General features: G+C 48.6%; 2 protein-coding genes, 2 non-coding genes and 1 pseudogene across 11 annotated transcripts; 2 read left to right on the forward strand and 3 right to left on the reverse strand.

Moving 5' to 3' along the window:
• Nucleotides 1-17637: 17637 nt before the first annotated feature.
• Nucleotides 17638-21952, forward strand: LOC137759009 (L-amino-acid oxidase-like; annotated as a pseudogene).
• Nucleotides 21953-26862: 4910 nt separating this feature from the next.
• On the reverse strand, nt 26863-26934 carry TRNAE-CUC (transfer RNA glutamic acid (anticodon CUC)). Its single transcript has one exon. It is a non-coding gene; the product is annotated as a tRNA-Glu (tRNA).
• Nucleotides 26935-27227: 293 nt separating this feature from the next.
• TRNAL-CAA (transfer RNA leucine (anticodon CAA)) lies at nt 27228-27333 on the reverse strand. Its single transcript has 2 exons — nt 27296-27333; nt 27228-27273 (listed from the first exon to the last, which is right to left on the reverse strand). It is a non-coding gene; the product is annotated as a tRNA-Leu (tRNA).
• A 15336-nt stretch (nt 27334-42669) lies between these two features.
• Nucleotides 42670-51384, forward strand: ZNF692 (zinc finger protein 692). 7 transcript variants are annotated; one of them, XM_068536565.1, is made up of 12 exons: nt 42670-42780; nt 43463-43650; nt 43933-43964; nt 44308-44571; nt 45122-45173; nt 45266-45388; nt 45731-45952; nt 46040-46117; nt 46215-46293; nt 47773-47887; nt 50664-50763; nt 50906-51384. In XM_068536565.1, exons 2-12 carry the CDS (start codon nt 43475-43477, stop codon nt 51201-51203), a joined length of 1539 nt encoding a protein of 512 aa, XP_068392666.1. In that variant the 5' UTR covers nt 42670-42780; nt 43463-43474; the 3' UTR covers nt 51204-51384. The 7 variants fall into 7 exon arrangements, with proteins under 7 accessions (XP_068392666.1, XP_068392668.1, XP_068392669.1 ...); XM_068536567.1 differs by having other exon boundaries at nt 45125-45173; XM_068536568.1 differs by having other exon boundaries at nt 44476-44571.
• Nucleotides 51385-51870: 486 nt separating this feature from the next.
• On the reverse strand, nt 51871-60669 carry ZNF672 (zinc finger protein 672). 2 transcript variants are annotated; one of them, XM_068536572.1, is made up of 4 exons: nt 60550-60669; nt 56724-56879; nt 55741-55844; nt 51871-54439 (listed from the first exon to the last, which is right to left on the reverse strand). In XM_068536572.1, the coding sequence occupies exon 4, from the start codon at nt 54200-54202 to the stop codon at nt 52805-52807; it is 1398 nt and encodes a 465-aa protein (XP_068392673.1). In that variant the 5' UTR covers nt 54203-54439; nt 55741-55844; nt 56724-56879; nt 60550-60669; the 3' UTR covers nt 51871-52804. The 2 variants fall into 2 exon arrangements, with proteins under 2 accessions (XP_068392673.1, XP_068392674.1); XM_068536573.1 differs by lacking the exon at nt 60550-60669 and adding an exon at nt 57324-57625.
• Between the last annotated feature and the right edge of the window lie 9092 nt (nt 60670-69761).

Consider the following 69761-nt stretch of genomic DNA (forward strand, 5'->3'; position numbering starts at 1 on the left):
ATCACTATGAAGTTTGAGAGGAGTTTCCGAGGTAAGGATAATTTTTTCCTGATGGAATTTAGCCACAGAAGAGGCAGTCGTCTCCAAGAGAAAGCTTCAGTCCAGTGTGAAAACACACAGACCATGACTAAAACATATTTATATCCATGAGATGAAGGAAGTTGAATGAAATCCATTTGCCAGACCTTGAATTGTCCATTGGGCCAATTAAGATGTCCTGGATCAGGTACTTCCCTGGCGGTCCAGTGGTTAAGACTTCGACTTCCAGTGCAGGGGGTGCAGGTTTGATCCCTGATCAGGAAGCTAAGATCCCACATGCCTCGTGGCCAAAAAACATAAAACAGAAGCAATGTTGTAACAAAATTCAATAAAGACTTTAAAAATGGTCCATATCAAAAAAGTATTTTAAAATAAATAAATCAAATAAAATGTCCTGGAGCAGTATGAATAGGCTTCCCTGGGTTGTACTTTATGTAAGTGGGGCAGTGTGGTAGGCACTTTTTTGTGGCCTTGCTCATTTTTCCCCACCAACATTGACTCATGAATGCTATCATTTTGTCAGTAGACCAGTGGTTTAATGCATGTACAGTGGTGAGGAGTGGGAATTTTAGAGTCTCTGGTAGGAAGGGGTTATTATGTGGTCTGAACCAGAGTTTTCTCTTTTATCAAATCAACAATTTTGTTGAATTTCCAATCTTGTTTTGTCCTTCCTGAGGCCAATTGTTAAGTTTCTCTAGCCAGTTTTTCTAAGTTATCATTTGGGAAAATATTCCTTTGGCCCATGACGGAGGTTTGGCTGCTGTTGGTCCCTTTAAGGGCAGCATTCCTTGCCAAAATGTCAGCAAGGTGATTTCCCTTAGCTTCCAGAAAGTCAAGTTTAGAATGCCCCAGAATCTTAATAATAAAGTGGCAGGTTAAAATATTGCATCTAATAATTCCTGAACATGGGGACCATTATAAATTTTATTTTCACTGGAAGAAAGGAAGCCACACTGCTTTCACAACATTCCAAAATCATGAGCTACACAGAAAGCATGTCTACTATCAGTATAACATTGGCGGTTTTGTCCTTGACTAAAGTACAAGCCTGTGTAAGAGCCTCTAACTCAGCCTGTTGGACTGAAGTAGCCATGGTAAAGATGCTGCCTCAACAACATCAAAAGGAGTTGCAACTGTATATCCAGCACAATATTTACCATTGTCACCTTCTAAATAGGAACCATCAGTGAACAGTGAGAAGAAGTCAGTGTTACTCAAAGAAATTTTCTGCAAATCATCATGAGGAATCAGAAAGTGATCCATCAGCATTAAACAGTCAGGAGGGACATCAGATGGAGGGAGGAGAGTAGCATGGGTAAGGATATTAGAACATAAAAGAGTTACGTAAAGAGCGTTAACAAAAGGACTTCACAGGAGGTGAGGCAGCTGACTGAGAAGTGTTGACTGTGATGAGGATTCTAGAGAGCTTCTACTACATGAGATACAAAAGTGGTTAAAGGGGATCCCACAATGATTTTCTCAGTGGTCTTAACCAAAATGGCAGTACCCGTAATGGCACTAAGGCAAGGGGGGGTGTCCCTGTGCCACTGGGTCCAGTTGCTGGCTTATAATACCCTATAGGTTGCTGGTAGTCCCCGTATTGTTGGATGAATACTCCAAGGGCATTCCCTTCCTTTTCAAAGACAAAAAGGTAAAAGGGAATCTGATAATTGGGCTGCCTAAGGGACAGGTGAGATCATCAAACTCTCCTTTAAGGCCTTGAAAGCTATGTTGTCAGGTTCTTCCCATAAAATTGGGACGGTGTTGCTATTCTTTAGTAAAACATACAGAGGTTTGGTCATAAGAGAGAAATTTGGAATCCAATTTCAGCAATAAACAACTAGCCTGAGAAAACTTCCCAGTTGGTGCTTAGTTTTGGGTTTTGGGAAGTGTAGGACACTATGAAATCTATCTGGATCTCGGTTTAGCTCTTGTTCTGATACCAGATTCTCTAAATACCAAACCTGGGTTTGCTTCATCCCCCAACACTGAAGTCTGGTGGGTAAAGGGGACCTCTGATGACCACCAGCCTCGCAAAGTGACAAATGTGAGGCAAGGGAGGTACAGGGTGAGTTGGGAGCAGACTAAGGCCTATCATAGACAGGCTAGTCAGAGGAGGCCCATCCAATAGACTGCAAATTCCAAAAGTGATTAATGTAGGCACAATATATATTCTTCATAAATATGTGTATTTAGGATATATTATACTTAAGGAATATTAGAATAGCCTCACTAGCTTTCAAATTTTTTATCATCACCCAGTGAAAGAAGAAATATTTCTTACATCTTTACCCAGTACCCAAGAGGTACCTGTCCATTGATGTACCTATATACCCAACTACATCCAAATTTTTAACTGAAACAAAAGTTCCACAAATAAATAAATAAAATATAAAATACTTAGTTTTAAGGGTGGTCACTCTAATATTTTCTACTCAATTGTACTCCATTTTATTTTATTTAAAAGATAGCTGAGAATATATATAAAATCTTTAAAAATTAATTAAAAAAAAAAAAACCTGAACTCATAGGTACAAAGAACAGATTGGTGGTAGCGAGACGCAAGCAGTGAGGGGTGGGTAAAATGGGTGAAGGTGGTCAAAAGGTACAAACTTCCACTTATAAGATAAACAAGCCATGAGGATGTAATGTACAACACTACACAGTGACTGTAGTTAACAATACTGCATTGTATATTTGAAAGTTGCTAAAAGAGTAGATCTTAAATGTTCTCATCACAAGAAAAAAAATGTGTAACTATGTTTGGTGATGGATGTTGACTAGACTTATTGTGGTGATCATTTTGTAATAATACAAATATTGAATCATTACATTGTATGCCTGATATGAATAAAATGTTATATGTCAATTATACCTCAATTTCAAAAAAACATTCTGAGTGTGTCTGTGAGTGTGTTTCTGGATGAGATAAAAATAAATAAATCCATTCAGTCATTCATTCATTAAAAGATTATGACTCTTCAGTTCAAATTGATTTCAAAACTGAATGGTGTTGCAATATTTTACGAGTGTTGATCTAAACTACTTTGTCCAAGAGACAATAACTAAACTAACTGATAAACTGAATAATCACCTAGTGTGCTAATTTCCCACCTTTTTATCTTCGTACGTTAGTTGTAAATAGAATACATCTGCATGTTATATGATGAGAAAGAGAGAAAGACAGGTTGGGATTGTTACTGAGTCCAAGCTCGCTCTGCTCGAGGCATGACAGGCCAATAAATCAGAGACGAGGTGTTGAGGCAAGGAATACGACTTTATTCAGAAAGCTGGCAGACTGAGAGGATGGCAGACTAATGTCTCAAAAGAACCATCTTATTGGGGTTTGGATACCAGTTTCTTTTATAGAACAGAGAGGGGGAGGAGATGAGGAAGTAAAGTAAAAAGGCCATTAAGTTTTGCAAATGTCCCCTGGAATGGCCAGCCTCAGAGGGGATGTGTTAATTTCTTCTTTCTTGCAGCCATCCACAGGTGGACAGGGTCAGGATGCTTCCCTGAACAAAGGCACTCTGGTTTAACATTCAGGCAGAGGGGCAAGGTTCCCCGAGGCAGGCCATTATGTACAGACAGTATCCTTTCAGTGAACAAAAGCAGCAGAAAGCAAAGGTTTTAACCTCTAGTAAAAGAAACAGATCCAACATGTAGTCAGATTTGTCTCTTCCCTGTTACAGAAGGAGAGGGAGCGACTCTCCTTTGCCTGGAGTTCTCTGTGGTCCGGACAAATCTCCAAAACTCTGGGCTCATACAGCAGAATTTAGGGTGGTGCATCCTATACTTGTGCACTCATGTGTATGTCCCATGACCCACATACAGTCTTAGAGATTAAAGGGAGGCACAGGCCCCCGGGGTGTAAACATGAGACACCCACAAACATAATCACCTCCACAGTGGCTCCACATACACTCCCACATACCATCACGCAGACAGAGCCTGCCATCTCTTCATTCAACACAAAATACACAATAATTGCCTCTAGCAATGTAGACTTACATCCACACTCAAGCACACAATGGGGAGACAATACTAGCCCTGCTCACCTGAGAGATATAACCACCTACTGTCCCCTCTCTTCACCACCCACACCTAGCCAAACAGAACTGCTAATTAAGAACCAGAGATACTCAAGTGCCTGGGCTCCAAGGAGGGGGCCCTGTGATGGGAAAGGGGGACACTGCATGCTGAACACCTTGTGTTTTGGTAATTCCAAGGGGGCACCAGCAGCCTGGCCAGAGATGGATGGGCCAAACTGGAGCAACTGCAGTGCCGCCTCCTGCTGGAGGAGAGTCCCAGGTGGGGAAGGTCCTTGAGAAATGGGAAGGTCCCCACAGCTCAGCTCCCTCTGTCCTGAAGTTTCTGAAAAAAAAAAAAAAAAAGCTACTCTGCTGTCTCAAATTTAATGAATATTTAGAGCTCCCCACTCAATAGATATTTATTGAGCGCTTACTATGGGTCAAGAACTGGGACACAGCAGTGACCAAAATGGCATTCCCTGAACTTGTGGAGTTTCCATTTTCTGTAGAGGGAGACTATAAATATATAGGCTATTAGAAGATAAGTATTACGGAGAAAATAAAGCAGGAGGCAGGTGACGAGTGGGGCAGGTGTGTGGTCATAGAAGGTATGACTGGGAAGGTAGGATTTAAGCAAAGACTGTAGAAGGTGAGGGTCACTGAGAAACCTAGGGAAGACCATTCCAGGCAAAGAAAACAGCTCATTCAAAGGATTAGGCTGGAGCCAGCCTGAGCTAGTCAGTGACCTGCAGGAGGCCAGCGTGCTTGAAGCCGAAGGCAAAAGGGGAAAAGAGTATGGCCAGGTGGAAGAGTAATAGGGGCAGAGCTTGGTGGGCACTTGGAGGGCTCTGTAGGCCCTCGGCTTTTCCTCTCATCAAAATGAAGAGGCATGGGGTTAGGGAGACAAGCAGAGTGGGCCCGTATCTGACATATTTGAAAAGATCCCTCTGGCAGTCCTAAGGCTTAGAATCAATACGGACCCCATCAGGCCAGGTGTCCTGAAGGTGGACGAGCCTGGGGCGAGCCCGGGGAGAAAACTGACCACTGGAGCAGCAGGCAGGAAGGTGGGAAAAACGGCCTCGGGTTCATCTCAGGCTTGGACAGGCAGCGCCATAGGTCACTGATTCAGGATGGGACCACCACCAGAGGCAGCAGGAAGGATGCTTGTTGCACGGGCACCCCAGTACCACAAACAACACCTCCACTACCACACCTCTCCACTATGCACAACTCCATCACACGTACCTCCACCACACACAGCTCTACTATACACACCTCCTCCACCATCCGCCCACACACACCTCCAACACTCTGCATCTCCACTACATACACCTCCACCACACGCTCCAGATAGCCACCCAGGATCGCTACTTCACCTAAAATTGGAACCACCCCATCACTTCTTGTCCCCTCCTTTGCTTTTTTAACCCTTGGCACTATCATCACCTAACAATGGAAGGTACATTTTACTCTTTTATTTTGTCTGTCCTTAGATTGCAAATTCCGTAGGACTCCTGATGTTTGCCTGCCTTATTCACCACCGTATACTCGGGGCCTGTACGCCACAGGTACACAGGCATATTTGAGAGTGACAAAAATGAAGGAATGTGAATAGTGGAGTTACTGTTCAGTACAGCTATTTACTGTATGCAAACAGGAACTACTCGAAGGCAGGGATTATTTTCTTGTTCTTTTCAGTGATTTAATAAACGCTGTTATGTGCCTGCTCTTTGACCCCATGTGTCCAAATTTGGAAAGTACTTGGCATCCATCTTGCCATTTGTTTCCCTCTTTCCCTCCCTTCTTTTTCCCTTCCCTCCCTTCTCATTTCCTCGCTTCCTCCCTCCCCTCTGACCCTCCCTCCCCCTGTCCCCCCCCTCCTTCCCTCTCTCCTTTCCTAACTCTCTTCCTCCCTCCCTCTAGCCCTCCCTCCCTGCGCCCTTCTCCTTCACTTCCCCATCCCTCCATCTCCCTCTCCCAGCCTTCCCCACCGTGCTGCATCCCTGTGCACAGGGCACCTCATGGGACAGAGGCACAGCCTTGCTTCTGAGCACCTCAGGGTCAGGAGCGCCACTCTACATGGGACAGATGGAATTTTAGGATCCATGGAGCCAGGATAAACCTCACTGAGCAAGTAGAAAACCTGTGCCAAATATATAAGCTGGTTCATAGGCAATGATAGTTCATTGGCAGCTTTCAATAGAAGTTCAGATTGTGGGGGACATGAATCGTCTCATGTCAGGGCAAAGTGGGGTTCAGAAACAACAGGCTGGACATGTGTGATGAGCCAAACACACAGCAGACCCAGGCAGAGAGCCAAGAAAGACAGCGGGCAGGTGCTCCAGCCACCTCCTCCACCCCCCCACCCATCATGGGGAGGACAACACTGACCCCAGACGTGCAGGTGGGGTGAAAGGGTGGGAGAAATGGGTTTCCAGGAGGAAGAGAGCAGCTTGGAGACACACAGGCAAGGGCAGAGTGCAGTCTGGGCCACAGGCACCACTCAACTTGTGGACCTTCCACTGTGCTCCCTCATCCCTCCAAGGGGCACCTAAAGGCTGCTGGTCAAACCAGAACTTTTCCTCCATGTGCAGTTCTTGAGAGAAGGAAGACCAGGTTTCAAGATGGAGAGATAAGCCATGCATGGGACCACCCCAGGTCACCCCAACCTACTCCCGGCAGGATTTTTTGGGAAATGAGCACAGGAGCTAGGTGGAGGGAGGTGGTGAGAGGTAGAAACCAAGGGTCGGCCCCACCCACCCAGCCTCAGGTGGCTGGTCCTGCTGGGTCATTGATTGGTACGCTCTTGCACATGCTCCTGTTGCATCAGAAGGACTTCTTCCTAGACGTCTGCTGAGGGAAGGAAAACAAGCCTTAGCATTTGGTTTTGGCTAACAGCCCTGAAATCCCACCCTTTTCTCCTCGTACTCCAGCAGGGCCTGTCAGTGGAGATCTGAAAAGCAGGAGGAAGTGAGACCAGGAAGCCCAGCCACAAGGGGACAGGAGCACAGTGGGTACATCCTTGCCCTGGACTCTGAACTCCGCCCACTCTCCCAGATGCTGATGGCTAGGCTCAAGCCCTGACCTTGTGCACGTGCCCTACCTCTAGGCAGGCTCTTGGGCATGTGGCCCCTCACCTTCTCTCACAGCACAGCCTTTCAGGATGAACTTGGCAGACCCTGTAAGTAACCCCTCCTCTAACCAGCCTGCCACCCCTGAAGAGAGTGTGTTCACCTCCCCCTGACCTGAGGCCTGGTCCTCTTCCATCTGGACCAGCACCCTTCCCTGGGACTGGCTTCTTGGTGAGCTGGTACAAGGGCTGGGGTGGGATGGGACATCTGTGACCAAAGGAGGGATGCCTCTCCCTGCATCCTGTCATTTCATCTTCTCAAAAGGGTAAGATGGTCTTGGGGTGGCCCCAAGGACAGTCTGTCTCCCTTTCTCCTGGGAGCTGATGCAGGCAGAGGAGGACGTGTCTCAGGGGCAGGCTCTGCATGACTTGTGGGTGAGTCAGCCTCCATGGGGGTGAGGCGGCTGGGTCTGGAGCTGTACAAAGTCAGGGTTTGTGTGTGTGCCACCCCCTCCTCCTGGTTCCATGTTCTTTCTCCCCTCTCCCTACCCTGCATGCCCCACCCCTTCAAAGGCCTCCATGCAGTTTGTGAGGTTCTGCATTATGCTTGCCGAGGAGAGTGGGGAGGTGCAAGGCCCACATAGCCCACCCACCATGTCTGTTTCACTCTACTTGACACCTGTGCCGAGAGGAGGACACAAGGGCAGGGCTCAGTGATAATCTACTGTGTGGGATGCAGAGAGCATGAGCAGGCCGGGCTCCAGAGGGCTCTCACACCCCAAGCCATGGGTGTGGAGGAGGAGCTGGGCAGGTGCAAAAAGAGGAGGGCAAAGGGCAGGGAGTGAAGGCCAGGGACAGGCCCTGTAGGACTGCAGGCAGGGCACCTACCCAGGGTCTCACCCTCCCTGTCTCAATGTCTTGCTCCTTCTAGTTCCTGGATCCTCCATGACCTGCTCGTGTCTCCTCCCAGCCTCCACCGGCCCTACCCTCAGTGAGCAGGTTAATCCCCAGGGGACTATGGAACAAATCATCTTCAACCCACCCTTCGAGGGGCCCCTTCCCTGAGCTCTGTCTCATCCCAGCAGATGGCAAGTAGGAAAGGCCCTCCCAGCACAGCCCCCTCAAGAACAGAGTCCCCCAACACAGGCCCCCCAGTAAGGCTCCCCCAGGATAGACTCTCCCAGCACAGGCCCCTCTCCAGGACTGACTCTCCCAGGACACATTCCCCCAGCACAGGTCTGAGGTCTTGCTAAACCCTCCCTTGACCAATGTCTTCATATTCAGGCATCCTGAAGACCCTCCTCTCTTCTGGCTCTGAGTAAATTGGAGAACAGGTCCAGGATGCCTGATGAGGCAGGGGCTGGGGGAACCCGCAAGCAGAGCTCACTCAGCAACCAAGGTACAAGGACCTGGGAAGCTGGCAGCCCTAGCCCACATAGGCAGGTCCCAGTTCTAGGAACATGGGTCCTAAGACACACCTGGGAAGCCTGGTCCCCACCACCTTGAAGGGGTGTCCACCTCTCAGGACTGGGGTTCTGCGGCAGCCCTGCCCCAGCACTGCCCACCCTTGAGAGCTAATCTGCTTGCTGGGTCTCTGGTGTGTTCCTCTGTGTGGTGTCTGTGTGCACACCCGTTCTGTCAATGAAGTACCAGGGCTTGAGTCAGATGTTGGTCACATTTTTTTCAGTCTAGACCTGCAAGAGTTCCTCCCAGGAAGCACAGCTCAGGGCATACTCAGAAGCCGGGCAGAGCTGGACTCACCCTTAGCTCAGACACATGCATGCAAATATGATCAGGCCTCAGGAAGTCCCTGACTCCTTCTCGTGAGCCTTGGCTTCCTCATGGGGAAACAGCAGTAGTAAGAGGACCGGCCTCCAAGTGTATGGTGGGGAGTGAGTGAATTAACATCAGAGCTGGATTAGCAGGAGTGATGTCATACCTACACCCTGGGCCCTGGCAACACGGGGGCACCCCCCCAAAAAGGATGAGGGTTCCCCAACAGTTCAATAGTGGATATTTTTTAAACATAAACAAAAATCAGAATTTTGTTGTACTCTCTTCTATTGCAGTTTGGCAATGTTTTACTGAGAATTTCGCATGTCAGTACTTAGGGTTTCTAAAGCCTTAATCGGGTCCAAGAAGTGGTGCAGGTGGGCTGTGGGACAGGGGGGTTCTCAGCAGATATCAGCCTGAATCCCCACCAGCCTCACGCCGGACTGCCTGCTCCCCCTTTCCCTCTGGGCTCCAGCCCTCCCCAGATCCCCTCATGCCCTGTGCCCTCCTATCTTTCTCCGGAATGCTTTTTGCCACCTGACATACTATTCATAGTTCTGTTTATTTTCTCTCTCCTCCACTGTTATCTCCTTCCTCCCTTTTTATAACTTAGAAAAAAGCAATTTTAATTTTAGCACGTGGGTACTTTTTTATGATTTAGAATTTGTTTTTAAATTTTTAATAGGGTATAATTTATATATAGCATAGTGCAGATATCTTAATTGATGAGGTTGTGTATATTCATACACTTGAGTGACAACTACTCAGATGACAATATAAAACATTTCCATCACCCTAGAAGTGCTCCTTTCCAGTCAATACCCTCAAGAGGTAATCCCTACTGCTACTTTTATCCCCAGTGGTTAGTTCTGCATGTTTTTAAACATCATGCATGAAATAATATAGTATGTTTCTTTTGCTCAACTTTATGCCTGTGACATTTACCCATGTTGGTTGAGAAGTGTTATCAGTAATTAGTTTTGTTTTCTTTGCTTAATTGCTTTTTTTCTGCTGGGTAGTGTTGTATGAATATATACTTTATATATATCGTTTATCTATGTGATTTTGAGTTTGGGGCCATTATGAACATTCCTGTCTGTGTCTTTGGTGGACATATGCACTCATTTGTGGATATATACTAAGGGAGTGGAATTTCCAGATCATAGGGTATACATATATGTAGCATTAGTAGATAGTGACAAATGGTTTTCCAAAGTGATTGTACCAAGTTACACACCCACCAACGCCATATGAGAGTTCCAGTTGCTCCACATGCTGGCCAGTACTTCCTACTGTCAGTCTTTTAATCCCATCCATCTCTAATGGCTAATGGATGTTAAGAGGAATCTCACTGGGGTTTTAATCTACATTTCCCTGATGACTAATGATGATGCCTGTTCATTTGCATATCCTCTAGTGGAAGTCCTGTGTGTTTTTTTTCCTAAGGGATCCCAGGCACTTTAGTAGGGTGTTCAGTAAAGACGTGCTGAATGAATGAGTAATAAATGAATCAACAAATGAATAAGATCCATCAGAATAAGAGGCTTACCCTCACCCCTGGCTGACACTATGCCTGTCTCCAAAGATCTCCAGCACTTTGTAGATTTGTCTCCTTTGGTAACTGTGCATGAGAGTTGGGGCAGAGTTGGGGCACTTTGGGAGGTGATTAGAAAGGTCTGAAACAGGATGCCAGCATCCCTGCCGAACAGCTTGGCTAGTACATTGCTAAGCACTGCCAAGCTTGAGGCCCCCTTCCATGGCTCTTTGTCTCAGAGAGCAGAGAGCAAGGTGTGCCAGGAGCGGGTGCTGACACATTTACTACCACTTTCTACCCAGTCAGATCCCACCCTTTCTCTCCAGCCTGGGCTGCACCTGGCCTTTGTACTCCACCGCATCCTGGGCAACCCCCAATCCCCACCACTCAGCAAAGGGTGGGACAGAAGAGGGTGACAGTTCTCAGAACAAGAGGACTACAGGAACTGTAGCAGACTTGAGTCCCAGAAGTGGGAGGTGTGCACGGAAAACAAAAATACACTGGGAACCCAGAAGAGGAGGAAGCGCAGGGCTCGCAACCAGAGTTAAACCCCAGGTAGGGAAATCTAACCTGAAAATCCTGAAGCACAGCAGTAGGGGGTGACCAGGAAGCCCTTGTGGGAGGATCCAAGTCTAAGTAGAGGTGAAAAGAGCAAGAGCACTGCCTGAATTCAGAGAAGTGGTATGCAATCATCCTCTGGCCTCGCTGCTGGCCGAGACGGGCACACAGCCCCACACCTCGTTCCCGCATTCACTGCTAAAGCACTCTTTGAGCACCACTGCATACCCACGCTTCACTAGGCATCCTAGATAAAGAACTGCAAGCGCCCTGATATCACATAGTTCACACGCCAGCCGAATAGATAAAGGCATAATCATGCAAAATTAGAGCTTTAGTAGAAATAAAGGCAAAGTGTACCAGGCGTTGGGCAGGGTTAAATTAAGGGGTTGCCATAACCTGACTTGCATTTAGAACTGTCCTTCTGGTGGTAGCCAAGGTAGAGAAGGGGAGAGCCTGAGGCAGTGACCATTGTAAGGGATGTGGAGAGGGTGTCTTGGCCAGTTTGGGGAGGGAGCCTTAGCAAAGAAGTTGTGGGGGGCTAGTGAGAGGCCCTGGGGAGGCAGAGCTGAGGGGGCTGGAAACCTGGAGGTGAAGACCCCGGAGAAGGAGGACTCAAATCTACTTCAGGGTTTCTAGCCAAGGAAACTGAAGGGGCAAGTGTTCACTCAATCCAGGTAGGGAGAGGCAAGGAGAAGCAGGTCTGGCGGCAGGTGGAGAAGAGGAGAGCACTGGATTCTGCCTGCTTATCCCCCCTTCAGCCTCCCCCTCTCCAGCACCTCCCTCAGGCCCTAGAGCTGAGGCAATTAAAAGGGTGGGAGCTGGGAAGTTCAAGGCAGGAGATAATACAGCTCCTAACTCTGCCCACATCTCAGACAGACCTGAGCCCCAGGGGGACCAGCCTGGGGGCAGTGAGCTCTCTCCTGGGGACCCGAGAACCATGCTGAGAGTCTGTGAGTACCCACAGCTATCCTGCCAGGCCAGGGCTCTAAGCTGGGCCTCCCCTGCTGCCCTGCCCCGGGGCCTAGGGTGACTCTACTTTCCAAACCAATAATGGAAACATATCATCTGACACATGTATGTTGGAGGGGACAAAGGGAAAACATTTCTTAAAGACCTAGGATGGGTGGTTTCCATACCTACATTGTCGACTAAAAAAATAGTCACAACCTAAAAGCTGAGAGTTATGTTTTATTTGGTGGGAATTTTTAGGACTTCAAGCCCGTGAGGCAGCATCTCAAGTAACCCTGAGAGAACTGCCCCGAGAAGGTGAGGGGGAGAGCCAGGGTATATAGAAGTCTTGCAGTGAAATGGCAGGTAGTCTGACCATCAAAAGATTATTGTTAATTAAAGAAAACCAGATATCCCAAGTTAAGGAATTTAGCGCTTTTCTATATATGGGAAGATGCAAGAGTCTGGGCTCACTGAAATCATTCCTTTGATATGCGCCTCAGCTATCTGGGGCCAGTATCCTGTGTTTTCACATCCTGAGTTTCCTCAGGGCTCATCCTAGGGAGTGGCTGCAGTCTGATGGCTGCTAGATGGCAGGTATGCTTTCCTTCCTGAGTTTCCTCAGGGCTCACCAGCTCACGTTGGAGGCCTGCATTCACTGATGACTGTGACATCCTTTGTTCACTGATATGGCAGGCAATATTCCGTTTATCAACACCTCACTTACATTTATTCATTTATACAGCAAATAGTCACAGTGGAGCTATAGCTGTGCCAGGTGTGGGGCCTCACTGGAGTGGACAAGGCAGACCTGGTCTCTGGCTCTCAGGCAGGCATCCGGGCTGCTCAGTGGTGTCTCCACCCCAGAGACAAGATGCAGCAGATCTTTAAGGCAGTGGTTGATTAGTTCAGGAGGGTAAAGAGTGGATTGAGGGCTGTGGGTCTGGTGTCAACTTACCTTGGCAAATAATGAATACCTCTGTGGCACCAGGGCCAGCACAGATTCCCTGGTCTGGTTTCTGCTGGGTGAAATCAAGAGCTCAGCTGGATAATTTGGGCAGCTCCTTTAGCTCAAAGATGTGTTGTTCTGCTCTCCTCTTTAGCTGGGGAGGAGCCCTCTGCCCAAAGGGACTGACTTTCCAGGGCCAAGCAGCGGATGGGAAAGTGTGAGTAACTCCACGCAAATTTCCTCCACTCAAAGAACTTGTGTTTCCTAGAAGACCCAGCTGTGCATCTTCTTGTTTCTTAATGGCTGAGCAAGATGCTGTAATTGCTTACAATATTAAACACTGTTTTCCAGCAATACAGCTCTGTGGTTAAAATATAAATATCACAAGGGGTAAGGAGACAAAGAGACAAAGCTTATGACTTCAGGATGGGTCAGATTCCATTTCTCACCTCAAGGAAGGGAGAAGGGATAAGCCCCACTCTTGTTCCTTGAAGAAAATGTGGATGGCTGAGGGTGGAGGAAGGCTGAATTCTGAAATGTATGTGCGTAAAAGAAATTATAAAGTGAAAGAAATTAGAAGTAAAAGAAATTATAAAGTCACACACATGGGTTCTCAGAGGGAGGCTGAAGAAGCACAGGAGGCCCTCAGGAGAGTGGGAGAGGCAGGGCAAATAGAGTCAACCTTTAGACCGGTAGACTAAAGGACAGAGAGTCTGGGCTGAGCACTGCCCCCAAGCTTGAAATCTGCAATGAAATGCAGAGGGCAGAGGGAGGCATTGTAGGAAGCCCCAAAGCGTTTGTCCATGTATCCTTTCTTTCCTCTGTCCACCCATCTGCTCATTTATTTGTCTACCCATTTTTTCATCCATTTGTCTGTCCATCTGACCGTCCGTCCACTCCTGCATTCCACGAATATGTCAAGTGCCCACCATGAGCCAAGCTATATGCAAAAGGGATTGATTTCTGGTCCAAAATGGAGAAGATAGGAGATTGAGCAACTGCCTCACATCTTACTCTGTGCAGGAATAGAAGGAATCGCAGAAAACTGTTGATGGTGATAAGTGGAACCGGGTGGGAGAGTGAGGCAGTGGGGGTACAAACGATTTGTCCCTCTATGTTTTCTTTTTCTGTAACTTCACTATACCATCACAAATGAAGGGGGAAAGGTGGCCCGAATTAAACATAAATCCTGAGATTGGAATCAAGGATACATCCACACATTGCTCGCGTGGATTCTTTTCTTTATTTTTGGCTGTGTTCGGTCTTCGTTTCTGTGCGAGGGCTTTCTCTAGTTGCGGCAAGCGGGGGCCACTCTTCATCGCGGTGCGCGGGCCTCTCACTATCGCGGCCCCTCCCGTTGCGGGTCACGGGCTCCAGACGCGCAGGCTCAGCAGTTGTGGCTCACGGGCCCAGTTGCTCCGCGGCATGTGGGATCCTCCCAGACCAGGGCTCGAACCCGTGTCCCCTGCATCAGCAGGCAGATTCTCAACCACTGCACCACCAGGGAAGCCCTCGCGTGGATTCTTATAAACAAAAATGAATGCACATTTTTAAAGGTATATGGTGGTGAGTCTGACCTGACAGCCAGAACCAAACCCTCACTTCTCCCTACTCTAGGGAAAGATACAGAGGGAAACTCGGTCACAAACTGTATTAGTCTGCTCAGGCTGCAACAACAAAATACTACAGACTGGGTGGCAGAAGCAACAGAAATTTCTCACAGTTCTGGAGGCTGGAAGTCCAAGATCAAGGTGTCAGCAGAGTTGGTTCCCCCTGAGGCCTCTCTCCTTGCCTCGTACATCACTGCCTTCTCCCTGTGTCTTCACATGGCCTTTGCTCTGTGCCCACATCCCTGGTGTCTCTCTGTGTGTCAAAATGTCCTCTTCTTACAAGGACACTAGTCAGACTGCATAGGGTCCACCTTAACAGCCTCATTTTAACTTCATCACCTCATTAAAGGCCCTGTCTCCAAATGCAGTCACATTCTGAGGTACCAGGGGTTAAGATTTCAACACATGACTTGGTGGGGAGGTACAATTCAGCCCAGAACACAGATAATAATTTCAACAAGGACAACAATAAGAAAATGACAGTCACAAAACACACACCTTTCATAGGCTCCTAGAGGGAATGTATGAGCCAGAATGAATGGAACCCTGTCCAAGGCAGGTGTGGAAATGCAGGCTCACAGTTGGGCAAACTCTTTAACTTCAGTGAGCCTTGGCCATCTCTGGGAAACGGCCTCACGATGTCTCTCTGGGGCTTGGTAAGCTGGTACACTGCCATGCACATCTCAGAAACTGTTAACATTATTAAATGACGCCTTTATACTCTCTATCCTCACCCTATCCTTCCACAGCCAGTGAGTTAGGTCTTTTCGCTGCAACAAACATTCTATCAACTCCAAGGGGGAAATGGGGCACCCAATGTGGTGGACAGGTCCACCTCACCTGTCCCTCATTGGACCGAGGGCTTGGCCTCATGGATGGCAGTCCAGATGGCCAAGGGCAAGCACCCTGGGCAGGGCTCCATCCTGCATCATTCCTTGAGCGGGGGCGGCAAGGCGGCAGTGCTGACCATCTGGGGCGCTGGGGGCAGCTTGGCAGTCCTGGTGACTAAGACACCCTCTAGTAGGGAAGGAAGGGAATGGGAGTGCCGGGATGCTGCATCACAGGTCTAGCGATATAACCACTCCTCAAAGCAAGTGTTGAGACCAGCAGGACTTCTTGGTCCTCAGTCATTTGCTTGACATCTCCACAGCCATGTGCACAGGCCGGCTGGCCCTCACCCTCCTGTCTGTGCTGAGCCTGGGTACCCAGGCCTTCAACAGCCGGCTTGTCAAGTGCTTTGAGGACCCCCAGTATGAAGAGATGGTGCGGCTGGCCCAAGACGGGCTGGGGCCGACGGCAGAAAGGAAACAGATAGTGGTGATTGGGCGGGCAGGGCAGGGCTCACCGCTGCCAAGACCCTACAGGACGCTGGCCACCAGGTACATGATAGGGTGTGGGAGGGTCCTGCATGGGGAACGTGGGAGAGAGGGAAGTGGACAGCCTCAGAGAGCTGGGGCAGGGGACTGGGTCTAGGGCTCTAGGTGGGGGTAGAAGGGCTAGAAGAACTGGGTGGCCTGACTGTATAACAAAGGGAGACCTGGGGAAGAGGCAGGAGGGCTGTGGGAGCTAGGCCTGCTAGGAGGGGATGTGTCCAGCCTCACTGAGGTCAGGAAAGTGCTGTCTTTCTAGGTGACTGTCCTGGAGGCCTCAGGGCATGTGTGGGTGGCAGAATAGAGACGCACAGAGTGCCTGGAGCACAATGGTATGTGGAGCTGGGAGCCATGAGGATTCCCGCCAACCACAGGTACGGTCGGGAAAAGTGGGAGTGGGTAGGGAAGGCTGGGGTGTGGGCAGTTGTCTCATTTGTACTCTCGGGATTTTAGTTTATGGAGGTGATGAGTAGCCATGGAGAGGTTAATGCCACTGAAAGAATTTATTACTTACATTTCCAGAGAGAAGGGGACAAACCACACCACACAGAGGATACATTGGGATGGTCAGGAGGCAGAAGACAGGAGCAAAGAGAAGGCACAGACCTTGGCCTTTATTGGAGTTTCTCACGGAAAGGCAACGTGGGACAGAGTAAACAGCTTAGGTTTGGCTGGTTTGAATAATTACAGTGGGCTCTGGGCTGTAGGAGTGGTCTCTAGTTGCCTGGTACCTGGTCCTGGGTGAGTTAGGGCAGGGGAGATATTTACTTGGTGTGTGGGTGGGAACATGGCCTTGGATCAGCCAGTCTGCACACTGAAAGGAGAGCTCTAGGCAAGCTGACACGCAGGAGAGACGTGGTTCAGCCCTGTGATTAATGAATATCAAATAGACAGAATCTAAGAAGACAAAAAACACACAGTTAGAACACACAATTAGAACAGCAGTCAATACCAAGGTCAAGACAAATAGCAATGAGTGGCCATCCTTTCCTGGAAGTCAGCAGGGCTGGGTCTGCCCCAACTCACAGCCTCAATGTTTTAATGTATATACTGTGCATAATGGCACCTGCCCTGCCTGCTTAGAAGCCGATGTGGAGGATCCCAAAAGATAATTAGGATGGGAGAGCACCTTGAAAAGTCAAAAGTGGCCTGCTAGGTTTGCTAACAATGGGAATAATGGGAGTGTCCATCGAGGAGGGTGTGGTGTCTGGTGGGAGCCCTGGGACCAGAAACCAGCACCAGGTGACCTCATGGAGGGTGATCCTGAAGGGGGGCCCTGCTCCGGGGAGAATGCAGGGTGGTGGAGGATGCTTCCTGGAGGCTTGGGAAGGATGCACATGGCCTCCAGGTTAGATAAGACACTGCTCTTCATGCAACCTCCTGGACCTTGAGGCCAGACGTCTCAGACAAAATGAGAGAGATCGTGGCCAAAACGGAGGACAAGCCTGGTGTGATGTGGTCACAAGAATGGTGGCCCTGTTCCCTCGTGGCCCTGCCGCCATTAGTGTAGCGACAAGGGGGCCTGTAGTTCTGTCTTTGGATAGAGGCCAGTAGCCCCAATAAATCTGTGGGGAGCAAAGAGCAGAGCCCCTGTAGCAGGGAGGGCTGGCGGTTTCCTTGTCCCTGCTGAGCTGCCTCTGATTCGCACCCCAGGCTCTCTCATGAGCTCATCAGGAAGTCTGGGCTAAAGCTCAGTAAGTTCCGCGCCTCCAACAACCAGAGCTGGGTGCTGGTCAACGGGGTGCACAGCGCATGGGGGAGGCACAGGCCTACCCGCGTCTGCTGGGCTATCAAGTCAGGGCAAATGAGGAGTGGAAGACGGCAGAACAGCTTTTCCTAGAATCACTGCCGGGGAGTGTGAACATACCAAACTCTCCGACCCCGCCCAGCCTCACTCGGCCACGGTGGCGCCAGGTTTCCCGCTTTGTCAATACTATTCACAGTGGCCTCGTAGGCCTACAGAAATGTGTCCAACAGCAACAAGGAGGCAGACTTCCCACCTCTGTAACTGCCAGGTTGGTGGGGGAGCTCTGGCCCCTAACTTTACAGCCCTGTAATCTGTCCAATAGTTAAGTTTCCACCTTCGGGACATTCAGACTAGTTGTGGGACAAAGTCCTTGAACCCAGGAGAGAACATATATAAACCAACCTTGGACGTACACACAAGTAGAAGCATGAGTGAGGGAGTGGGAGCATGGGGGGCTGGACCAGGCGGAGGTGAGTGCCCGTGTGGGGTGGAGTTTGGTTCTCACTCCTTCCTCCATGCCCAGGTGGTGGAGGAGCTGAAAAGCAGTAGCTGCAGCCAGGTGCTGGAGAAGTACGACTCCTTCTCCACCAAGGTCAGTCCTGGGACCCGCTTCCTGCTGCCCACAGCCCACCCTGTCACAATCTATGGAAACCATGGCAGGACTACCCACCTTCTTTCCAGCTTGTAGCAGGAGAAACATGTTAACCCTTGACCCACCCTGCCCAGCAGGCAGCCAGAGGGAGCCTGTGCACAGACCCTGCTTCACATCCTCCCGCCTGTGGCTCAGGGCTGCCCAAGATGGAGAGGGGCTCCTTCCCCACCCACCGACTCCAACCTCTTGCTGTTTCTTACTCAGCCAAGCACACCCGCAAGGCCTTGGCATTGGCCGTTCCCTCTGCCTGGAATGCTCTTCCTGCAGATATCACATGGCTTGCCCCTCAACCTTCTTCAGGTCATGGCTCAAATGTCCACTTTGAACTGAGGTTCCTCCCATCTGGCACCCTCCCATCTTCCTTTCCCTGCAATATTTTCCACCCTGACACTTATCACACTGTATTGAATATTTTACTTGTTTAATTTGTTTATGGTCTGCTTCCCCTGCTGGAATGTAAGCTCCTGGAGGACAATGGTGGTGGGAGGGAGGGGAAGGAAGGGGGGAAGGGAAACAGGGGAGGAGGGAAGGAAAAAGGGAGTAGAGGTACAGGGCTTGGAGAATAAGTCAAGCTAGAGGAGATTCTCAGTTGCCCACCCCTACCCCCCACCTTCCACACACCCCGTGCACAGAGGTAGGGAACCTACCACCCTCTCTGGGTTCTGGCTGTCTACACTGCAGATCTTGAAGCGTGTCTCCAGGAACTTCATGATGTTGCTTTTCCTGGGATGGTGGGGCCCTGCCACCTTGTCTCTGGTTTAAACATGCATGTTTGATAGAGGTTTTTGCCCAGGTTAAGGCAAGACCAGCCATGCCCTGTCATCCTGGCAGTCCCTGTCAGGACTGCCCCCCCGAGTGCCCAGCCTCCAGGGCTGCTGCACTGGTGACAAGGGTACCAGATCATCCCTGGACACCCCTCAGCCCTCGGCAAGCTGAACAGTTGGTCACCCTAACAGGTGAAGCCCTCCTGGCCAGTTCTGTTGTGTGAACTCTGGCCTTGCTTGGGAGAAAGGAGCAGGGGTGAAGCACAGGCACAATCCTCAGTGGGCACTTCCAAAGGGAAAACTTCAGGGTCAGTTGCTGGTGGGCTAGCCAGGACCACAGTGTGATGGTGGGGGATGAGGGCAGGGTGAGAAAAATTACTCAGTACCTAGATTCCTCCAGATCAGTGTAAGCGGCCCAACATACTTGCAGTTGACAGGAAGACTGGGCCTCACTTCCCCCACCTGTAAAACAGGGGTGATAAGCTACCTCTTAGGATTGTATGAGGCTCATACAAGTGAAGGGCTCATCAGAGGGTGTGTATGTGGGAAGTAGCACTGAAAGTTAGCTCTTTTCCTGTTATTAGGACAAAGGAGAGCATTTGGAGACTGTCAGAGCCTAGTACAAGTAGACCCATGGCAGCCCCCAGGGGCCCGGCTGAATGGTCTGGCCATTCCACTCTGTCCAATTCTGTTTCTCCCTGTCCCTGGATGCAAAGCAAGGGTTCTCATGTTGGCTTCCAGACAATCTGACTCCCCTGCCTTCTCTCCCTGCACGTGGTCGGCTGGTTGCAGGGATACCTGATTTAGGTGGGGAACCTGAGCCGGGGGGCCGTGCGGTTGACTGGGGAGCTGCCGAATGCAGATGCTGGCTACTACGAGGCCTTCTTGGAGACCCTGCACGCCATCATCTCCCTCTTCCAGGAGCCCCAGTGGGAAATGGGGTGGAGCAATGGGAAAATGGGCATGGGTTAGCCAGTTACAAACCAGGACAGTGGTGGAAAGAAAGTTTAGATAAATCAGGTGGAAAAATCCCAAAAGAAATGGGGAAGAGGGGAAAGCAGGGGTTCCCAAACTCCAATGAGCTTCAGAATCACTAGGGGTCTTGTTAAACACAGAAGGTTGAGCCCCAACCTGAGTCTCTGATTCAGTAGATCTGGGCTAGGACCTGAGAACATGGCATTTCTGACATGTTTCAAGGTCTGCTGCTGCTTCCTGTCTTTCTGTCTAGGACCCCCACTTTAAGAACCTCTGGCTAGGAGGCAGTCACATCAGGAAGCTACAGATCTGCCTTTGCTCTGGGTCTCACCTGCTCTCTGGTTACAGAGATGAGGGTCCTTACAAGGGGCCTCACTGTCTTTCATCCCAGGAAGATGTATCAGGGGTGCTAACTCCAGACCCCAACCACCGAACCCCTGGTCGCTGTCAGGATGGTCTGGGGCTACAGAGATAAAATAGACCGGGATTCACTCTCCCTCAGGGTTCTGTCACCCAATTCCTGCAAAAAAAAAAAAAAGGCTACAGATATTTGCGGGAGGGCAACAGACCCTGCAAGCCTTCAGTGGCCAAGGGGACTGGCTCAGTTATTTAAGCACCTGGGCTTCTTCTTTTCCCAATAGCATCTTCTCCCTTCCTCCCAGAATTTTTTTCAGAGTAAATCCATTTATATTCAGGCCAGGGATTGTCTTAAAGGGAAAATGGAAGGAAGAGGAGGGCCTTAAGGCAGGCCGAGTGGGGTGACCACTTGAGGAGGCGGGGGGCGGTGGGTGTGTGTGACTGCGAGCCAGGCATGATCCACGTTTCAAGCCTGAGGCTCTGGCAAGGGACTGTTCCTGCCCAGAGGGAATGCATTTTTCTGATTTGTCAGCCCCAAAATGGCACCTACCTCTAGTTCCCTGGCGCTAAGAGCCACCTTACCTGGCATGCCCTCCTTTTGCCAATGGCTTACCTCCCTAACACACAGGCCAGAGCAGGTCCATTAGAGGGCTCAGCCTCTGTACAGTCCAAATGGCCCATCCTCTGCCTGGCCTTGTCCATCAGCCTGCTTCCCTGTCTCTCCCTTGCCTGCTCACTCTCAGGTTCGATGAAATCGCTGGGGGCTTTGACCAGCTCCCCCAGGCCCTGCATGCTGCCCTCTTGCCCAGGACAGTCCAGCTCCACTCGCCAGCAGAGGAGGTAGAATCATACGGAGACCACGTCCACATCACCTACCGAACGCCTGACCCTCTGCAGACCAGGGTACATCTGACCGCCGATTACCTGATTGTGGCCACCACAGCCAAGGCTGCCTGACTCCTCTGTTTCCGGCCACCTCTCTCCCATGGCAAGGAGGACGCACTGCGATCCGTCCACTACAGCAGTGCCACCAAAGTGATCCTGACCCGCACGCAGCATTTCTGGGAGCACAAAGGCATCTTAGGGGGCAGTCCAGCACCAACCAGCCTTCCGCTTCATCTTCTACACCAACCACATCTTTCCCAACGGCACAGGGGTCATCCTGGCCTCCTATACCCTGGACGATGACTCCTCTTTCTTCGTTGTCATGGATGTGCCTGGGCAATTGATATTGTCCTGGACGACCTGGCAGTAGTCCATGACCTCCCCAAGGAGGAGGTGCGGGCCCTGTGCCCCTATTCCATGGTCAAGCATTGGAGCCAGGACCCCTACTCCATGGGCGGCTTTGCCTCCTTCACTCCCTACCAGTATGTGGACTATGCCCAGGAACTCTGCCAGCCAGAAGGACAGGCCCACTTTGCTGGTGAGCACACAACCCTGCCCCCCGGCTGGATTGACACAGCAATCAAATCACGGCTCAGGGCGGCACAGAACATCCAAGAGGCTGTGGGCATGGCTTTGACCAAGGACCCCAGAGACCCAAAAGAGCCCCACTCCAAAATGGAGCTATAGCTACACTTGAAACACAATACTGTAAATCAACTATACTTCAATTAAAAAAAAAAGAAAAAACACGGAGCTATAGCCAACTTTACGACACCAGGAATTGGAGTAACTCTGGTCACCATGGTCCACCAGGAGAAGTCTCAAAATCCACTCTCTCACTTTATCTCCACCTTTTTCCAAAGATGCCAACCAAGAGGTGCCACATAAGGCCAAGGAACAGAGTCCCTCTAATATTTGGCCACCCATGACCTTGGATTTATTGGCAGTGTCTCAACAACAACAACGTGTGATATAGTGATTAAAACAGTAAAGCATTCATTAAGTTTAAGGCTATCACTAAGTGTTTTATCTACATTCTGGGTGGCATCTAAATAATTATAGAATTGAGTGCTGAGAGTTAGGGAGGTCTTTGATTTCCAAGGACCTTGTCTGGGGTCCTTGGCTCGTCTGTTATTCCTTTAATCTGAGTCTAGCCCTACCTCCCCTCCCCATGTCTACTCCTCCATCTCCCGTGACTGTGAATTTTAAGAGAAGTTGGGAACTTAGATGGAGGCAACCTTGTGGCCAGCAACATGATCAATGCTCTTCCATGTTATTAAAGCAACCCCCAGTGTACACAGTCTAATATTACTCCATTTTATAGATGAGGAAAACTGATTTTCCAAGAGGTTACATAACTTGCGTGAGGTCACAAATGCTGGTCTAGAGGGATCAAAACCTAAGTCATCTAACCCCAAATCTTCTTGCTTCTACACTCAGTGGCTCTGTCTTATTCTTTTTTGTATTCCTGAAAAAACAATTCACATTGTTGACATTCAGCAATGACTATGTTGAACGCTTGAGTGATAGAAGTTCTCAGAATTCACAGCATCAAAACTGCATGGTCTGCCCTCCATCCTTTTCCTATCCCCCTGGATCTTCTTTGCCTGGCAGCCCTGAGGGGTGAGGAGGCAGATAGATGGAGTCAATACTGATGAGAACTTTTAGGCAGACAGATGCATGAGGTCTAAAGAGGCCCATCATTTGGCAGTGACCTGGCCTGAATTATGTCCCTAAAGAACCTCTTGGATGTATGAGTAATCACCCAGAGGGTCACAGGAAGGGGCCAGGTGACTATGAGGTTAAAGGACAGTTCATCACCAAAGGCAAAAAGGTACCTTCAGAACCAGCTGAGAAAGTGTCATTCTCTTTAGAGTCTGAGGCTAGGACAGAACAACAAGGTACCCAAGAACCCTCCTCCAGCTGGGAGGGTCTGGGATCTTATCCTAGTTGTAAGCTAACAAGTTAGCTTGCCACAGTTTCATGGATGCTGGCGGAAGACAAGAGACTCATGGGTCAGAGGCAAAGGATTTTATTACTCATGCACAGCAAGTAGCATGAGCTCCCCAAGCCACCAAGTCCCAATGGGGGCAATGCAGAGGTACCCAGGTAGACACCATGCATGTAGTGGTGTTGCATTGCAGCTGAGGAACACTGAACTCAGAAAATTGACCAGCTGTATAGCAAGCAGTAAGCAAACCTGCTCTTTGTCGGGGGTGAGTAGGAGGTGGGGGAGGAGACATTATCTCATCCCTCAACGTTGCTCACTAAAACACAGCTCTGAGAAACAGCCCAAGCAAAGAGCAGTCATGGCCTTGCATTTTAAGCATATCCAACAGGAATGTGCAGAGACACTCAGGCCTCATTGGTGATTGACTTTCCCAACATTGACGGACCCATACCTCAACCACTTCCCTACATAGTGTGGCTTCTGACTCCTTCCTCATGTTCACCTCCATAGGGGCTGGCGCTCCCAGTCTCACTGAGTCCCCAGTCTACCTCACTGTACACATGAAGTTCACATGGATTAAGCAAGCACTCTGATAGTGGCTCTGAAATCTGGTGAATCAGACCCAAATCCTGCCTTTGGTGAACTTGGAGACAAGCTTAGGGACTGTCTTATTCCATAAGGGCTGCTATAACAAAAATATAATAAACTGAGTGGCTTATAAACAACAGACATTTATTTCTTACAATTTTGGAGTCTAGAAAATCCAAGATTAAGGTGCCAGCAGATTCAGCAGATTTGGGCCCTCCTACTGGGAGCCCAATTTTTTGCTGTGTCCTCACACAGTGGCAGGAGCAAGGGAGTTCTCTGGGGTCTCTTTTATAAGGGCACTAATGACATTCATGAGGGCTCAACCCTCATGACCTAATCACCTCCCAAATCGCCACCTCTGACTACCATCATATTGGGGATTAGGTTTCAAGATAAGAATTTGGGGGGGGCAACAAAAATGTTCAGTCCATAGCAGGGACTGTGACATACGTTCAAATAAGTGTGACAAGTGACAGATGATGGTGTTTGTCAGAAATAAAATAGGAAAAACCTTGGGATGCCAGAGGTGGGCTTCTTCCTGGATTATATCTGCTGAAGGCTGATGTCATCCATTATGTAGGGAGCAAGTAACAATCAAGATACAGAGCTATTTCATCAACACAAAGATCTCCCTCTTGCTATGCCTCTGTAGTCACCTCCACCCCACTCCCTACCCCCCAATAAACACAACCCCTAGCAACCACTAATCTGTTTTCAGTCACTATAATTTTATCATTTATAGAATCTTATATAAATAGAATCATGCAGTATGTGACCTTTTGAGATTGACTTTTTCACTCTACATAATTCCCTGAGGTATATCCAAGTTGTATCCTGCATCGATAGTTTATTTGTTGTTAGTGCTGAGTAGCATTCTGTGGTACGGTGGTACCACCATTTGTTTAACCATTCACCTATTGAAGGGCATTTCAATTGTTCCCTGTTTCCCTGTTTTTTGGCTGTTACAAATAAGGGTGCCATGAACATTTGTGTACAGGTTTTTGCGTGAATATCAGCTTTCACTGCTCTGGGATAAATACCTAAGTATGTAATTGTTGGGTCATATGGTAAGTTCATGTTTAGTTTTGTAAAATATTGTCAGACTCTTCCCTAAATGGCTATACCATTTACATTCCCACTAACAACGAATAAGTGATCTACTTTCTCTTCATCTTCGCTAGCACTTGGTGTTATCACTGCTTTTTATTTTAGCTATTCTGAAAAGCTTGTGGTGATATCTCATTGTGATTTTAATTTGCACTTCAACAACGTTGAACATAAATGTCTTGTCATGTCATTGGCTCATTTTCTAATTCGATTGTTTGCTTTTTTACCATTGAGTTTTGAGAGTTTGTCAGTTATGTCGTTTGCAATTTTTTTTTTCCTGTTTGTTGCTTGTCTTTACATCCTCTTAACAAGGTCTTCTGCAGAATAAGTTTTTAATTTTGATGAGGTCCAATTTAATATTTTCTTTTGTGGATCATGTTTTTATTGTCATTTCTAAGAACTCTTCACTAAGCCCTAGGTCCTAAAGGTTTTCTCCTGTTTTCTTATAAAGTTTTTATAGTTTTATGTGTTACATTTAAATCTATGACTCATTTTGAGTTGATTCTTGTGTAAGGTGTGAGCAATTTTTCAAATAAGTTGTATTATTCTTCTACTAATAAGTTTTATATACTCATGGTAGAAAAATCAGCAAATGCATGACATTACAGCAAAGAAAATTTAAATTTTTCATAATCCTACCACATACAGAAAATCAGTTACATTTAGATGTATGTCTTCCCAGCTTTTTTTTTTAAATCCTTTGTTTTTTTATTTTTAGATTCCTTCCAATTCCTTTGGAAGATGAGGGAAGATTTCAAAATGAAACTTAAAGGTTAGATGGAATTTCATTCTCTTTCTTCTTCATCCTTTGATTGGCCAGTTTTGTAGATGAGAAAACTAAAGCTTAGAGAGGATAGACATCTCGCCTTCTGAAAAGTCCAGTCAGGACTTGAACTCAGCTCAACCTGACCACCAGCCATCATTCACCATGCTATACTCCGCACAAGGCTGGATTACAAAAAAAAAGCCAACTGCTAGCACACAGAAAAGTAGAGGCAAAATTATTTGTCCAAGGCCTGGGGTCGTTTGGCAAGCCCGCTTGTAACTAATATGGAGGTAGAATATATCCTAACAGCTCTGGCCTGGAGGGCTAAAAAAGGTACCCAAGGAGAAATGAATACTTTGAAAAACAACAAATTAAGCATAGAGGGTCAGACTATTATACAGCTATTAAGATAGAACTTAAGTGTGACCAGTGTTTTTATTACTAAAATAGATTATTTTCCGCAGGTGTCACAATAGAAAAATGGGCAGTGAAAGTTTCTAGAATAAAAACTTTTAAAAAGCAGCTATAAAAGATATTTTGGGAACAATCAGGGGAAATTTGCACGTGCACTGGTATCTGATGATGACAAGTTGACGTTAATTCTCTCAGGTGTGACATGGAGTAGTGTAATACTGTCTGCAACTTTCAAATGGGTGGGAGGCTGGGGAAGCTCTATCTGTCTAGAGAGAAAGAGAAAATGTGGCAAAATATTAACCTATGTCGTATGTAGGTAGAAAGAACACCGGTGTTCGTTGGGTCATTGTTTTAATTATTTCAATTTACTTTCAAAATAAAAAGGTAGATGTTGGGGTGGGAGAGAATCTCCTGACTTCTTTTCATAGCAAAACTTACCTGAGCCATTGTGAGGAGCTAAGACCTTCCTGAGTCCCCTTCTAGGTGACATCTGCCATTCTAATGGTAGTTTGGGCATTCGGGGAGATTTTTTTTAACCCTGGGCATTGGAAGACTGGCACTTGTGGCGGCACCAGGGTTTTCTTTTGGGATCATTTAGTGATGTCCGCAATGTTCTTCCCTTCCTAATTAAGGTATTGTAAGTATAGGACAATGAGTCACAAACAGCTAGCACCCCTTAACCAGAATAACTCTCACCTCTGGTAATTACTTTCTCCCAAAAAGAAGCAAATACTGTATTTTTGAGGTTAAGTTGAAACGAAAAGTGAGCTTTTCCCTGACCGGGAATCGAACCCGGGCCGCGGCGGTGAGAGCGCCGAATCCTAACCACTAGACCACCAGGGAGCGCATGACAGTGACTACTACATAGAGCTAGACTAAGTGTAAAAGGTGTGACGTAAACTGGGTTCGTGAATATGATTACATGAACCTCGGGTACTTACACCGCCTCCCTTTTCCACCTAGACAGTCTCTCGGCCACTGTAAATCCGAAAAAACAGGCAGTGGAGAACAGCAGGAACGGTAAAGTCTGAATATGGCTGCCTTCTCAGAAAACAGGAAAAAAAAAAAAAAACGCCAGCACCACGGGGGAAATGTTCTTACATATGTTAACCTAGCCGAAGGTGGCAAAAAGCGCCTGTCAGAAGTGGGATTCGAACCCACGCCTCCATTCGGAGACCAGAATGCCCACGGGGAAGGTACACACCTTGAGTCTGGCGCCTTAGACCACTCGGCCATCCTGACACGCTGCAAACCGCTTACTCATACAGAGCCTGCTTCCTGCGGCAGCCTGCTGCGCTGCCCCGCCTCACGGTCCGGGCGGGCTGTCGCTGGATCCGCCCGGCCAGGGCAAAGGAGAACCGCCTGTCGGGCCCCGGCCGCCAGCCGCGGAGCTCTTGTAGGACACCGGGCACTCCGGAGTGCCCAACCTCGCTCTCCCGGGCGAAGCCGGAAATCGAGCCGAATCTCCAGAAGCAAGGACAATCCCGCTAGAAAACCAGAGGGGTTAGTGACCACCCGGCCCAGCAAAGGAGGGAAACTATAGCAGCAAAGGCGAAGAGAAAGCGCCAGGATGCAGCCCACCCGGGGTACCCGCCACTGCCAGATCCCGGGTTCTCGCCGCACATTCCTGGCCCTAGCTGCGAAAACTGGCTAGACGAGTGAATACAAGGAAAGCACTGGAATGTACGCTTGCCACAGAGTAAGCGACAGTGATTGCTGTTGTTGTTTCAAAATTATGAGGGCTTTCTGCCTTATTGTCCCTGGCATACCCATCCTCTTAAGGTGCACCCCTCTTCCTCTGCCAAGTCACCCAGCCGTGGTTAGAGATAATGGGGAGATCAGTGTTCAAGAAAAAAAATTCATTCATGACACTTGTTAAAGCACTGTAAGGAAGACTTTATTCAAGGGGGGCGTTATCAAGATATGTGTAGGTACCACTGCACCAGGGTCTTGCAGTGGGGCAGGAGAGATTGAACTCAGCTCTGAGTACAACAAGGGAGAGTGGAAATTTATAGCCAAAGAGAGAGGTGGGGGGCCGACACTGGATGGAAAATTACTAAGGGGGGGGATTCTGTACAAACCGATCTAACAGGGTTCTTGCTGAAGGTAGGCCAGGATATCAGACATCACCTGGCAGATGGTAGAGGACAAGGAGCCCCATTATATATTCAGGGTGATCACATATCAAGGATGGGGCATTCTGGTTAAACATATTTAGCAGGATTCTTGCTAAAAATGGACATTGTAGAGAGAAACATGGAAGTCCAAAAGACAGGCCTAGTTGAAAAAGAGTTCAGGGGAGCAGTTAACAAAAGAGTGCAAAGATAGCAAGAGTGCTTTAGCATCAAATGGAAAGTCCCCACTCCTGTGCTCCAGACCACATACCATTCACTCACTCATTCATTCATTTGTTCATTGAGTCTTTATTGATATAGCAGTGAACAAAGTTTCTGCCCTGGCAAGCTGACTGACAGTGAAGGGCACAGTCAGCACAAACAAACATACAGGCTGTAAGGACAAAACAAAAGCAGGGCAATGAGATGGTGGAGGTCTATTTTTAGACCGGCTTGATCAAGTAAGACCTCACTGCAGTGACTTTTTCTAAAAATAATTTTTGAAAAGTAAAACACATGACTCCCATGCAAATATATGAATGATGCACAAGTATCAAGATTTTACTCAACTCATTAATGAGGGGCTCTGTAAGATGTTATAACCAATTCAAAGGAGATTTTGAAGATATTTTTTTAATAGTCAGCCAAAGGAATGTTGAAAAGAGATTGCTAACAGATGGAAGACAGGTTAATATATTAAGGGTATAATAAACTGTGATGTTTAAGGTATGGTCACTACTTTGGGGTTGTTTTTTTCCACTAGAGATAAATCAGGTGCATCTCTTGACAAATTTTATTTGTATTGCTATAAATAGGAATCTTTGGCCTTGCTCTCAGACAGAAACCGGTTTTCTACAAGTTAATTTCTACCCATATGGAATTGTAAAATAAAGTCAGTAGAAGCCAATCAAAGGTGCACATGGAAGCAGATAATCCCCAAAAGATCTGCTAGACAATGCTAAGCTGTAAGGACACCTAGTGTCCAAGAGAATCAGAGCCGAATAGCAGTTAAAGCACTAAAAACACATTTTATCCGGGAACTACTGCAACAGGGGAAAAGAGACCTTATATAATAGAACTGGGCTCAATTCCAAATACAGCAAGGAAAAGTGGGGATTTATAGCTAAGGAGCAGGGTGGGGTCTCTGGTTACAAAATGGCTAAGAAGAGACATCAAGAGTAGAGAGATTCTTGCTAAACTGATGTAATAGGATTTCTGCAGGCCAGGGTCATCAGATATCACCTGGAGGATGGTGGGGATGAGGAGTTTGATTAGCTGTGGAGGGTGATCAGGTATTAAAGGTGGGGGGATCCCCACTAGACTAACTAGCAGGATTCTTATTAAAATTAGACTCTACAAGGCAGGACATGGAAGCGCAAGGTCAAGGCCTAGTTGAAAAGAGGGCTCAGAGGAGCCTGACTAAATTTTGGTCAAAGAAGGAACTTTTGTCACTAATAATCTCTTTTCTATTTCCAAGTTTGGATAATCATTTCTTTCACATTGGAGCCTTAACTGAAGGGAGGACATAAGCATTGAGAGAAGGGGAGGGATGTTTTCCACAACCCTGACAATAATATCCTAATTTCTCTGGTGGCCTACTTGGCCTTCAGGAACTTCTGGCCAGCCTGACCTTACCTCACAGTCTCCCATGTACCCCAGCGAGCTACCTGCTTTTTCCTCAACATGCTTGATCTGCCTTCATTCCTTCTAGCTCACCCAGAAAATCCTCTGAGACCCTGGAGGGCAAGGACCAGGGATGCAGCAGAGAAGAAAACAAAATGTCTGTGCTCAAGAAGCTCACATTCCAGCAAAGAAAGATGGAAAATAAATAAAATAATTATATGTGGGGAATGATAAGCACTGTGAAGAAAAATAGAGAAAGAAGGGTAGAGAGAGATGTAAGTGGTTCAGAAGGCCTCTCAGGATGTGGCTTTTGAGCAGACATTTGAAGAGAGTCAGGGAGCAACCAGATAGAATATCTGTGGGGAGAGAGAACAGATGCAAAGGCCAGAAAGGAGTGCAAAACAGACAATGTGGCTGGAACTGAATGAGAGGGCCTGGTGCCAGCCTGAGTGAAGAGGAGAGCTGAGGTTTGGTAAGATATGGCCTGCTTTCCAAGGATCCTCTGCCTGCTATATGGAGAGTGGACTGCAGAGTGCATGAATGAAGCAAGGAGAAGAGTTGAGAGGCTAGTGCAAGCTCCCTTGGATGGACCAGGGGAACAGCAGGCCAGGTGGTGAGAGATAGTTGAATTCTGGATATATTTCTAAGATGGAGCCAATAAGATTTGTTGATGCACAAGAAGTAAAGAAGTGGCGTGTAACTAGAGGAATTTGGGCCTGAGCAATTGGCTAATAGGGAAGGCAGGGAGGAGGCAGACTGTGGAGGAGGGAGAGTATTGTTTTTGATCTTCAAGTTTAAGATGCCTGTTAGTCATCACTAATTATTAGAGAAATGCAAATCAAAACTACAATGAGGTATCACCTCACACAGTTAGAATGGGCATCATCAGAAAATCTACAAACAACAAATGCTGGAGAGGGTGCGGAGAAAAGGGAACCCTCTTGCACTGTTGGTGGGAATGTAAATTGATACAGCCACTATGGAGAACAATATGGAGGTTCCTTAAAAAAACTAAAAATAGATCTACCATATGACCCAGCAATCCCACTACTAGGCATATACCCTGAGAAAACCATAATTCAAAAAGACCCATGCACCCCAATGTTCATTGCAGCACTATTTACAATAGCCAGGACATGGAAGCAACCTAAGTGTCCACTGACAGACAGATGGAATAAAGAAGATGTGGTACATATATACAATGGAATATTACTCAGCCATAAAAAGGAACGAAATTGAGTTATTTGTTGAGACGTGGATGGATCTAGAGACTGTCACACAGAGTGAAGTAAGTCAGAAAGAGAAAAACAAATATCGTATATTAACGCATATATGTGGAACCTAGAAAAATGGTGCAGATGAACTGGTTTGCGGGGCAGAAATAGAGACACAGATGTAGAGAACAAATGAATGGACACCAAGGGGGGAAAGTGGCGGGGGGTGGGTGGGTGGTGTGATGAATTGGGAGACTGGGATTGACATGTATACACTAATATGCATAAAATGGATAACTAATAAAAACCTGGTGTATAAAAAAATAAATTAAATTAAATTAAAAAAAATTGTAAATGCCTGTTAGAGGAGTCAAGTAGCAGATAGATACCAGCATCTGGAGTACAGTGGGAGATATAAAGTGGAAGGTCATTGGCCAATAAATTGTATTTATTTGTATCCCTGCCATAAAACAGGGAATTCGCTGGCAGTCCAGTGGTTAGGACTCCGTGCTCCCACTTCAGGGAACACGGGTTCGATCCCTGGTCGGAGAACTAAGATCCCGCCTGCCGCCTGGGGCAAAAAAAAAAAAAAGGCATAAAACAGGATGAGCTCACGTGGAAAGTGGGTATAGAGGCCAAAGACTGAGCCCTGGGACATTCCAATAAGTTGAGAAAGAGGAGGAAGCAGCATAGAAGGCTGAGAAAGAATGGCCAGTGGGAAAGAAAGAAAAAGAGGAGACTGTGGTGTTGTAGAAGCCATGTGGAGAAAGAGGGTAGAGGAAAAGAAAGTGATCAACCGTCCGATGCTGCCGAGGAGAGTAACCTGAGAACCCAGTGGAGCAGGGTTCTGGTGAGGTTGGAGGACAGACTGGAGGTGATGACAGTAGATACTGATGCCCTTTGGGAGGTGTTCTGCCTTAAATGGCATCAGCAGTATGGAATGCGAGCTGCAGGAGACCACAGAATCAAGGTTTGGGTTTGTTTGAAAGCAGACATTACATGATGTGCTGTATTGATGGCAATGATACAGTGTTGTTACACTTCTTAGCATTTTCTGGACCCCTCTGGCCATGTGGTGAAGACTACTTCTCATGGTTTTCGTTTGTTTAAAAAAAAAAACTGAGGAGGGACTTCCCTGGTGGCACAGTGGTTAAGGATCCGCCTGCCAATGCAGGGGACATGGGTTCAAGCCCTGGTCTGGGAAGATCCCACATGCGGTGGAGCAACTAAGCCTCTGAGCCACAACTACTGAGCCTGTGCTCTAGAGCCCGCGAGCCACAACTACTGAGCCCGTGAGCCACAACTACTGAGCCCGCATACCATAACTACTGAAGCCAGCGTGCCACAACTACTGAAGCCCGTGCGCCTAGAGCCCGAGCTCCGCAAGAAGAGAAGCCACTGCAATGAAAAGCCTGCACACCGCAACGAAGAGTAGCCCCCACTCGCCGCAACTAGAGGGAGCCCGCCCACAGCAACGAAGACCCAACGCAGCCAAAAATAAATAAATACATTTATTTAAAAAAAAAAACAACCTGAGGAGAAATTGATATAACATAAAATTAACTATTCAAAGTAGCATTTAGTACATTCACAATGTTGTACAACCACTATCTCCAAAATATTTTTATCATCACAAAAGCATACCTTGTACCTGTTAAGCAGTTACTCCCTGTCTTAGTCAGCTTGGGCTCCTGTAATAAGATACCATAGACTGGATGGCTTAATAAAAATTTATGTTCTCATGGTTCTGAGGGCCCCACCCTCATGAACTTGTCTTAACCTAATTAGCTCCCAAAGGCCCCATCTTAAAATACCGTCACACTGGGGAGTAGGGCTTCAACATGTAAATTTGGGGTGGCACAATTCAGTCCCCAGCACTCCCCATTCCTCCCTTCCTCTAGCCCCTGGCAACCACCAATCTGCTTTATATCTCTGTGAATATACCTATTCTGGACATTTCATATAAATGGAATCATATTATATACAATCTTTTGTGCAGGGCTTCTTTCACTTAGCTCACACACCAAGTAAGTGTGCATCCATATTGTAGCACGTATCATTACTTCATTCCTTTTCATGGCTGAATAATATTTCATTGTATGGATATATCACAATTTGTCCATTGATAGACATTTGGGCAATTTTAGCTATTATGAATAGTGCTCCTATAAACTGATGTGTACATGTGTTTAAGTACCTGTTTTCAATTCTTTGGGTAAATACCTAGGAATAGAATTGCTGGGTTATTGGTAATTCTATTTTGGGTCATTAGAATCTATTTTCCACAGTTGTTGAACAATTTACATTCCCACTGGCCATGTATGAGGGTTCCAATTTCTCCTATTCCCTCCCCAGCTGCTTTTTTTTTTTTTTTTTTTTTTTTGATTATAACCACCCTACTGGGTATGAAGTGGTGCCTCACTGTGGTTTTAATTTGCATTTCCCTAAAGACTAATATATTTTCATGTGCTTGTTGGCCATTTGTATGTATTCTTTGGAGAAATGGCTATTTCTTTGTCCATTTAAAAACTTGGGTTGTTTGTCTTTTTGTTATTCAGTTGTAAGAGTTCTTTGTGTATTCTGGATACTAAACCTTTATTAGCTATATGACTTGCAAATATTTTTCTCCATTCTGTAGGTTGTCTTTTCATTCTTCATAATGTCCTTGATGCACAAAAGTTTTTAATTTTGATTACGTGTAATTTACCTATTTTTCTTTTGTTGCTCATGCTTTTGGTACCCATGACATAAATCACTGCAAGATCTTTTTTGACCCACCTCCTAGAGAAATGGAAATAAAGACAAAAATAAACAAATGGGACCTAATGAAACTTAGAAGCTTTTGCACAGCAAAGGAAACCATAAACAAGGCGAAAAGACAACCTTCAGAATGGGAGAAAATATTTGCAAACGAAGCAACTGACAAAGGATTAATCTCCAAAATCTACAAGCAGCTCATGCAGCTCAATCTCAAAAAAACAAATAAGTCAATCCAAAAATGGGCAGAAGACCTAAACAGACATTTCTCCAAAGATATACAGATTGCCAACAAACACATGAAAGGATGCTCAACATCACTAATCATTAGAGAAATGCAAATCAAAACTACAATGAGGTATCACCTCACACCTGTCAGAATGGCCATCATCAAAAAATCTACAAACAATAAATGCTGGAGAGGGTGTGGAGAAAAGGGAACCCTCTTGCACTGTTGGTGGGAATGTAAATGGATACAGCCACTATGGAGAACAGTATGGATTTCCTTAAAAAACTAAAAATAGAACTACCATATGACCCAGCAATCCCACTACTGGGTATATACCCTGAGAAAACCATAATTCAAAAAAAGTCATGTACCACAATGTACATTGCACCTCTATTTACAATAGCCAGGACATGGAAGCAACCTAAGTGTCCATCGACAGATGAATGGATAAAGAAGATGTGGCACACATATACAATGGAATATTACTCAGCCATAAAAAGAAACGAAATTGAGTTATCTGTAGTGAGGTGGATGGACCTAGAGACTGTCACAGAGAGTGAAGTAAGTCAGAAAGAGAAAAACAAATGCCATATGCTAACACATATATATGGAATATAAAAAAAAAAAAAGGTTCTGAAGAACCTCGGGGCAGGACAGGAATAAAGACTCAGACATAGAGAATGGACTTGAGGACATCGGGAGGCGGAAGGGTAAGCTGGGACAAAGTGAGAGAGTGGCATGGGCATATATACACTACCAAATGTAAAATAGATAGCTAGTGGGAAGCAGCCGTATAGCACAGGGAGATGAGCTCAGTACTTTGTGTCCACCTAGAGGGGTGGGATAGGGAGGGTGGGAGGGAGACGCAAGACGGAAGAGATATGGGGACATATGTATATGTATAACTGATTCAGTTTGTTATACAGCAGAAACTAACACACCAGTGTAAGGCAATTATACTCCAATAAAGATGTAAAAAAAAAAAAAAAAAAACAAAAAAGAGTGGACCAGAAGGAGTGGACTAGAAAGAGAGGTGGTGTTAGAGCAAGATACTTGAAATACCTAGAATACCCTTTGAGAGGAACTGAAATGTTGCCAGGTAGCAAGAAGATGCAGTGCTTAGGACTGCTGGGCAGGACTGAGGAAAGCTTTAAAGCTATTTGGCTAAATTCTACTACTGATGGATATTTTCTTTTCTAGATTCATTTATTCTCGATTTTTCAATTTTAAAAAATGTTCAAATTCCATAAAATGTTTCATGCATAAACTAAATTCTGTACTCACCAAACATATTACACTTTGTAGTTTACACTGTTTCGCCACTTTAGCTTCCAGGCAAGTGGCTATGTAGAATGACAGAATTGTTTAACCCAAGTTTGAATCTCCATCTTTACAACCACTGTGCTATGGTTTATTTTGAATCCACTATTTAAATGCAGGTATATGTGGTACCTTAAGCCATGGAGATGCTATATGTGCCCAAAGTGAGCTCAAATGCTTCCAAACCAAACTGTTAGGAACTTACTTTGGAAGTGAGCATGTGTAGCCGAGTGGACCAACCCAGTAATGGGAGTTCTCCAAATTAACTTCCATGTAGAATGTAATGTTTATTGAAGGACAAATAAGAACGTGCCACTTGAAGCATAAGGATCTTGAGATAGACTAACTGAACTGTAATTCTATAATCGTTTAGAATTTAGACCACTAGGAGATTTTACCTGGGCGAAGTGTTTTATCACAAACATTGTTTATGATTGATAGGGTATGATGGTAAGTAAAAAGCACTGACTTATTTGGTTTTATTTTTGTATTTAAACTCTTTACAGGCAATGCCCCTGACTCTGGTTCTAACTCCACTTGGCTGCCTTTTTGCTGTTTCACCTCCTGGAAGTAGATGCACAAGTACAAGATAACAATGCCCTGGGACTTAAGGTGTCTTCTTACCTTGCTGTAGGGAGCTGGGTGAAGTGGAGATGATTGGCAGAGCAAGAATTGGGGGCAGGCTGAGGAGGAGGTGGTACCAGGCTAGGGCAGGGTAGGAGTTATGGGGTGGAGGATGGAACAATAATGAAGAGTCAGGGTCATCTGATTTAGAGGAGTCTTTTCTGCCTGCTCTTGGAACTTTGTCTCCTTAGTGCCTCAGGGTCCTTCCCCCAAGCTTCCCAGTTGTTTCCCTGCTCTCCTTTGACATTCCTTTTCCCCTGTCCTGCCCACCCCCAAGACAAGATTCCTTCAAGATAAACTGAGCTTTAATAGATCAGCAAGGCCCAGACCCTCAGCTAGTAATGGCTTTGGAGATCCTGGAGAACTCACCAGCATCACATCTGCTATCTCCTAGGCTCCAATATATGGTGTTGGCAGGGAGTAGGTGACTCAGTAGGTCTAGATGCTCGGGTTACGAAGGGGGTCTTATAATAGCTTCTAAAAAGCCTCCCACAGTGCTCTGCCATCTCTCCTCCTCTCTCCGTGTTGGACTGCAGTGGTGCACATGGCAAGGGAGAAAATGTTTCCTGCAAGCCATTCCCCATGACCACCCCCATATCATTGTTCATTCTGTTGTCATGACCTTAAAGTGCTCCAAGAAAATATAGACTTATTTTCCAGTCTCAGTGGAGATGTGAACCACCTCACTTATCTCCAACAATTTTCTTGTATGCCCCTTGAACACCATCCGCTTCTTGCTACCAAGCAACTTTCAGATCCCATCTCCTTTTCCCAGTGTCCACCAAGAGCTCAGTTTTGCTTTCTAGTCTGAAATTACTGCCTTCAGAATATCAAGACTTCAGTTAATAAACTTGAAATAGTCATCTCAACAGATGCAATAGCCAGACTTGGGTTTTCTTGGTGGAGAAGGCTGAGGGGTAAGCATTTTGTTTTAGGCATCGTGTTGGGTGTCTTTACAACCCAGGGAGAGGGTTGGCATAATCAGAAGCAGGCCTTACAACAAAAGTTTTTCCCAACACATGTCCTCACCTATTAAACATGCTTCTCACCTCATTTTACTGCTGGGGCTGTTAGCAGGTTACCTCCTTTCCTCCTTTTCCAGGCCTTCTAGATAAACAGGGCTATGGGAAAGACACTGATGGGGAGCATTTTTACACACAGCTATAGCAAGCTTCTAGGATTCTTAAGAGTTGCTTTGTGATCAAGTCCTGTCTATTTAGCTCTCAAGGTAGAGCATTTTCATTAGGGTTTGGGGCTAGGAAAAGAAGGATGGTGTGGTTAGCCTCTGCATGAACTTCAGAGAAAGCCTAAAGGGTGTCAAGGCTGATGCGGCATGAAGACCAACACTCTAATCCAGCAGACTGCAGTCTCTGCTCAGGGCTCCCAACGGGAGGTTTAGCCACAGCTGTTTTAGATACTCCTGGAGAAAGTAAACTGAAGATTGACAATGAGGGAATTCCAACCATGTTTCCCAGTTCTCACTGGTGGAAGTGGCTTCATTTTTCACCAGTTGAATGGACAGTCTGTGGAGGGCAAGATTCACCAGGTCCTGGTGTGGGGAGGGTGGAAGCAAGGAGAGATGGTTCATTTTGGGAACCATCCAAATATGGCCTGGTGAGTGGACTGAACAGACCAGAAGGGGAATGCAACAAGAACAGAACTAGAAGAAAGGACTTCAGAATGCTGGTAACTCACAAAGTCTTCTGTATTGGAAGCCTGATGCTGGAAGATGGCAGTAGAGGATTGGTTGGATCCATTTTTGGCCCAAATGTAAAACTTTCTAGGTACAGAGAAAAATAGATGAAAGACAGGCAAGGAAAAGGGGAGAAGACAGAAAGAAAAGGGAGGCAAGAATATGCATTGAGGGCCAGAAAGGAGGAAAAAGGGGTAGTCAGAAGTAAAACAGAAGAAATGACAGTAAATGGAGAGAATAAAACAGGAATAAGAGAGAATAGAGATGAAAGGGAAAGAATAAACCCAGGAAGTGGAGCAGGATGAGAGGAAAGCAGCAGGGAGTTCTAGATGGGGAGTCCTAGCTTGCCAGGAAATAGGAGAAAAATGTAGGGGGCCTGTGTGGGAATGGGAAGGACTCTTCCTTACCCTTCAGTCCTCATTTCAGGCTCCTCTTCCCCTAGTAAGCTTGGTTTGGGTGGCTAGTGTTTTGTCAGCACTCTCTACTTGCCCTTCTGGCTTCTTCACCTCTCATCTACATTTGAATACACAAGCACAACAGTGCAAAGACCTGGTACAGGGGATGAAGATGACTAAGAGGAGAAATACTGAACTAGGGATGGAGGGGAGGAGACAGGACACTTCCTCTATTGGAGGAACCCTATCTTTGTCTGAGCTTTCCTCACCCATCACATACACCCCACAAAGCAGCACATAAGAAGCCAGGTTCTACTGAGAGCAAATCAGATTTCCCTTTATTTCCATCTTCACCAGGGGGTGAGGCATAAGGAGTGGTCCAGGTGCCTGGATTCTAACCTCCCACGTTTGCTTGGACCTTTACCTGAGCCCATGACATCCCTGCCTGATTTTAAATGTTTCTTCCTTTTCTGGGTGTTTACTCTGCAAACACCTTCATTTCTTCCGCAACACACCAAAGGCCCAGGTGCACGTATCTCTGCTACAGCCTGGATGATAACCTAGGTATATCTGTAAATCTGCGATTTTCCGCAAGCATTCGGCAGCAGGGCCTGTCCCAGGGAGACCCCAGGCAGAGCCCGCTCCTCCGGACTAGCGCGGGCAGCGCGCGGAACACCCTCCGGCCACACGCCAGGAAGGAGGACGTGTGGGCACGAAACGCAGCTCTCGCGGACAGGAGCGACCGGAGGGCGGCGCGGATCTCAGCAGTCCCGGTGGCCAGGCGCTCGTCTCGTAGGTCCGCGCCCTCCCGCCTGAGCCGGGTCACCTAGCGCGCTATCTGGTTGAAGAGGTCCCGTTCCACCACGTGCAGTATGACCACGGCGTTGCTGGACAGCTGCTGCTTCAGCACCTGGAACACAATGTCTCCCCGCGACCGGCGTCCTGTGCTCCGCCGCGCCCCCTGCCGCAGCGGCCGAAAGCATCCCTGCTGCTGCAACATTCCCGACGACGAGTCTCCCGGGAGGCGGCCTCCTTCTCCTTCATGTCCTCAGCCCTCCCGGGCTGGGACTTGGGTCTCCAGTCGAAGGGCGGGTAAGCTATCCTGCAGAAGCGGCCCGCGTCTCTTATCTACTGTCCTGCCCCGCCCACATGGCGTCACGGAGGGCTGTGGCGGGCCACGCTCGGGTGTGACTGTCCGCAGAACGCAGGCACCGCCCGCTGATGGTCAGGGGGCGAGGACGAACGGGACAGGGCTCCTGGAGATGCTAATTGGCTGGAGAAAACAGATGCCGGACGTTGATTGGATGAGGGGGAGACAAAGGGTGGGAGGAAGGACTCGTGCATAGACTTGGGGCCTGAGAAGGTCTAATCCTGTCTGTGCGTCTCATGAAATTTGGGGCATAAACTGCCTGTGGAGTGCTCCTTCTCCACTTCAAATGAGCCGTCTCAGGATTTCGGATCACCGGTTTGTTACCACGCTGTAGCAGTTTGGCTCTTCTTGGACCAGGGGAGTTGGAAGGTGGTTTTTCTATTTAGAGAGAAGATACTGAGAACTAAGAGGATACAGCAGTATTATTAGATATGGCTTTTCCCAAGGCAGGGGATAAGGAGGAAGCTAGGGTGCCATCTGGAGTCCAGGAAAAATAAATGTCATGAGGATAAATGTAATGTCCCCCACATGGATCCCTACGCCTAGCTCACAAGTTCTTCATAGGGAGACTTAACGAACTTAACGTGAAAAAAGAATTGGCAGTTTCAGGAGACTGTAAACTCTGTAACTCAACAGAGCTAAAGCTACAAAAAGCTCAAATTTAATCTTAACCTTTGCAATGGGGTAATAAAATGGAACTCTTAAAGTCTCAGATTGGGCTAAGGTATCACTAAAGGCAGAGAACAAATATAGAGAATCCCCCCTTCCCCTCCATGCCAAAGAAGTTAGTGCTTCTCTTCAGGATTTATTACAAAGGATGAGGCTTGGCTCATCCCTTACTTCAATGATGTAAGAAATTGAAGAGAGGCTGAGAGAAAAAAAGAGGATTTCTTTGGAGAGGGTTATTGGAGGATTAAGGAATTTAGAGCTTTATTATTTTGAACAGTATCAGACTGACAGAACCAAGAGTGTTCTTGGGTCTCAAATCAATAAAGGACTTTTTATTAACTAAGAGTAACCAAGAATTATGGAACCCGCTTGTGATTTCATCCATGGGACAGAGAAATTAGGATTTTGCAGATGGCTAGTAAGGGACCATGAAGGGAAAGAATAAACTCTTTTTTTCTGTTTGTCCCCTGTGGAGTCCTGTTCTTTTGATTAATGAAGGATCTTCACTAATTAGTAAAGTATCTGGAATAAGGTGGGTGATCTTTCTTCCAACCTTATACTGGGCAGACAAATATCATGTTGAGTCATTGGTACCACAATTCAAGAGTATGATATCGACAGGACATAGTGGCTTCATCCTAAAGGGTAGCTTATGATCGGACAGCATGTCATTTGGGCTGTTTAGGCCACAGAGGAGAAGCTTGGGATAGCCGACAATCATCATACACGAACAACAAACACACAAGCAAATAAGTTCCTAAACTGATTTCAGAGAACTATGAGTGGTATGAAGGAGAAGGAGGAGGACACAGTGGGGCAGAGAATGACAAAAAGTATCTGAGTATGTGATCTTGGAGCTGAGATTTACATAAGAAGGAAACAACCCCAAGAAAAGCTGGAGAGTGGGTGCTCCGGAGAGAAGGAACTCCCTCCAGCATGCTTGGTACATTTGAGAAGTAGCAAAAAAGTGGGAATAGTAGGACAGAGTGGACAAAGTGAGGAAAGGTGGGGGTGGCTGAGAAGCAGCCAAGGGCCAGACCATACAGGCCTTGAGGCCATAGTAAGGGTTTTGGATTGTACTGGTAAACATGAAAGGTTTTAAGCAGGAGATTTGCTCCTTCCTGCTTTGTGAGGGTGAGAGTGGAAAGAAGCAGATCAATCTGGCAAACACTTTGCACATGTGATTATTTTAGGGTATTGAGTTGGAGAGATTATTTGGATTATCTAGGTTGGTCCAAATACCTTCACAAATGTCCCTATAAAAGAGAAGCAGAGGGAGATTTGATACAGGCAAAAGAGGAGGTAGCAATGTGACCGGGGAGACAGAGATTGGAGTGATGTGGCCACAGGCCTGGGAATGCCAGGTCATCATTAGAAGCTACAAGAGGCAAGGAAAGGATTTTCCCCTAGAACCTTTACCGTAAATATGGCCCGGATGACAGCTTGATACGAACTTCCGGCCTCCATAACTATGAGTGAAAAAATGTCTGCTGTTTTTAGCCACCAAGTTTGTGGTGATGTTACAGCAACCACAGGAAACTAATACAGATGACTTGGAGTAAGGTTTTAGCAGTGGAGAGGGCCAGAAGTGATTGGATTCAGATATATTTTTACAGATAGTATCAGCAGGACTAGCTGATGTATCAATATATGGTGTTGGTATTACAGAAGAAGAGTCAAGGATCATTCCCAGGTTTTTGTTCTGAACAAGTGGGTGGATGATGGCAACATTTACTGAGATAGGAGAGGGGCAAGGATTATTAAGTGTTATGTGTTGGCCACACTCATGTTTGAGAAAATATCAACCAGCTTTTGTCACTGCTATGTGCCAGGCACTGTTCTAGTTCTTAACTCAATTATCAGTGTAAAGTGGGCAGTTAGATATGAGTCTGGAGCTGAAAGAAGGCTAGGCTGGAAATATAAACTGGGAGTCATCAGTGTACTGTATTTAAAGCCATGGGGCCAAATACATCAAACAAGAAGAAAGAAAAGAGACTTGGTCCAGAAGAGAGAGGACTTGGTCCAGGGACAAAGCCCAAACCAGAGGACACTCAATCTGTTTTGCCTAGATAGTGGATGAAGATCCAACAAAGGAAAGGAGGAGCCGATGAGGAGGGAGGAAAACCAGGAGTGTGTGAAGTGACAGAAGCCAACCTGTAGTGGAGGTTGGGGCGTTGCATGGAGGGAAATATCTACATTGTCAGATGTTGCTCTAGGGGTAGAGAGGCAGAGAACTGACCACTGCCTTTAGCAAAGTGGCTACCCCAAGTGGCCTAGACAAGCGCCATTCCAGTGGCTCGGTGGAGAGAAAAGCTCCATGCTAGTCAACTGAAAAGGGAATGACGTGCGGAATAGTCCGCAGCAAATCTAGGCAACTTTTCGGATGACTTTTGACGGGGAACAGAGGAAATGGGCCATAGGTGGTGGTTGCCTTGGGGGTCTGGAGAGAGCTCTAATTGGTTTTAAAGGTGTCTGATTCTGCAGCACGTGTTTGCCTCTTGGTGGCAATTGGGAGGGGGAAATCGAAGGTGAAGTACAAAGTAGGAACAACTGCAGAAGCCACGTCCCTGGGCAGATTGAAGGGGCTGGGGTCGGTGCACGGGAGGAGGGCTTGGCCCTACTTATTCCATTTCCCCAAGCCTTTGGTCACCAAGCACAGGCGGTCGCCGCGGAAGCGACCCGTCCACAGCCCCCGCAGGGCTCAGCAAAGAACCTGAACACTTTGTGTGGGAACCAAGGCTCCCAGCAGGCGTTGCGCTGGGCGGCTAGTGCGCAGGCGCGCGCAGCCAGGCTCCGACTCTCCCCTCCCAGGCAAGCCCGGGCCCCAGTTCCAGGCTGGAGCCACCGACGCGAAGGGGGACGGGTTCCTCTTAAAAGAGAAACGGAGGCGGCGCGCGCGAGGTGGGCCCCTGTCCTCCCGCCGCTCTCCGGGCCTGCGCGCGACGCTGGGGAGGCGCAGGCGCAGTCGGGATGAGGGCGGGTGGGGGCGCTCAGGTAAGGCCGGGGTGGGGGTGGGCCGCGGCGGGAGCTCTGGGCGGCCTGGGAGCTGCCTTAGGAATTGGCCCATCCGACGCAGTGTGAGTGTTCAGTGGCGCGGCCCGAAACGGAGTGGGGGGCGCCTTCCAGACCCCCCGTTCCCCGCCCCCCTGTCCCGGCTCCACCCACAACGACCGAACTATGAGGAGCTCTCCCAATGCACACGACCTCTCCTTCCCTCATCAACCAGTAAAGACCCATGCCCTTTTGAAGATGAAACTGTTACCTTACCCTCTGCCCCTTCCTAGTCGAAATTTCCTTCCCATAGCTCCAGTTCTTCACGTCAGTGGGCCCAGGATCAGGCCATTCTGACTTTGATGCAGTCCCCCTACCTCCCACCCCCAAGATACCCACCCCATAGCGCTAATTTACACGCCCTGTAATGGAAGCAGAGGTGGTTTGGACCCAGTGGCGGCGAATGCTATTGCAGTGGTTTAGTTCTGCCCCAATTCACCGCTGAGGAAACTGAGGCCCCAGCGGAGGATGGAGCCGGGGCCTCTGGCCCCGGATCAGGCCGGCCCACACGCGTGTCTCCCCGACCCCGCAGGCCCTGGTACTCATGGCTGCCTCCCCTGCGGACGCGTCCCGCAGGCGGCGAGAGAAGCGGCGGCAGCTGGATGCGCGCCGCAGCAAGTGCCGCATCCGCCTGGGCGGCCACATGGAACAGTGGTGCCTCCTCAAGGAGCAGCTGGGCTTCTCCCTGCACTCGCAGCTGGCCAAGTTCCTGTTGGACCGGTTAGGGGCCGGGTCAAGGGTTCTGGCGGAGGGCACCCAGGCTGCAACACCCAGCACCCTACCTGCCCCCTTTCCCCCACATCAAGTGCTGGCCTGCTGCTCCTTCCCACTGGCAGATTTCTCACTTCAGCAGTAAAACCAGTGTGATTTGTGGCCTCCCAGGGTCTCCCCCCACCTCTTGGTCCCAGAGAATAGGGGACCCCCTAAGTGTGTGAATGCCCAGAGCTGAGGGCAGTTGGCCACATGGGCCCCCACCTGACCTGCCTCTTGTCCCCCTGGCAGGTACACTTCTTCAGGCTGCGTGCTTTGTGCAGGTGGGTAGGGAATGGCTAGGGGTAGAGGATTAGGAGCCAGAGAGAGAAGAGGGGCAACAGGGAGTGGTGTGACCCAGAAACACCCTCCCTAACGGGATTGGATTAGAGGGAGACTTGAGTGAGCTTGGGAAGAGATGGGGGAGTTGGGGAGCCCAAGGAGGCAGCCTGTGGAGAAGGGAGCAATATCTCAGAACCCTGGGGTTTGGGCTCTGAAGAATGGTAAACTGGATTAGGGACCAGGGTTGCCCAGGGGGTGGGGGTACAGGGCTGTCTGAGTGTGGCTCTCCAGGATGTGAGGAGAGGGCCTCCCAGCTCACCCTGACTGTTGCCTTCACTGCTCTAGGTCCGGAGCCTGTGGCCCCCAAGGGTCTGCAGTATCTGGTGCTCCTGTCTCATGCTCACAGTCGAGAGTGCAGCCTGGTGCCTGGGCTGCGGGGACCTGGGGGCCGAGATGGGGGGCTTGTGTGGGAGTGCTCAGCCGGCCACACCTTCTCCTGGGGCCCCTCTTCAGGCCCCACATCTCCAGAGGAGCCCAATCCGGTCCCCCTTGCAAGTACTGGCCAGAGAAGCTGGTGCCCAGAAGCCAGGAGTGGGCCGGAGCCCGCAGGTAGGCTGGGGGAAGGAAGAGTTATGGAGAAAAAGGAGGGAAAAGTGTTCTTGTCCCTGTAGCTCAGAGCCCCATTCTTTAAAAATGATCCTTTCTCCGTGGAAAAACTCTATGGTGACAAGGAAATATATCCTCAAATATATTTTTAGGTGTGAAAAACAAAATACAGAATTGGATGTATGGTATATTACCGTTGGTGGAAAAATAAGAGGAGAAAGGAAAATATTTGTATGTACTTATGAATGTATAAGATATTTCTGGAAGGGCATGTAGGAAACCAGGTTACCTGAAGGAGGAACGAGGTGGCTGGGGTATAGTATTGGAAAGGAGACTTTTCACAGTGTACTTTTCACATGGTTCAAAAAACAAATTTTTTTTTGAACCATGTGAATGTACCATCTCTAAAATAAAACAACCCCTCCCACTCCAGTAGCCTCTGCTCCCTCTTCCTCCTTCCTAAGAGTCTTCCTACCACTTCAGACCTTAGAACTCCACCTGTCCTCATCCCTCCAATACAGAGTTCCTTCCCCTTTGACCCTACCTATGCCAGCAGGTTTGGAATCTAAGCATGATGAGAGGACTGAGGAGGCCAGGTTGCCCAGGTGAGTTTGGGGTTGGGGGGGACAGGATAGACCTGGGTGGACAATGGGAGTGAGGGAGCAGGACCTCATGCTTGCCTTCCTTGGACCTGCAGAGGGGTGGAACCCCCGCCAGAGGCCTTCCCATCCCTAGAAGAAGACGAGGAAGAGGAAGATGAGGATGAAGAGGAGATGCTCAGTGATGCCAGCCCATGGACCTACAGCTCCTCCCCAGATGAGCAAGTTGGGGCTGAGGGAGGACGCTGAGCAGAGCAGGAGGAGGGAGGGGGTGACTGGCTGGGGAACCCAGAGCTTTGCAGACTTGAGGGAGGGGCTTGTTGGTGGAGAGGGCAGGGTAGGCTTTGGGGAAGGCAGAAAGAACTAGAGGCTTTGGATTGGGTGGAAAGGAAGTTAGGCTCTGGGGGAAAATGAAAGCTGAAAGTAGGTATGAACAGGGAGCCTGTGGTAGGGGTAGGGTTGTTCTGAGTTTGGGATCTTTGCAATTTAGGGGTTGGGGTTGGGCTGGGGCTGGCTGAGAATCCAGGGAGATAATGCCCTCCTCCTCTTCATTCTCCTTTCAGCAGTGAGCCAGATGCCCCCAGACCACCCCCTTCCCCTCTCACCCATGCACTTAAGGATGGGGAGATACCCCCAGCCCCTGCAGCTGTCCCAACTCCTCTTGCTTCGCCATCCTCATCAGCATCCTCACTGGGTTCTGGAGCTCCTCTGCCTGTAGAAGTCAGGATACAGCCAGAGCTCAGTGGGACCCCTCAAGCAGACCAGCAGACTGAGCCCCTGGCCAGGTAACCTGATGGCTGAGACAGAGGGCAGGGGCATCCTGGGACACGGCCCTCCCTCGAGGCCCTCTGCTCCCTCTTTGCTGCCCGTAGCCCTGGGAGTCAGGCTCAGTCTGCTCTGGCCTCGGCATGGGATGAGGACACTGCTCAGATTGGCCCCAAGAGAATTAGGTAGGACTGGGGGAAGTGGCTCTGGGTAGGGGAGGGAGCGGAGGGAGGTGGAGGAGAGCCTGCACAAGTCCTCTTGTTTCCTATTCTCCTGCCCCAGGAAAGCTGCCAAAAGAGAGCTGCTGCCCTGTGACTTCCCTGGCTGCGGGAGGATCTTCTCAAACCGGCAGTATTTGAATGTGAGGATGTGAGGGGTACAGGTTGGGTTCTGTGTAGCCTCATGGGTGGAGGAGAAGGGCTGAAGGAGAAGCTGAGGCAAAGAAGCCTAGGGTGTGGGGGGAATTCAGAGCCAGGGAGAGAAGAGTTGGGATGGACATGCAGAGCTTGCCTACAGTTAATAATCACTAATCCAGATGACTAGTAGTTAAGGCAGAAAACCAAGCCTCAGGTGCACAACTGCTGCTCACTACTGCTTGTTACACAGGCCCTCTGATGACCACATGGAGATGATGGTGGCATTCCTCAGGCTTTTGGGGTGCTAGTGACTATTCTAAGCACTTGATATGTGTCAAGTCTTTTGATCTTCTCGGCATTCCTATGAAGTGGGTGCTGGTACTACTCCTGCTTTGCAGATGAGGAAACCAAGGAAAACAGAAAGGTTAAGCATTGCCCAAGGCTTCTCAGCTAGTGTGTCATGGTGCTGGGTTCCTCACTCCATCGGGCTGCCTCGCCCTGCTGGCTCATATGGGTGGTCCTCACTCCAGGAGGATTAGGAGACAGACCTGTCCCCAGCCTCACTGCAGGAGAGGTTTGAGGCACAGAGAGAGAAGAGTCCCAGCCCCACACTCAGCCAGAGCTCTCACAGGGTTCTGAGGCTGGGGGGAGGACCCAGACCTGAGGGATGGTGAAGTCTGGGTGGATGGGATTTGGGAGAGGGGGAAGGTCCCCAAGTGGTGGTGAAGCTCTGGGCTTCTGAGAAGAACATTCAGCAGGGCTGGTCAAACATACTTGAGTCTATTAATGGAGGAGACTGAAGTAGCCCCCAGCAGCAGTTTAATTATGGGAAAATGGGATCATGGAGAAAGGGAAAGCGCATGCAACTTAGTGAGCCAGGATGTGAAATTAGACCAGATAAAAAGAGAAATATTTCCCAGAAATACTTGGGGAGTTAAGGTTGAAGAACACACTATCCTTAAAAGTGTTCCAGGTTGAGAAAGAGTGTGTGTGTGTGTGTGTGTGTGTGTGTGTGTGTGTGTGTGTGTTTCCAAAGCAGATTTAGGAGAAAAGGATATAATCCCATGGTGAGCTATTAATAAAAAGTAGGCCATCTGAGTGATATTGTTGTACATTGATATTGATATCAAGGAGAATAATCATACCCACCAAAAAGATATGTTCCCATCCCTGGCAGATGGCAAATCCATAGTTAGGGAACCAAGAGTGTCACCAGAAGTGCACTTTTTTGAGGGACCTGGGCATTGCAAGGTGAGGTTGTGACAAGGAGGTGAGATAATGGAAGTTAAGGGCAGGATAGGGTGAGGGCAGAGTTTGAGGTCAGGAAGGGATGGGATTGGGGTGCTCATGTATAGGTGAGGACTGGCCAGGATGATGTGAGCTGGCGGTGACAAGGAGAACTGTTGTGGGAGAGGGCAGAAGAGCCTGCCCGCTAGGTCAGCTCTGATGGTCGCCCTGAGGAGACCATGTGCTTCCTCCCCTAGCACCACAAGAAGTACCAGCACATCCACCAAAAGTCCTTCTCCTGCCCAGAGCCGGCCTGTGGGAAGTCCTTCAACTTTAAGAAACACCTGAAGGAGCATGTGAAGCTGCACAGTGGTGAGTGGTGGAAATGCCTCCTCACCTCCCCACTGTGGGTCCTGTCACCTCCCCCTGTGAGTCCCTTCCCCTCCCTTTGTGTGTCACCTTACCTTCCCCCGTGGGTCCCTTCTCCTCCCCCTGTGGGTCCCTTCACCTCCCCCGTGGAGCCCATCACCTCCCCCTGTGGATCCCTTCCCCTCCCTTTTGAGTCCCTTCACCTCCCCCATGAGGCCCATCACCTCCTGTCTGCAGGTCTTGTCACACTGCTCTGGGATAACTCTCACTCACACACTCATCCTGCACTCTCTGTGTGTTTAGATCCTGCCTGCTTGAAACTGTTCTAGGTGCTGGGATACAGCAGTGAATAAAGCAGGCAGTACTCACCTAAGATGTCCACTCTAGTGAAGGGCTACAAAGAGCTGTGAAAGGTGCTTTGAGCAAAGGCCTAAGTGAAGGGAGGAATGGAGGCTTCGCCACATCCACAGGCAGCACGTGAGAGGACCCTAAACTGGCATCTGAGGGCATGTTCCAGGAATGGAGAGGAGGCCAGGAGATTAGAAAGGAAGGAAGAGAGGTCAGATAGGTGGTAGGGGCCTGCAAGACCACCATCGGGTTGGCTTGGCTCCTGGCCAAATGTGATGGGCACCAGTGCGGTGGAGGGAGGGACAGAACTGATTTTAAAAGGAGCATTGTGGCTGCCACGTGGAGAATAGGGGATGGCAGGAATGTGCAGTGCACAGCGATAGTGACCTGGACAGTCGAGTTGGTGAGAAGTGGCTGGAGACAAGAGGGCGAAGATGGCGCCAGGGCTACTGTGGGAAGAACGGATTGTCCATGGGTAGGACTGTGGAGTCAGGGGTGACTTGGAGGGTTCCAGCCTGGGCAGCTGGGCAGAGGGTGATGTGATTTCCTGAAAATGAGGGAGAAGCAGGCCTCAGGAAAGGGACGTGACATTTCATTTGGGACATGCTACTTAGGTATCCCAGAGAATGTGCATCTCGTGTCCAGGGGAGATGTTGGGCAAGAAAAACGTGTTCATCATGAGCACGCGGGTGGTGTTTAGAGCCCTGGGTGGAGTGTTCCTACGGGGAGGGAGTGAACATAGGTAGAGAAGAGGTCTGAGCAGGGCAGGGAGGAAGGGCAGCTACAGAGGGGCCGGTGGGGCAGCTGAAGAGAGTGGTATCTGAGGAGCCAAGGGGAGAAAGTGCTCCAGGGACGTGGGAGGGGTGAGATGTGCCAGTGCTGCAGAGCTGAGTGAGATGAGGATGCGCACAGGCCCCCAGACAGGGTGGTGGGAAGCCATCCTTGACCAGATGACAAAATGGCATGTGACAAGGGAGATGACAGCCAGAATGGAGGGGGCTCAGAGCAGAGACGAGCTAAGGAAGTGTAGACAGCAAGTGTGGACAACTCTTTGGAGTTCTACTGTGAAGACAAGCAGAGAAATAGGTGTAAGTTGGAGGGCTGTGAGCCGGAGCACAGAGATGGGAACGATCCCGCAGAGAGGAAAGGCTTGCTGATGCCAGGGTGGGCTGAGCAACCCTAAGGCGGTGAGGAGGGGTGTATCTGAGCACAGTTGGAGGACAGCCACAGGGAAGCAGGGACTATTCACATATATGGGCACAGAAGCAAGTTGGCTGGTGGATTAGGTGGGGGGAGGACGTGGGCATTCTCTCCTGGCTCCTCTCTTCTTGGTGACTCATAAAACGAGGTGACTGCTGAGTGAGGTTGGTAGAAAGAGGGGGTCGTGTGGAAAATGCCCTTCTGAACTCTAGAAAGTGGGAGAGCGAACTGACCAAGGACTTGCAGAGGCATTGTGTGTGTGCGGCGGGGGTGAGGCTTGACACTTGTAGTTGTGTATGAAAGTAGAGCTCAAAGTGGGGTGAGGGTGGGAGGTTGTAGGCTGTGTTTCTGCCCCACTTGGCACACATGTGCCGGCCTGGAGCAGGCCAAGGGTTGTACTTATCCTGAGTTGGGTTTTAACCAAGCAGGCGCAGCTGAGGGAGAGAGGGACAGGTGAGTTGGTAGTGTGAGTGAAGGAAGGCTACAAAGATGCCCTGGAAATGAACTGGGCAAAGAGAGGGGAGGGGGACAGTGGGAAGGCAGTGGGCTGCTGGACTGGCAGCCTGAAACCGTGGGATAACTAACAGGACAAGGTAGGGGGCCCTGGCTAGAACTGGGATGTCTGAAATTGTGATTTCAAGGTGGGCATGGCCTGGGAATGGTGGCTGAGAAGGGTTGTGGGGGGCGGCCAGGTCAGTGAAGGCCAGGGAACAGCGGAGGGGAGTGCTGGACACGTAGAAAACGAACTGCCAGCAGTGGTGGTGGCTGAGGAGAGGGCCTGGAGCCAGAGCTGTGTGGAGTGCAGGAGCGTGATGGGGATGAAGGCTGTAGGGGTGTGTGTGTGGTCTGATGGCAGGGTATACAGAGCAGCGGTGGGACAGAGGTCTACAGGATGCCATGAAAAGCGAGGCTACCTCCTCTGCTGCAGGAGGTGTAGGAGAAAAACCACAGCAGGCCTGTGAGAACTGCTGGAGATGGGCGATGGGCAGGTGCTGTTAGAGCTGGCAGGGGGGCAGGTTCAGGGAGAAAGGAGAGGGAATTGGCTCTTGACACCCACAGGGCGTCTGACAGGTCACACGGCACTGTTGGCGGGGGGGGGGGGGGGGGGGGTGGGAGGAGTGAGATATGCAGGCTGAATCGGGACAGTACTCCTTTGGGGGACAGTGGGGGTGGACCAAGGAAGGGCCTCAGCTTGGGGATGGATGCTGGGCTGTCCCCCGTGTGCCCACAGATACCCGAGACTACATTTGTGAGTTCTGCGCCCGGTCTTTCCGCACCAGCAGCAACTTGGTCATCCACCGGCGCATCCACACTGGAGAGAAACCCCTGCAGTGAGTGTGGGGAAGAGAACCCGGGGTGGGGGGAAATGGGGAGGTGCTGGCAGGACATCTGGGCAGTTGGGACCAGGAGGAACCCCTGGGGAAGTCAAGATGGGCTGAGGCCCCTTTCTTCCCTCTGCTGTCCCTGGCTCAGGTGTGAGATCTGCGGGTTCACCTGCCGCCAGAAGGCGTCCCTGAACTGGCATCGGCGCAAGCATGCAGAGACGGTGGCTGCCTTGCGATTCCCCTGCGAGTTCTGCGGCAAGCGCTTCGAGAAGCCAGACAGTGTCACAGCTCACCGCAGCAAAAGCCACCCCGCCTTGCTCCTGGCCCCGCAAGAATTAGCTGGTCCACTGGAGTCCTGTTCCAGCATCTCTGCCCCTGCATCCCTGGGGACCGACGAGGGATCCAGGCCCTCTCTGGCTCCTCAGGCTCCCACACTGCTCCCTTAGCAGTGAGCATTCCCCAGAATTTGGGGAGCCAGGGACTGGAAAGGAGCAAGAAGGGCCAGACGACTGGTCCCTGGGGACTAGGGTGATGGGGAGTGCAGGGCAGGGGCAAGACTGTGCTCTAGGGGAGCCAGGCTACTTTAGTCATCCTAAAGGACAGAATAAACCCAGTATTTTACATGGACGTGTGTGAGCAGAGCGAGTGTTTTGGCACCTGAGGTACAGGAATCTTGATTCCTTTGAAAGCAGGCTCTCCTGGAATGTGCCTGAGTGCACCCTAAGTGCAGGCCCTATTCTTCTCTCTGCAAGCCCCCATCTGCACCCACCCTGAAGACCCAGCTTTCTTCCCCAATTCGCTTTGCCACTCCCTCCACTCTTGCATTCAAGCAAGGCGCTAGGTAATTCCAGAGGGTTGGGCTGGAGTAGGATTAGAGGTATGTGTTCCTGGGCCACATTTGTACTCTCCACTAACCAAGAGAACCAAATGTATAGGGGGCCCTGAAGAGTCTTGCCTTCCAGTGCGAAAATGAGGGGGCTATACGTGCAAGATTGCTGAGCTAACTTGGGAAGGGACCAGAGACCTTGGAATTTTGAAAGGGCCAGTCTCTTGGGTGACTCCTGAAGTCTGCAAATACAGCAGCCTCAGGTTTGACAAAGGGAGCTCTCGGCATCGGGAACTCAAATAATTCTTTATTTCAACACCTGCAAGCAAAACAATCGCGGGCCAATTACAGGGAATTTTCAGCCCTGCACTGTGGCCTCTGTGGAGCTCAGTTTCCTCATGGCTCCAAGCTTAATTTGTGTATAGCGTTCTTACTGCACTTGTCAGTGCCCAGCTTTGTGGACCCATGTGGTCTTGACTCAGGCCCCAGGGCTGATGTCCCCCACCTGGAGAACACTGTCCTGAGAGGCACCTTAATCTGTACACCAACAGGTCTGTCCCATGGGACAGGTGGGCAGCCATGCTGAGAGCTCCTGCCCACCTTTACATGGTGTGAAGCACTTCCCTGGGTGCTTCTGGTGTGGAGATATCCTTCAGTGAAGTGAGCTTTGCCACTATCTCTGCAAATTTCCCATCTCTCAGAAGCTGAGGGAGAAAGCGGCAGAGAGACTAACAGTCAAGTGAAAGGAAGAGGCAAGAAAACCACAGGGCCTGTGGGATGTGACTCCGGCCATATCTGTGGTCATTACCTGAAGAGGCAGGACACCAAAAGTATCTGGAAAGAAGAGGTAGAGGAGACTCAGGCTGGAAAAAGGAGATGGGACAAGAGAAGACAGAATGCTGATGGGAAAACAGGAAACACCGGAGAGCACAGTAGCAGGGATGGGACACACCAATACTTGGGCGCTCTTCCACGCGTGGGGTCTGAGAGGTTCTCCCTGCACCTACACCTCAGAGGGGGAGGACGGCCTGAGAACAGGCAAAGAGCTGACAGGGGAAGTAGGTGTAGGGGTGCAGCGAGAGGCCAGGTGAAGTGCTACCAACAGAGATGGAGAAAGGTAATACGCCACGCTGTCCTCCCACAGAACTCCATCGGCGAGTTGTCCCACCCGTCCCTACGGCACTATAAAAGTGCTTGTCTAGCCCACTCCGGAGGAGACGCTCAGCAAGGCTTTCTCAACTGAGACACAAGAAGCCCTGGCTTTTCCTGTCCTGCTTGCCCAGCAAAGATGAGGGCAGTGCCTGCCTTGGCCTGAGTGGCAGCGGCAGCTGTAGCTGCGGCGGCGCGAGCACGTGTGTGGGCCCGCTGGTGCTGCGACAGGGAGCGGCTGTGGCTGAAACACTTGCCACACTCCGCACATTCCGCCGGCCGCTCGCCCAGGTGCGTCTTGCGGTGCAGTGCCAGCTTGGAGCCCACACTGAAGGCTTTGCCACACTCAGGGCACTTGTGGGGCTTGTGGCCAGCATGGTTGCGCCGGTGCACGTTGAGGTTGGACACGCACGTGAAGTGCTTGCCGCACAACTCACAGCGGTAGGGCTTCTCGCCTGTGTGTGTGCGCCTGTGCTTTGTGAGGTCCGAGCGGTCGCTGAAGCAGCGGCCACACTCGGTACACGGGAAGGGCCTCTCGCCTGTGTGGATGCGCTGGTGCACCACAAGGTCGGAGCGCTGCCCGAAGCCCTTGCCACACGTGGCGCATGCGTGTGGCCGCTCTCCCTGGTGGCTGCGCCGATGGCGCAGCAGCGTGGAGCTCTCGCTGAAGCGGCGCCCGCAGTCGCTGCAGGCGTAGGGCTTCTCGCCCGTGTGCGTGCGCTGATGGCGCACCAGGGTGGCGCTCTCCAAGAAGCCCTTGCCACACTCCGGGCATTTGAAAGGTTTCTCACCCGAGTGCGTCTGCAGGTGTCGCGTTAGCGTGGAGCTCTTGCCAAAGCTCTTGCCACACACACCACATTGGTGTGCGTCCGAAGTGCCTGGCTGCCGAAGTGTGGAGTCACCAGGGCTCCTGGCCGCGTGGACACGCAAATGGCTCCGAAGTCCCGCACTGCTGCGGAAGGCCCGCGGGCACTGAGTGCAGCGATGGAGCGTGTCAGCGGGCACGGCCGGTGTCCCCCACGGGTGTGCCCGTGCCTGGTGGAAGCGCAGTGCGCTCTGGCGGAAGGCACGAGGGCACAGCGGGCAGCGGCGGGGCCGCTCGGGAGGGTGCCAGTTGCGCCTGTGCAGCAGCAGAGCCGGGAGGTGTGGGAAGCAGCGGCCGCAAGCTCGGCAGCGGCAGGAGCGGCTGCGCCGCCTGTGCGCGCTCTGGTGTAGGTCAAGGCGGCCGCTGTGATGGAAGCTCTGGCCACACTCATTGCAGATGTAGAGCGTCTGGCCCGCATGAGCGCGTCGGTGCGCACGGAGGTCTGCGGCCTGTGCGCAGCGCTCGCCGCACTCCAGACAGCGGAAGCGGCTGTCGCCACCATGGGCGCGCTCATGCCGCAGCAGCACCGAACTGTAGCGGAAGCTCTTTCCACACTCACTGCACCCATAAGGCCTGCCGGCTGCTGCCTCTGAGGCAGCGAGCATGATGAGGGCCAGCCGGGCGCCCTCAGGGTGCAGCGTGCCACTCACACTCTGGAGTCCACCTCCTCCAGCTGAGAGCTGTTTTCAGTTTTCTTAAGGCCTAGAAAGGGAACGGTAGCAGAGGGAAGACAGGGAGGCCTGGAAAACTGGTCCGCGGATTCCAGGGTTCCTTCTCTCACAGCAGGGGCTGTGGCTGTTTCAGAGGTGGGCTGCAGCTAGGTTTACCATGTACTGTGAGCCCTGCAGGGAGAAGGTCACTGTGAGCCCCAGCAACATCTATGACAGCTACACCTTGGGGAATGGAGGGGCAAGCACAGGCTCCCTGTTTTCTGTACCTTCCTCAGCTAGACCATCTCTGGAGTTCCATTCTCCAAGAGGAGGCAAAGCCATGGGAGTCCTAGAAATATGGGGGGGAGGGGTCCTTGTGCCACCAGGAAGGGCAGGAGGGACTCAAGAGGGGAGCTTTCCTCCAGTACACTGCTCGGAAGGGAAGGAAGAGTGTCCAGCTTGTTTTATGACCTTAGACCGGGGACCTTGGCCTGGAGATGCACTAGGAAACGACCAAGGAGGGATTGGTAATGAGAAGTCCCCTGGGCCTAAGCCACATCAACACCTTCCTCTGAAGACCCAGGGTTTCCTGAGTAACCAGTGTGAACCCAGCCAGGCCTGGGCTGGAAGCGGTGAAGCATAAACCTATCCAGCAGCAGCCTGGGCAAAAGGCTCAGGAAGGGCCGAGACCTGGGCAAGGGGAGGTATCTGAGAAAACCCAAAGTATTGCTCCTTGGCTTTGGACAGCACCTGATACACAATCACACCACATCAGTACACAGTCTCAAAGTTCCCTGGCCTAGCCTTGAGAAAGCAACTCAGGACCCAGGAAAGGGGTAAAAGGAAGCATGAATAATTCACAAAGAATATTATCAAAAGTTGATGGCATTATCGAAGAAGTGATTTTCACATTTCTAGGGAAGGCTGGGGAGAAGGAAGGGACATCCTTTCTAATTCTCAGGGCATTCAAGTTGTTTGCAAACATTCTGCAGACTTTCCTCATTGCCCCAGCTCCAGGGATGTGAGAACGTGGAGTAGCAAAGAAGCCCCTTTATGGGGGTGGAATCTGCGCTGCTATTTTCTTTATCTCAAATGGTATCCCTGAATCCTTCTGACAAGTTGGCCAGGGTGGCTCTCTGTGAGCAGGGTCAGCATTTGTGCACAGAACCTCCTGTGCCCTCTATTTAGAGCACATATTGGGCCGCTCTCCTCACCTGACTGGCCTCACCACTGACTGTTCCCCTCAAGATCCATGGATCTGTCCCCAGTTCAGTTTAGTGGGACACGGGAGACAGGTATAGTCACTATAAGTTATAGGCCATGTCACCCAACAGATCAGTGAGAGAAAGCAAACAAAATAGTCATCAGTCATTTTCTTATTAGCAGATGGAAACTCAAATACCCAGAACTGTGGTTAAAACACCCCATAGATGGGGTCCTCATCTTTTGGATGCAAATGGAGTCAACTGAAAAAAGCCTTTAAAACCACAGACCTGCAGGGGTGGGCTCTGAAGCTTCTGTTCCCCTCCTTCTTGGGAAGGAGTGGTGGATATAGCATGTTCTCTCCCTGTGCCTCTGGAGCAGGATGTGCTGTGCCCTGCAGGAAGGATAAAATAAGAGGGACAATGTGAATTTAAACTGAGCAAAGGGGACAGACGCAGGTAGAAGAGAAAGAAGGAAACATTTCTTGGAAGAGGGTATTTTTAAAATGGATATTTTCAAATATAAAAAACTAACAAGAATAGTACCACAAATCACTCACTCACCTTCAGCATCTATTTACATTTTGCTATTTCGTTTCATCTATGACACTCCCCCCACCCTACCCCAGCCCATACACTTTTTTGGGGGGGGCGGGGGTCTGGAGTATTTTAAATCCTAGACATCTTATTCAAAGAGGATGAGTTTTAAACAAAATCTGCAAGCAGGGAGGGAGGGGGGGTGGGAGGGAGGGAGATGCAAGAGGGAAGAGATATGGGAACACATGTATATGTATAACTGATTCACTTTGTTATAAAGCAGAAACTAACACACCATTGTAAAGCAATTATACTCCAATAAAGATGTTAAAAAAAAAAAAAAAATCTGCAAGCAGGGGCAAGAGCCCCTCTGAAGACCTGAGAGCAGACTTTAGAGGGAGTTTCTTGGTTCTTCCAGAGAGAGTTTTCAGCCCGGACACTTGCTTGGGCTGATAATTCTAGCTGGTCAAATTCAAAAGAATGTTTGCCCTTGTGTGAATAAAACCTTCTCTCAAGGGTCAGTGGTTGATCCCAAATGCCAAAGAGAGCAATGCTTATGTCCTAGTGAGTATTCCCCCTCACCTGAGTGTCTCTGGAGGCCCTGGCACCTCTCAGGCCAAGTTTCTGGGATTACACCCTCTGCCAGGCTACTGCCTTCAAGGGCACATGTCCAAGGAAGGTAAGACAAATGCACAAATGAAAACACACACACATAAATGACATATAAACAAAGATACCATTTTGCCCCATCACAGACATGGAATAAGAGACCCTGGTCAAGGGTGCAGGTTTTGTGCTTGAGTGCCAGGGTGTATCCTTCAAGTCTCTCTTCTGTACCTCACCCCATGCTGGAGCTTGCCCTGGAAGGAAAGGGTCTATGCTTGGGAGGAAATCTGAAAGAAAAAAAAAAAAAATTACTGTGCCAAAAGAAGAACGATTTCTAGACTGTCCTAACCATCATTTTCCTGATTGAGTTCTGAAGTTGCTATACCACCAAATTTCTTTGATTTTTGGAAAAAAATAAGTACAAGGGAGGCTTCGAAAGAGGGAAGGGGGTAATTACGTGTGAATTGATGAAAAGTCCTAATTGTTCAATACTTTAAAGTATTTTAGTACCTTTCAAGTATTTAATACTTACAAACTTATTATACATAACTAATAAAAGACAATTACTAAGAAGATAAGCTAATGGCAAAAATTAATATTCACAATAAAGATAAATTTCTGTTTCGTATACCACGAAACTTGTTTCTTAATAGATATTGCAGGCATTTCATGCCATATCTAACTGTTCACAGGAGTGTTGGACTTAATCAGGATTTAGTACATTTACTAACAATCTACTGTGAGAGAAGTGTAGTTCTTTTTCTTCTGAGTTGTGTTGTTCAGTCAGTATAAAGATTTTCTTCCCTGGTTATCTTTTCTGCCAGGCCACCATTTCTGGGGCATAATGAAGAGGCAAGTGATCATCTCACAATTCCTCCATCTTGAAGCCAGAGTTGGATAAAACTGGTCTGGGCTGCAGGAGTGGGTCTGAGGGCTGTCTCAGCTGTGCTGTCTGCTACAGTAGCCACAAGCCACATGTGGCAACTGGAACTTGAAATGTGGCTGGTCCAAAGTGAGATGTGCTATAGGTCAAATACACTCCTAACTTCAAAGACTTAGTATGAAAAAAGAACACAAAATATCTCATTAATAATGTTTAATGTTGACTATATGTTGAAATAATATTTTATATATATTTGGTTAAATGAAATATATTTTTAATATTTATTTCACCTGTTTTTAAGAAAAGTGATGATTACAAATGTGGCTCACATCTTTGTTCTATTAGATAGTGTTTGCCAAATGGCCTTTCCAAATCCTGGAACAATGTACAAAGGGAGGCTGACCCACCTCACAGTCCCTGAAGGGGATTGCATGGGAAGAGGCCACCAACTGCCCTGACCCTTAGAGCCTCAGTAACCAGAAGACAGCCACTCTTCTCATCTCCCAAGATGTGGGGCTCTGGCCACACCCTCCAGAGGGCCCATGTGCTCTTCAGGAAAGTGAATATCTGTACTGCCATCTAGGAGACCTGTTTGGGACTTGGGGTTATAACTCATGCAAAGCCTATCACTGCTACTCTCCAGTTATTACTAGCATCAATATGGAATGGCTCTCATATGTTTCTGTGTATGTACCCCTTTCATCCTCCCAGTAGTCCTTTGAGGTGGGTACTACTGGTTACCCCTATGTGACCTGAGGTTCCCCTGTGGTGCAAGCTCATCCAGAGCCACAAGGACGGCAGGTGGGTCCAGGGACAGGAAGGGGATGGCAGGCTGGGAGGCCCGTCTCTGGCTCTCCCCGATAGTCCCCAACTCTTCCTGGCCCTGGCCAGCTGGCAGGAAGCCCCAGGCAGCCCCAGGGACCACCATGGGACCGGGGCTCACTCTGTGTACTCTGCGGTGGATTCCTTTGCGGTCCTGGTAGAGGAAAGGAAACAGTCAGCCTAAGAAGTGGTTTGGGGAGCAGTAGCTGCATTCGGGAGAGAAGATTCTTCTGCTGGCCTCTCTATATCTACTTAACCCCCACCCTGGTCCCAGTCCTAAAGTCTGCTGCCCAGCCCTAATGACAATGTAGTCTCCAGGACTCTGAGACACCCCTAGAGGCTGCTGAAATTTACATCCATCTAGAAGCAAATAACCCACTTCTCACTGTTGGGAGGAGGAGGGGGGAGGAACTGGATGGATGGAATAGTTTCCCTGACCCTCTGGAGCCTGCTTTGGGGCCTTTCCACTTGTAGTTCTTTCTACCTGAAAGCCCTTTCTCCTCCTTCATTCAGGGCTCTGCTCCAATAATCCCTCCTCAGAGAAGCCCTACTGAGCACCTTCACTCCTCCCAAACAGTGATTCCCAATCTACTCTGGAAAGGTTTCGGTCTCTTTTCTAGGTGAGCATGGGGTATGAAATCCAGAGCACCAGAATGGCCACTCCTCACTTCCCTTTTTCCCATAACAGAAACAAGGTCCAGTACTTTAAAAGACATTGCCCCTTCCAGCTTCAGATCCAGTCTGACATGTTTAAGGAGTTGGTGGAAACAGGAATGACAGCTCCCTCCCCATTCCAAGTACCCAAGCCCGATCATGATCCAAACAGATTCTTTTGCAAGGTTTTTTCACAAAGATTTTCCTGTGAAATCTTGGAAGTGTGGAGAATGTATGTATGTTGACAGGGAGAGAACATAGTAGGATAGTTTATTCTCTCTGTTCCTTTGACACATGGGCAAGACTACAGCCCAGAAGAGCCAGAGGAGCCCAGAACCGGGATGAGGAAGGGACTATATGGTACTTTGCACTCTTTCTAGGCCTAGCAAGAAGTTGGGCACACATAAGGCATCTAATGCTTTTTTTAAAATGATGTATTAATCTGGAATACAATTCTTTCAAACGTTAGGTCCCTGGAGGAGAGGGCCTCTCTCTAGTCATCTTATCCTCCACAGCCCTATCCACTGCATATACTGCAAATACTCTGACTTGGTTTACTAAGTCCTTAACTGCAACCTGTGTAGGAGACCGGAGAGGCAAGTGTCCAAATTCTGGGTCTTCCATTACCAGCTGTGTGACCTTGGACAGGGGACGTGGGGTGTCTAACACTCCTGCCTGAGAAAACTCAGTAAAGGAAGCTGTAATAATGTTTCCTATGAAAAGAGGGAAGGTGTTAAGTCTGAGAACTGCAGTTCCCGAGTTTTTAGGATTTACTCTCCCCTGGTAAATTTTACGGAACCCTGAAAAAGAGGTCTGACTCTTACCGCCTAAGCATCCTAAACGTTCTGCAAGACCTTTTTTAAGTCTTTTCCCCCCGACCCACCCCCCCCCCCCGGCAAAGAACCCTACTTAACAGGATTAGAGCAGTGTGGGGCTTTCGTAGACCCTCCCCACACACCGGCAGCTTCGAGAGTAAGTAGTGACATTGGTTACTCATTTTAAGACTTGGTGCCTAGTACTTAACGGGAGCTGAGCACAACTATTCGAGGAATGAGGAACGCCCCACCTGAGCAGGTCGCCTTCCCTGGCCCTCCCGCAGCGCAGCCAATCCCGGGTGCAGTCAGTTTTCGTCACGAGTTACTGGTCAGATTCTCCTTGCACGAAACTTCCCACCCCGGGCCCACCCCAGCTCTTCACACTTGGCGCCAGCCCACGCGAAGGGCAAGATAGGGCACCAAAAACGTAGTGGAGAGTAGGGGGCGTTTAACATCGACCGAGCCCAGAGGCTGCCGCTGCCCTTTTAAACTGACTCAGCCTGGCGATGTCCGCGTCGTGGGGCCGCCAGCCACGAAGGTCACCAGGGTAGGCCTGGCGAGGACAGACGGAGGGCAAGGCCTGGGAGGAGCAGGCCGCGAGGCAGCAGCGGGCGTGCGCCGGCCAATCGCTTGCTCTGCGGCGCCGCCGCGTCACTCGTTGCCGGGGCGTCGTTCCCGACGGCTGCAAACGCTAGCCGCTCGGAGCGGAGGGAAGAAGCCGGGCGCAAGTTGGGGACCACTACCCAGAGCTAACCCTCCCTCTCAGCCCTTCGGTCCCCTCACCGGTCGCCGACTGGATCCTCGGACACCGCGCGGCTCCCACTCAGCTGGCTCGCCGACCCCAGCCTCCCACACTGCGGGACTGGGGCGGGGAAAGGAGGGAAGGAGCTGGCGGAGCGCGGGGCCGCAGAGTGGGGGGGGGGGAGCTGGGAGGCGCCTCGGGATTGGGGGTCACGCTCCAGCCCCGCTCTCCCGGGTTGGCCAGTGGTCTGCCTCATGAGGGCCGCGTCACCGGTTGCTGGGAGGACTAGGAGACGTAAGAAGGCTCCACTAAAGGTTCAGGCTCGCCCGCCCAAGCCAGAATCCCAGTAAGGGGGCGGAGCTAAAAGGCGGAGCCTAGGGAGACTCCGGTCCCTCCGCCCTCCCTTGTCAAGGCCCCGCCTTCTTCCCAGGCTTAACCAATCCCTGCCTCCTCCTTTGTCCACGTCCCCTCCCCGGGCCTCTTCCAGCCCAATCAAAGGAAAAGGCGGTGACCCACGTGCACCGCCTCAGCATCCAGTGGCGGGGTCCGGATGCTCTATATGGTGTTCCTGCGGCTCATAGGCGCCGGCTGGGTCGCCGAAGGGGGTCCCCGCGCGGGTGCCCGACGCTGCGTGGCCTTGGGGGCCACCCGCCCGAACAGTCCCGGCAGTAAGTTAGTGACTTCTTACAATGAGGCCAGACTTGATACCTATTATCTTACTCCTCGCCACAGCTCTGCCAAGGAGGCACCCACAAATTAATGACCCATCCAGGGTCGCACTGCCAGGGTTGGGGGTACTCCTGGCCTGCTTGCCAATTGTCTCTACAAGAGCTTACTGGCTGAGCTCTCTGTGCAATGTCTTGTTCCACTGAGGTGTGCTGTTAGTGTTGGTTTCCGGAAACGCTTTTGGCAATGTGACCATCCCCTCTTCAGGGCTGCCTATCAGACTCTGGATGATGGCTCCCAGGACCATTGTTTACCAGTTCTAATCTTCCTTTCAAGGTCACTTAGTACCACGCATCCTGCCACTCATCCAGAGCTTCGGCCCCTCTTCTCTGTTCAGGGGTTCCCTAAATCAGCGTACACTTAGATCCCTCAGACCTTCCCCTTGCTTTTTTATAAGCTAAACAAACCCATGCATAAGCACACATATTAAGAAATGGAATATTTCCAGAACCCCAGAAAACCCTTTGGCCCACTTCTTGTCTCTACTCCCACGGAAAGAGTAACCATAATCCTGACACCATAAATTAGTTTTGGCTAATTTATAGTTTTGACTTTATATACACGGAATCATACTATATGTACCCTTTTTTTTTTTTTTTTTAAATTTTACACTTTATTTATTTATTTATTTTTGGCTGTGTTGGGTCTTCGTTTCTGTGCGTGGGCTTTCTCTAGTTGCGGCGAGTGGGGGCCACTCTTCATCGCGGTGCGCAGGCCTCTCACTATCGTGGCCTCTCTTGTAACGGAGCACAGGCTCCAGACGCGCAGGCTCAGTAGTTGTGGCTCACGGGCCTAGTTGCTCCGCGGCATGTGGGATCTTCCCAGACCAGGGCTCGAACCCGTGTCCCCTGCATTGGCAGGCAGATTCTCAACCACTGCGCCACCAGGGAAGCCCCTATATGTACTCTTTTTTGAGTCTGATTCTCTTGCTTAACTTTACATATGTAAGGTTTATTCATATTGTTGAGTGTGGTTGTAGTTAGTTCATTTTTGTTGCTGTGTAGTATTCCATTGTGTGACTATACCATACTTGATTACCTGTTTTACTGAATAAATACAGCTGATGGACATTAGGGTTGTTTCTAGTTTGGGGCTTGTATTAGTTTCCTAGGGCTGCTGTAACAAAGTACTACAAACTGAGTGACTTAAGCAACAGAAGTTTATTTTCTCGCAGTTCTGGAGTCTAGAAGTCTGAGCTCAAGCGTTAGCAGCGTTGGTTCTTTTGGAAGGATATGAGGAAGAATCTAATCCATGCCTCTCCTCCTAGCTTGTGGTGGTTTTGGAATGCAATTGAACTCTGCTTTGAAATCCACCCATTCTTAACAGTTTAGTCAAATGCCATCTCCATAAACCTGGAGATGCCTATGCTAGAATGTGCTCTTCTCCCCCATAGTTTAAGGGAAGGGCTTTGCCCCACTCACAAACAATGCCCTGAAGCATGAGCACAGTGCCTGCTCGTCACAGATACTCAGTGAATGTCTGCTGATCCATGTATAGCATCATGGTGTAAGGAGTACAAGTCTGGCAGCAGGAGGCAAGTAAGTGGAAAACAGACACAGGATGCAGGCCTAGGGTGATGACAGCCTGAACCAGGAAGGAATGGAGGTGGGAGATGTAGATACATTTTAAGGTAGCATTGTGTAGAGCAGTGGTCCCCAATCTTTTTGGCACCAGGGACCTGTTTCGTGGAAGACAATTTTTCCACAGATCGGGGTGGGGGGTGGGGGACAGTTGCGGGGTGATTAAAGAGCATTACATTTATTGTGCACTTTATTTCTATTATTATTACATTGTAATATATAATGAAATAATTATACAACTCACCATAGTCCAGAATCAGTGGGAGCCCTGTGTTGTTTTCCTGCAACTAGATGGTCCCATCTGGGGGCAATGGGAGACAGTGACACCCGAAGTGTGTTGCTTATGTCCAACCTACTCTGTAATCTCGTTTTGGTCGCTGTCACTGCAGAAAACCCTGCTTCACAAAGATAGGATGCTGGAAATGGAAGCAGGCTTTTCAGTGCTTTTGTGGCAATCTCAGGATATTCTGCCTTGACTTTAATCCAGAATGTATGGAGATTTTAAGTTGTCTCAAACATACTTTTAAGGGCACTGTCATTTGCGATCTCAAGCAGTTGCTCCTCTTCTAGCATGAAGTCGATTCACCTGGCTTATTCACAAGTGGGTCGCGGATCCATTCCTTCCCAGTTCGGGGATCTTTTGTGGTTGGGAAGTAATGCACAAACTCTTTTGAAAGCTGAGATAGGTGATCATGCACCAGCTGGGAGAAAGAAGGCCCTGGCTCAGTCTCTTTCAAAATCTCTGCTAATGTTTAAATGTCAAAAATCCCAATGTTCACTCATCACCCCCTTAATTCCAGTTTGGCTTTGAATGCAGCCACTTTATCTGCTGACTTGAAAACAGTTGTCGTTCTCCCCTGAAGTGACAGATTGAGTTCATTGAGCAGGTTGAATATGTCACACAAGTAAGCAAGTTTTGCAATGCATTCTGTGTCACTGAAATGTGCTGCCAGTGGTGACTGTTTTTCTAAAAATCTCTGGAGTGGCTCTCATAACTCAAAAACTCTGGCCAGTGATCTACCTTTAGAAAGCCATCTCACTTCTGTGTATAAGAGAAGACGTGTATGCTCTGAGTCCATCTCCTCACAGAGCTGCATGAACAGACGTGAGTTAAGGGCATGTACTTTAATGTGGTTGATGACTTTAATCACATCCTGCAAAACGTTGTTAAGTCCAGGTGACGTTTTTCAGCTAGCCAGCATTTTTCTATGGATGACACAGTGCGTAGACTCACATTCAGAAGCAAACTCTTCGACCCAGGTAGTGAAACCAGAAAGCCGTCCAGTCATGGCAGCTGCTCCGTCCATGCATATACCAACACAAAATGACCAATTCAGTTTTCCTGATACGTAATCATTAAAAGACTTGAATAGTTCTGCAGCTGTGGTGTTGGTTAGCAACAAAAGTGCACATAACATATCCTGGTGCACATCCTCCTGAAAAATATATTGCACAAAAACAAGCATTGTTGCCTTGTTGTCAACATCAGTAGACCTGTCAACCTGGATTGTGTACCACGGTGACTCATTAACCCTCTCTAACAATTGTGCCTCAATATCCTCTGCTATTTCATCAATTCACCTAGTTATGGTGCTAGCCAAAAGAGGAACACGTGCCACCTTTCGAACTGCAGCGTCTCCTAAAAGTTCACGACAAATGTCCTTAGCAGCAGGCAGGATCAACTCTTCACCGATAGTAAAAGACTTCTTAGCTTTAGCAATGCAGTTAGCCACTAAGAATGATGCTCTCAGTGCAGACGCATTTGATGAAGTGGTGGCCTTCAATAATTGCTTCTGTTCTTCGTGTTCACATTTTTTTCCTCTTGAAAAACCCCAGAGGCTTGTCTTTTAATGCAGGGTGCTTGGTCTCCATTTGGCGAAGCAGTTTTGAAGGTTTCATGGCTTCGCTGGATAGCCAGTTGCCACATATTATACAAAGCGGGCTTGGAGAATGTGAATCACCTGTTGCAATGAACCCATAATTTAAGTAGGACTCTTGGTATTTTCTTTTAAATGCAGCTTTCTTTTTGTTGGCGTCTTAGAGTCTTCTGCTGTCCCATCATTGGGTCTTTCCCCCTTTTCAAAGAAGTTCTCCAGCGACATTTGTTTTTTACTCATTTTGGCTAGGGTTATCTTGTGGGCTTACCAAAACATGACTGAGACAAGTGTACAGTGTGGGAAAGAGGCGCGGATGGAAGTGGTAAATAAAATAATGGGTGGGCCACGCGTGGACTAAAACGTGTCCAGTTCTGACTTAAAGTCTGCCAGCAGATGCAGCTGTACAATTGAAGTACATCAACTCACTTGCCACTATAAAGCCTGCCACCAGCTGCAGCTTAATTGTCACTTGCCACTCACTGATAGGGTTTGTTTTTTTTTTCTAATTTATTTATTATTTAGGCTGCATTGGGTCTTCGTTGCTGCGCACGGGCTTTCTCTAGTTGCGGCCAGTGGGGGCCACTCTTTGTTGCAGTGCGCGGGCTTCTCATTGTGGTGGCTTCTCTTGTTGCGGAGCACGGGCTCCAGGTACGTGGGTTTCAGTAGTTGTGGCACGTGGGTTCAGTAGTTGTGGTGCACGGGGTTAGTTGCTCCGCGGCATGTGGGATCTTCCCGGACCAGGGCTCAAACCCGTGTCCCCTGCATTGGCAGGCAGATGCTTAACCACTGCGCCACCAGGGAAGTCCCACTGATAGGGTTTTGATATGAGTCTGCAAGCAATTGATTTATTATGGTCTCTGTGCAGTCACACCTCTCTGCTAATGATTAGCTGTATTTGCAGCCGCTCCCCAGCGCTAGCATCACCACCTCAGCTCCACCTCAGATCATCAGGCATTAGATTCTCATAAGGAGCACGCAACTTAGATCCCTCACACGCGCAGTTCACAGTAGGGTTCGCGCTCCTATAAAAATCTAATGCTACCGCTGACCTGACAGAAGGCGGAGCTCAGGTGGTAATGCGAGTGATGGGGAGCAGCTGTAAATACAGATGAAGCTTTGCTTGCTTGCTTGCCACTCACCTCCTGCCATTTGGCCCAGTTCCTAACAGGCACGGACCAGTACCGGTCCGTGGCCTGGGGTTTGGGGACCCCTGGTGCAGAGGATGACTGGTTGAGGATAATTCCAAAGCTTTTCAAGCCAGATAAATGGACTAATTAGGATATTTCTGGACTCACTGTTCAGTATTGATGTCAGGTGTTTAAGTGACATTGGCCAATTCCAGAGGAGCGACTAGGATGGTGATAGATACATCACATAATTGAATGGGCTGAGAATACTGAACCTGGAAAAGAGAAATTTTTACATGATGACTGTACACAAGGTTTGACGCACTGTCATGTGAAAGAGGGCTCGATTACAGAACTTTCTTTTGTGTAGCTATGGAGGGAAGAACTCAAACCATGAAGAGAAAATACAGGAAGGTGTATTTTTGTTTCTTATGGGAGTCATTATAGAGGGGAATGATAATTGGAACAGTAATAATGAGTGTAGTGAGAGAAAGTTAGAAGGTCGAGAGTAAAGTTATGGGCATATTTGTCAACTTGAAAATATTGGATCCAAATGGTCGTCTTTCCCTACAAATCTACATCAATAAATAACTCCCAACATGGTTCCATAAATATTCAAGATATTTATGGAGGGCCTACTATATGCCAGGTAGTGTTCTAGGCATTGGCGAATACAGCTATGAACTGCCATATGAATTTCCCTAAAATAAGCTCTGGCTGTGTCGTACTCCTGCTCAAAAACTGTCAAAGGTTTGTATTAACCACTAAATGAAGTTTACTCTCCTGATATGATATTAAGTCCCTTTTTCACCTGTCCCAACCTGCCTTTCCAGTCTGTTCTAACTCTCCACTAAACTGGATCAAGTTATTTAACCTCTAGTTCCTTAATTGTAAAATGGAGGTACAATATACCTCAGTTTGTTGTCATGAGGATCAAATGAATAGATATAAACTGCTCAGAACAGTGCCTGGTACACGATAAGCACTGCATAACTGTTTGCTTTTTTTATTGTCAAATGACATGAGCAAGTCAGGGAAAATAATTTACTTCTGGAAAACCCAGTAGATTTAACAAGGGTAGAAATAATTCCGACATTTGAGTAAAGGCTGTCCCTTTTATCAACCTTTATTGGTAGACTCTATTTCTGGGAGCAGCAAGTATTCAATCAGATTTTTTAAAAAAACAGTTTTACTGAGGTATAATTGGCATACAAAATTTCAGATATTGAAATGTAAAGTTTGAAAACTTCTGACAAACATATACACAAATCAAATCTTCATAACAATCAAGATAGAGAACACATCCATTACCCACAAGTTTCTGTGTGCCACTTTGTAATCCCTCCTACCACTCCCCTAGGCAACTACTGATCTGCTTGCTATCACTATACACTAGTCAACTAATATGTTTAATGAGCAACTGATGGTGGTATTTATTAAATATTTGACTGATAGTAGGAAAAAAACCATAAAAGGTAGTTTCTACTGGTAGAAAAATACAAACTAAAAAAGGTAGCTTTTAAACATGAAGATAACAGAGTTTTTGTATGAAGAAATTAAAAGTTACTAATAAAAGAGATGAGTTGTGATACTACCTAGTAATTGGTGATGTTACTAACATCTTTATATGGCTTTCATATTTTTATATTTCATTCATTAGTCAACAGGGGTTGGTTGGTCGTTTATTTGTGTCAGGGACTGGAAGGCGGTACACTTGTGGTGGGGAGAACATTGATATTGTGCTGTCCAATATATTAGTCACTAGCCATGTATGGCTATCTTAACTTAAATTAAAATTTTAGTTCCTCAGTTGCACTAGCCACATTTTAAGTTCTCAAGCACCCCTCACATGGCTAGTGGCTACCATATTGAACAGTGTGGTTACAGAAATTAGCATCATTGCTCAAAGTTCTATTCTACAGAGCTAATTTAGAAGATTCTTGAGGTATATTATCTACAGGGGAGGTGAGGAAGGTCTAAGCTGAAGCAATGGCAATGAAATGGAGAGGAGGGATCTCTCTGAGATACTTAATGTGATGCAGAGTGAAGACAGGGGGATCCATTTAGGATGTCTTCCAGGTTTCTCCTTGGAGGAAATAGGTTGATGATTAGAACCATTCACCAAAAATGTAAATATAGAAGCAGCAGCAGGATTTGGGAAAAGGTGATGAAATCAGATTTGTACTCAGTGAGTGAGAGGCAGCCATGGACTGGCCGTTGGTCTGAGAAGCTTCTGGATCTCAGAATGTGATCTGTGGGGATTCTGGGTAGAGACAGAGGTCCAAGGAAGGAGCAGTAGCCGTGGGTAGGAGTCAGAGCCATGCACTTGGTTGAGGGCTTTCAGAGAAATTAGGCTGCATGAGGTAAGAGGCTAGCATCAGGGCCTGGGAAGCACTGACATTTAGGGCAGGGTTTTCAAACTGTGAGTGGCTCATGAAATCAACAGAATAGGTCTCCACCAGCATTAAAAATAATAGTATAGCAAATATATATAGTATAGCTTTGCATATTGAGTAAAGATCTTTTCCTGAAACTTTTGAATATATTTACATACATATATGTATACTAGGTTGCAAGGTAAAACATATTTCTGAGTTGTGATTAGTTTGAATATCACCAATTTATAAAATGAGCGCCACAGACTATAAGTTACATGCTGCTAGTGCCTAGCATGTAGCAGACACTCAGTAAACACACTGTATGAAGGATTAACCAACAGGTCAGAGAAGTAAGAGGAAACCCAGGACAAGGGTGACTCAGAAGCTAACCTCTTGCCACCTGAAACATTATCCAAACTCAGCAGAAAAACCGCTGGGGATTATATTACAATCTATACATGATGAGATCATTTTTGCTCTTGGTGAGTGAGAGTTAACCCTGGGGGAGGCCAGTGGAGACATCAGGGAGGCTACTGAACCTCAGGATGTGATCTAGGAGCAGTCTGGGCGTTACATGTATTTAAAATGTTTTCCCACCAAATGCAACAGATATGTGACAACCTGAAGCTCATGCCTGCTAAGGAATGAATGCACAGGGAAAAGAAGCTGTGGGACAAAATATGAGGATAATAGATATTGTAGTAGTGCTGAACAGGAAAGGTTTAGAAAATTCAGGTTAGGGTACACAGAAGATGGTAGGTTAAATGGAACCATTACAGTGAAACTCCAGTTTTGCAAAATTAAAGAGACTGGTAGACGACAAATAAGTAGTTTCTGATTTCTGTATGTAATTTTCATGGTTTTTGTATGGCACCTTAATAACAAAAAGGAATGTGATATAAGTCTGAGGCATCATTATCCATCAGATCTGTCTACTTAGAACTGTTACTCAGGGTCTCGCTGATTCACCGGAGAAAAATCACTTCTGGAATTTAAAAAATAAAATTTCCAATTTTGTTGAAAAACATCTTTTAAATCACTTTAAAAATATATTTGGCTCTACTTCTTTAAAAATCCTTTTTTTTTTTTTCCCCCTGATGTGGTTATTCATGGGGCAAGTGGATGTAGGGAGGGGTTCCAAAGGGAAGAAGGAAAGTTCAGTCCATTTGACTTGCTCACCTCAGAGGAAGTTAGGTCTTTTGCAAAAATAAAACATCCATCCTGAAGCCTTCCCCTTAGGCCTCTCCTGGCGACACTCATTAGTGGTGACTTTAGGTCAGGTCCTTTCATTGATACACAAAGCCATGTAACAAACTCCTCCTCCTCGCGGGCTTTTGAGCAGGGTGCACGAGAGCACTGAGTTCAGATTAACGAAACTTCTAATCAGTGCTCATGAGGTAATCAGTGACCCCACTGCAACGACGTTCAGTGGGACAGGGCCTGGCTCGGGAAGGGGCTGGCGAAGTGCAGCGCTGGGGCCATGGTGCGGACGCCGGCAGGAGAGATTTACCTATCAGAGCTGCCGTTTAGACCCCGTTACTAATGAAGGGCACCGCTGACTTCAC

This window comes from Eschrichtius robustus, chromosome 2 (genome assembly GCF_028021215.1).
Source record: "Eschrichtius robustus isolate mEscRob2 chromosome 2, mEscRob2.pri, whole genome shotgun sequence".
Classification (NCBI taxonomy): Eukaryota; Metazoa; Chordata; class Mammalia; order Artiodactyla; family Eschrichtiidae; genus Eschrichtius; species Eschrichtius robustus.

Coding starts and splice junctions, on each gene's coding strand:
- ZNF692 (XM_068536565.1), top strand. CDS start 43,475: ATGGCTGCCTCCCCTGCGGACGCGTCCCGCAGGCGGCGAGAGAAGCGG. Junction 45,389..45,730: donor TACAGCTCCTCCCCAGATGA/GCAAGTTGGGGC, acceptor TTCTCCTTTCAG/CAGTGAGCCAGATGCCCCCA. Junction 46,118..46,214: donor ATTGGCCCCAAGAGAATTAG/GTAGGACTGGGG, acceptor CTCCTGCCCCAG/GAAAGCTGCCAAAAGAGAGC.
- ZNF672 (XM_068536572.1), bottom strand. CDS start 54,202: ATGCTCGCTGCCTCAGAGGCAGCAGCCGGCAGGCCTTATGGGTGCAGT.